Source organism: Mesoplodon mirus, assembly GCF_964341445.2.
Source record: "Mesoplodon mirus genome assembly, chromosome: 7".
Classification (NCBI taxonomy): Eukaryota; Metazoa; Chordata; class Mammalia; order Artiodactyla; family Ziphiidae; genus Mesoplodon; species Mesoplodon mirus.
Window position 1 is genome coordinate 119,099,883 of NC_138983.1, and position 72,089 is coordinate 119,171,971.

The following is a 72,089-nucleotide window of genomic DNA, read 5'->3' on the forward strand; positions in this document are numbered from 1 at the left end:
GAGAGGGTGTGGACGAAAGGGAACCCTCCTACACTGTTGGTGGGAATGTAAATTGGTGCAGCCACTATGGAAAACAGTATGGAGGTTCCTTAAAAAACTAAAAATAGAGCTACCATATGACCCAGCAATCCGCTCCTGAGTATAATCCAGAAAAAATGAAAACTCGAATTCAAAAATATACAGGTACCCCAATGTTCATTGCAGCACTATTTACAATAGCCAAGACACAGTAACAACCGAAGTGCCCATCAACAGACAACTGGTTTAAGAAGATGTGGTTATCATATATACAATAGAATATTACTCAACCATAAAAAAGAATGAAATATTGCCATCTGTGGCAACATGGATGGACCTAGAGATTATTATACTTAGTGAAATAAGTCAGACAAAGACAAGTATTACATGATATCACTTATATGTAGAATTTAAAAAGTAATACCAATGAATCTATATACAAAACAGAAACAGACTCACAGACATAGAAAACAAACTTATGGTTACCAAAGGGGAAAGGGAGGGTGGGAGGGATAAATTAGGAGTATGGGATTAAGAGATACAAACTACTATACATAAAATAGATAAGCAAAAAGGATTTACTGTGTAGCAAAAGGAACTATATTCAATATCTTGTAATAACATATAAGGGAAAATAATCTGAAAAAATATGTATAACTGAATCACTTTGCTGTATACCTGAAACAATCACTATTTTGTAAATCAAATACACTTTAATTTTAAAAAATTGTGAAAGTTCCTAACACAGTTCTTAACAAAGATACTATTAAATGGCTGCTTTGTACCAGGAACTATGCCAGCTGCTGGGGGTATGAAGATGAATAAGACAGCCTTCCTACTCTTGGGAGCTTCAGTCTAAAGAAGCTACACAAAGTATTTGTGATGGAGCACAAGGTACTGCAAAGCTCAGAGTAGGTCCTCTATAAACATTGAACCTAAATTTTATAACACATTACAGTTTACAAAGCACTTTCATGAACATTATCCTATTTGAAACAATGGGTACCATAAATTTTACAAGAATAAACTAAGGTCTTAGGTATTCAGCAGAGAGAAGGATGATCTTTTGTGATGAGTAAGCATGACTTCATGGGAAAGATGGAATTTTAGTTGAGTTTCAGAATACAGATGGATTTTGACAGGAGTGAAAGATGGAAGGGTGGGAGTTTCATAAGACAGAGAAATACGCAAGCAAAAGCTTGTCCTCGGTAATTCCGTATCACTTTTTTATCTGTGTTCACAAACCATATGTTTATAAATTCCCTCCGGAATACTGCCAAATCTTGATATCTGTAATTTTTGGAATCTACCCTTACTGGCCTTTGAAAATCTGGAAAACCTTTTTTTATTCATCTTTAATTTTCATGCACATGATTCATGAATTCTGATGATTACTAATGGAAATTACATGACAGTATTCATTTATTCACAAACACTTATTGAAACCTTGATAAGCTCAAGGCCTTGTCCCTGGCAGTGCGGGGCCTACTAAGATGAACTATGTATACAAGCAACTACCCCACAAAGCAGAGAGCTGTAAGTGCCCTAACGGAGCTGAAGCTGGATTTACACTAGGAGGGCTGAGAGGAGAGGGATCATCTGCAGCGGGTTTTTTGGTTTGTTTGTTTTTTTCCAGTTCTCCTCCTACAAATCATTCATCTGACTTTGGAGATTTGACCTTATATAAAAAAAGATTAACTGTTCTTTTACAACCTCCTCTTCCGGATTTTGCAGGGTTTGTTGTGACCGGTTCAACTCAAATGTCTTTCTCTTTACCAGAAGACCGAGGCAATTTAGAAGCCCAATGACTGCCGACTCTCTGCCCTCAGGTTCAGTACTCACCATACATTGTCTTGAGGGACTTTACTCAGGCCTGTACTTTCTTGTTCTGAATATTCGTTTATTGTGTTTAGCATATTTGCAATATCCACCAGACTTTAGCCTTTGAAGGGTAGCCTTAGGCAGGAAGGCCCAGGAAAAGTTATGGCTCTTTGTGACGCACTATCCCATCCTGCCTGTCAGTTTTTCTAACCCTCAGGATGGCCCTGAAGGATGGAACATCTTATCCACGTAAAACTGTTATGGAGATTCTGACCCTCTAAAAGAATAATTTATCCAAGGTCTCAGAGCTCAAAAGTGGTAGACCTTGGATTTGAACATCGTTATTTCTGACCTCAAAGCTCATGCTTTTCCCACCACAACCTATTAACCGTGATAAAGTGTATTTTAAAATTCATCTTCCTGGTTTTTAAAAATTCTTTAAAAAAATCTCAGTTCACCAGTTTCCTGTTCAGGCTCATGGATTTCAGGTGCTCAACGAGCATCTATTTGCCATTCAAAGCCTAGGATCATTACCTGCCTTCTTCGGTATCCTCGTTTATTTATTACCGTGATCATTTATAACTTTATAGTCATAGTTATTCTCCTGGGTGTCTGCCTATTGGCTTTCTGAAATTTCCCACTGTCCTTGTTGACAATGGCTATAATTCCCTTTTATCATAGTTTTTGAACTCCAAGATGACAACCTCCCATTTTTTTTTTCTTAATGGTCAGGAGGAGGAGGGAAACGCAGGACAAAAGAAAGTGGTTTAGTTAACTGGGGATTGTTTTACTGTATCTTTCCGTCAGACGTTCAGCTATCTTAAATTTTATTGCTCCTGCTTGGCAACTCCAGACGCTAACAAAGCAGCAAGATCAATACAAAACCTGGTCAGTAGGTAGAACAACAGGGCGCGTAGCCCCGCCTCTATAACCACGCCCGGGAGGCGGGGCCGTTCTCGCGGCCCTCGTGATTTATAAGTCATCCGGAAGGCACGGCGCCCCTTGGTGGTGCACTGAGTAGGCCCTCGCCGGGACCTCGGGCGTCAGGCAGGCGCAGCGTCAGCCCGCCCCCAGTGTTGGAGCCTCCCTCTCGTGGCCGCTGCCGTGCGGCCTGCGTCGCCTCCCGTAGTTATCCGACCGGCTATGGCCGCTCGTCTCCTGCGTGTTGCCTCCGCCGCCCTCGGCGACACTGCCGGCCGGTGGCTGCTCCTCGCCGGACCCCGCGCGGGAGCCGGCGGCCTCCGGGGGAGCCGGGGGCAGGGCGGGAGCGCCAGGCCGGGCCTGGGCGGCGGCGCACCTGCGGCGACGCGGACGCTGAGCGTGTCGGCGCGCGCGCGGAGCAGGTGAGGCGCGGGGGGCGCGTGGGCGTTCGGTCACTGGCAGAACGGCCGCACTTCTTCCGCCCGCTTTCCGGTTCCGTCGGCTTCGCCCGGCGACGGCGTGCGGGCCACACGACCGGCCCCGCCCGCCTCTTGCTCCGCCTTCTCCGTGTCCCCGGTTGGTCGCTCGGTGTGGTCGCGGCCTCCTTTCCTTACCGCTGCCAAGTTGCCTTTCAGATCCACTGACGCCTGGCGGGGAATGGGGGCCCGGGACCCCCGATCTCCTTGTCCCAGTGCCCTCAGGAAAACCAGGCACTTTGCTGCCGCTGGTTTTCCGTGCGGTTTGGCGAGGATCTAACCTTTGTTATGCTCGAAACCGCGGTGACCTTCGTAAGATGCGCCCCGTTCGTGTCCTGGCCTGCAGTTTCTTATCGTGCCTTCCTCCTGCTAGGTCAGGACGATCTGTCTCCAAGTCCGTGTCCATTTAGGATCCACCCACTCTGTCCCCGAGCTTCCTGTTTGCTCTCTTCTGGTTGCTGTCGGGGTAAAAGCCCCTGCGTTGGACTGGCAAGGCAGGGTTTTAAACTGGGCTTTGACACTTATTGTCCAGTTTGTCTAACGTCAGTGGAGGATAACAATCGTGTCGGCCTCACAGGATTATTTGATGGACAAATGAGAGCATACAGGTAATGTAGGGAGTCTTGTGTCTGGCCCGTAGCGAGGACTCAGTAGATCCCACCTGTTAGCATCAGCTGCCTCCTAGGCACACAGCGTTGTGTTTTGTATTAAGTACCGAAAGAGGTGAGAGAAAATTTGCCCCAAATATGTTGCAGTCTTATATTCTTGGGCAGATTCGTTTCTCAAAGACAGAATCCCCTTAGATATAATAGAAAATTTCCTCATAATTTCAGAGTCTAGCACTGTGTTGGCGCCTTATTTAATGCAGGTCTCGGAACAGCTCTTTGACTCCCTGCTGTTGTGTAGCAGCAAGAAGGAGCTGCAGGGAGAAGGGGTTGGATTTGTATTCCTCTCTAGTTTCTTCTTCATGAGGTTCCTGAGAATAGGGTGGAGGAGTTACTCATCTTTTCCCCTGTAATCCCATAATATAGTGGGTGCTCAATATATTGTTGTTGCATGAACTGCCAGGGAGATAATGGGGAAGGCACGCAGGGGGTATTTGTCCCTGTTTCCGTTACACTTTTCCTGTCTTTGACCTTCATCTGCCTGGATGCCTTGTTTTCTGCATTGTATGCTTTCTTGAAAATTTGTGTATAAATTGAGACATATGTTGAACATATTTGTGTAACTAGTATTTAAAGGAACGATTGCTTTTGTAAATGGGAATTATATCCCCCAAACTTACTGTTTGAATTGGTACATCAAGTTGTCTTAAAGGGAAGCACATCTGTCTGTTCCCTTATAAACCTGCTTTCCCCCTCATTGGCACGGTTTCCATTGGTGGCCTGTGCTTCCTATCACAGACTTTGGAGCTACAACTAGGTTACAATAAGGTTTTCTGACTCTTATTATCTAAGACTTATGCTATCCAATATGGTCACTACTAACCACATGTAGTCATTTAAGTTTAAGATAATTAAAGTTAAATAAAATTAAAGAATCATTTTCCCAGTTCCACTGGCCACATTTCAAGTACTGGATAAACACATGTGGCTAGTAGCTACTATCTGGGACATCACAGCTATAGAACATCTCTGTTATTGCACAAAGTTTGGACAGAACGGTCTAGAAGCTGTAGTTCTGACTTTGAAGTTTAACATTTAGATAAGCTTTCAGTAATTGAGAGTCGAAAAACTCTTTTTACTGCAAAATACCCTGATATAGTACTTTATATTTTGTAGTGATTTAGGTTGCAAAGGGCTTTCACGTGTATTATTTCCCTTGACTCTTAAGAAAATCCTCTGAGATAAATGAGGTAGATAAACGAGAATAAAAATTTATATTAAGTAGCATGCAAAACTAGGACTAGAACTCACATAGTTTTTGTTTGTTTTTTGAGCACCATTAGAGTTGATAATTCTTTAGCCCATAGGGTCATTTGGAAGAGTTAAGGTGGCTATGGAAGTGGGGAGCCCTAGACGGGGCCCTTTTCTTGGACCAACTACCCCAGGCTACCCCACATAGTGAAAGGGTGGGCATCAACAGCTATAACTCCTCTCCCTATTAGAAGTCTGTTAAGAGCTTTACCACGGCAGCGCCTGGAGAGCTTTGTCAAAATATCTGCTGTGGTTGAGCAGAATAAATGGCGGTGCATAAAGGGTAAACAAGTGAAGAAAATAGTTGTTTGTGGTGCTGGCTAACTCACTGATGATGATAGAGGATTTAGAAGGATCCTAATTATTTCCCAGTGCATGAAATCTTATCCTTTTTGGGAACAGCTGGAAGCTTTTTGCTAGTTCTTAGAATTGGGGAAGAAAACTGTACAAAACCCACAAATACCACTTGTTAATAGTGAATGGATAAAGTTACCTGTATAAAGTGCCTGTGTATAATGCTTTAAGGAACAAAATATTTCCACAAACTTTCTCTCCTTTAATTCTCTCAGCAGCTTGGTGAAGTCACTGTTATTGCCATTTTACCCATGGTCACCTAATGAGTATACGTATGTCAGAACCAGGGCTAGAATCTATGTCTTCTGACTCTTACATCTTATATTCCATACTTTCTCAGCTGCAAAATTACTTTTTCTCTCTCTTTTCTGCTTCCTCTCCTGTTCTTTGATAAACCTGTTATTACTCTTACTCTGCAGTTTTTTTCTGGGGCTGTACACCTTTTTCAATATGTAGCAGCAGTTCAGGCTCCTTAACAACAAAAGGAACGGGGCTTTAAGTAAAAGTTATCAACCAGTGTTTGTTGAGCTCTACAGTATGTTAGGAATTTTGCATATGTTGTCAAAACTATGAGATAAATGTTACCCTGATTTTACAGAAGAGGAGTCTGATGTCAGAGTTGCAATTCCTTGGCTGTAGCTCATCTCTAGTGTGCTGCATAAGAGCAGCAGTGCCCAAACCTGCGGCCTTCAGTAGTGTGTATAAATGATTGAATTCTTTCTGCTGCACTTCTTGTACCTTAGGCTACCAGGCATTTTTTGATGTCAAGTCTCTAGGCTTCTGCAGGGCTCAGACCCATATTTCCATCAGGCTTCTGGACATTTGCATCTGTTTATTATTACATCAAACAGGTCTAAAGTTGAACTCATTTCCAATCTTCCCCAAAGCTCCTTCTCCTCCTAAGTTAACCTTAAGTTAAACTGTACTCCCTCATTGTCCGAGCTAGAAATTTCAACATTATTTCTTCCCTCTCCAAAACCTTTTAATTCTGCCTCCTGAATATTTCTCAAATCAGTGTCTCCTACGTCCTTGCTTTGTTTATGCCCTTTCAATAACCTCCAGTGTGGTCTCCCTGCCTCCAGAGTATCTTCATTCCTAGTCATTTTTCTTCGAAAAAATAGCAGTTGCCTAGTTGAAAATCACGAATGTTTGGGAATACTTGCTTTAAAGAATTTTTTGCTACGAAAAGAAGTCGGAGAGCACATGCCCATTTAAGGGACATTCTCTCTCTCTTTCTCTCTCTCTCACTCACACACACACACACACACACACACACACACACTTCTGATCAAAATTTTTAATTACTAGGATCCTCATTTTTCAGCATTGAGTTATTAAGGACGAATTATCTGATAAGGCCTCAGCTGCCTTGTTTGGGAAATGAGATGATGGACTTGGTAATTTGCAAGATATTTATAGCTCTGAAATTATGTAATTCTAGGTTTTATTTACACTAAACGTTTTCTTTGATGGACTATTACCATCTATTGGCAGTAGTGAAAATTAAAACTAATTCGTTTAATCTGAAGTACATCTTTTCAAATTGTGAGGTAAAAATTTAAATGACCAGTAGCGGAGGATAAGTATCTAGTTGATAATGTGATTTCTTTTTTTTTGTTTTTTTGCTCTACGCGGGCCTCTCACTGTTGTGGCCTCTCCCGTTGCGGAGCACAGGCTCCGGACGCGCAGGCTCAGCGGCCATGGCTCACGGGCCCAGCTGCTCCGCGGCATGTGGGATCTTCCCGGACCGGGGCACGAACCTGTGTCCCCTGCATCGGCAGGCGGACTCGCAACCACTGCGCCACCAGGGAAGCCCAATAATAATATGATTTCTTTTCCCAAAGTTTGGACTGATGTTTGTGAGAAGGGTAAGAAATTTAAGTTAGTTAGCTAACTGATAACTAGCTGATAGATCCTATAGTAATGAAACATGTAAGGAGGTATTATATTTATTTTCCCACATATTCAAGCAAAGAAAACCTTTTTTCTAGTCCCTTTGTGTTTCGAGTACACTATATGGACCAAAATGAGATGTTCAAATACTCAGAAAACTATCAAACTGCTGGCTCTCAGTGACTGTACTTATCAGACACTTGCATAACAATTGCCTTATCAATAGCAGAATGATTTGTTTTTAAAGCTCTCCACAACTGTCAGCTAGTCTTTTAGGGACACATTCATAGAGACATTGTTTTTCAGAGAGCTATCTGAGAGCAAAGCAAACTTCACGAGTGATAATGATTGCTAAGCATTTCATGTAACTGTGACCGGACAGTGACCACTGGGGAGACACATACTACAGGTGGCTTTGATAGTGACGTACTTGCTATTTAAGGTGGCAGAGCTTCCCTCCTGGTAGGTGGGTAGATAGATAATGCCTGTGATTTGTGGTGTCTCCTTCCCAAATAAACTTGGGAAAGAAAAGAAAATACTGTAAAGGAGGATATTTGCACGCACACAGACACACACACAACCTATTTTTTTGGCGTTACAGGTTCTTAGAACAATTTTTTTTAAGTATTTTTTGAAATTACTAAAAATAATAAAGGACTGCTTCCTTTTCCAGCTCAGAAGATAAAATAACAGTCCACTTTATAAACCGTGACGGTGAAACATTAACAAGCAAAGGAAAAGTTGGTGACACTCTACTAGATGTTGTGGTTGAAAATAATCTTGATATTGATGGTTTTGGTGAGTATGGAACATTCTTTAAAATTTATAAGTGAAACTATTGAATAGGTTTCAGCTTTGTTTTTTCGAAGAATTTTAACTAGAGTATGCTAAGTGAAATATTAAAATTCAGGATGTATTAGTATTATATTCTCACCTATAAAGAATAAGTGACACCGTGTTTCTCTTCTTTGAACATTTAATTAGCTATATGCCCCAAAGTCTGTTGCTTCATTACCTTATTGATTATGTGTGCAATGCAAAGCTGGGAGTAGGAAGTGGAATTGAAAGATACCAGGTTGAGATAATAAATGTCATATCCCGTGGGTAGTTAAATCATTTTAAGTTAGTCTTTTTTTAAGCTTTTTATTTTGAAATAATCTTAGACTTATAGAAAAGTTGCAAAAATAGTACAGAGTTTCTGTATAATCTTCACTCAGCTTCCCCTACTGTTAACAATTTATATAACCATAATACCATAATCAAAACACAGAAATTAACATTGGTTCAATAACTAAAAAGCTACAGATTTATAGAATTTTGCTAGCTTTTCCACTGATGTCTCTGTTTTGGGATTCAATCCAGGATCCCACATTGCATTTAGTTATCGTATCTCCTTAGTCTCCTTCAGTCTGACATTTCCTCAGTCTTATTTTTCATGACCTTGATACTTTTGAAAAGTACTGGTAAGTATTTTGTAAAATGTTCCTCAATTTGGGTTTGATGGGTGTTTTCTTTTTCTTTTAATTTAAATTTTTTAAAATTATTTTATTTATTTATTTATGTATGTCTGTGCCATGTGGCTTATGGGATCTTAGTTCCCGACAGGGATTGAACCTGGGCCTTTGGCAGTGAAAGCATCGAGTCCTAACCACTGGACTGCCAGGGAATTCCCAGACTGGTGTTTTCTTAATTACATTGAACTTATGCATTCTTTTTATTTTAAGTGAGTTTTATTTTACTTACTACTTTCATATTTTATTTTATTTTTTTTTTGAGATATAATTGACATGTTAGTTCCAGGTATACAACATAATGGTTTGATATTTGTATACACTGAGAAGTGATCACCTGAACAGTAAGTCTAGTTAGCATTCATCACCATACGTAGTCTTGAACGTCAACTCACCTTCCTAGAAAGAGTAATTAGTCTACCTCTTACTAGAGAAGGAAGTGTTTTGTTTAGAAAGTTTTCATTTCTAGGCTTTTGACCATATTCCTTAACCACTCACACAAAGCCCATGTCCTGGAAGCTGCCATCTTAGAGCTCAGGGATACCCTGTATATCACTTGTCAGTTTTGCTCGAGCATCCTCGCTATCTAGAACGGTGGTTTTTTAAGAGGGTTCCATCAGTGTCACTTGGGAAATGCACATTCTCAGGCCCCACTCCAGATCTACTGATTCAGAAAGTCTGGGGTGTGGCCCAGAAATGTGTGTTTTAACAAGCCCTCCATGTGATTTAGTTGCATGTTAAAGTTTGAGAACCATTGGTCTGCAGTCGGGTCCAAGGAGCATATCTGATTATTCTTCTTTCAAGGCACTGTTCACATTGCACTTTTAAGAACACTGTTCAGATCAGAATTATTTCTCCTCCTCCATTTTCCCATGATATATTAAATATACTTCTCTATGTTAATGTTCATCTCAGTTTTCCTTTTTAGAGGGAATATCCCTTTCCTTTATTAGAGTTTGTGCTTTTGGAAGACTGTTATCACTCAGGTAACCAGAGTTGGCAGTCAATAATATTTGCTGAATTTCTGAATCTAATGTCAGTTTCAGGGATAACTGTAACAACTACCATTTGAGTGCATACTACATCCCAGCATATGTTATCTATTATTGTAACAACTCTAAGAGGTAGATTTTTTTTTAACTTCCACTTTATAGATGAAGAAACTAAAGTTCAGAGAAATTAATGTTCCCTGGGTCATACAGGTAGCAAGTGAGAAGGCTAAGGTTCAAACCTAAGTCTCTCTAACTCCTAAACCTCTGCTTTTTCCTTTATGCCTTTTTCTCTAAGAAGCATCTTTCCTTTGTGAATACTTGTTACAGAAATTAGGTGATGAAATAGTTGATGTAATTCTAGTTTTAAGGAATTTTTTACTCTAATTCAGTGGTTCTTGGCTAGGACTGAGTTTCAGAATTCTGCAGAACTTTAAAAAATGTTACATCCTTGATGGTAAGGGAGAAAGGGAAGTTGTGCAGGTATCCTTTTAAAAAGCTCCACATGGTTCAGATCCATACCATGGTTAAGAGCAACTAATTTATGGAAAAAAACCCATTGATAATTTATATATATATTCTATAAAATTTATATATAATTGATCTCCCTCATGAGTTCATGTTCATCAACACTTTTTTTTTTTTTTTAAAGAAGATGTTGGGGGTAGGAGTTTATTAATTTATTTATTTTTGCTGTGTTGGGTCTTCGTTTCTGTGCGAGGGCTTTCTCTAGCTGTGGCAAGCGGGGGCCACTCTTCATCGCAGTGCGCGGGCCTCTCACTATCGCGGCCTCTCGTTGCGGAGCACAGGCTCCATACACGCAGGCTCAGTAGTTGTGGCTCACGGGCCTAGCTGCTCCGCGGCATGTGGGATCCTCCCAGCCCAGGGCTCGAACCCGTGTCCCCTGCATTAGCAGGCAGATTCTCAACCACTGCGCCACCAGGGAAGCCCTTCATCAACACTTTTGACTAAGCTGAGTTTCTCTGAATTATTCTCTCACAAATGAAAAGTAGTACATTGCACAGTAATTGAGAATAGACTCTGGAATCAGACAAATTGTGGTTCATAAACCAACATTGTCACTTACTAGCCATGAGACCTGGAGCAAGCTACTTTATGTTGGTATGCCTCAGTTTCCTCTTCTGTAAGATAGGATTGTAATAGTTCTAACCTCATAGGGTCGTTAAAGATTAAATAGGGTATTGGAAGTGAAGTGCTTAGCATAGTGGCTACGTTGGTAAGAACAGTAGGATTTGTGGCATTTTAACTTGCCCTATTCGCCTTCTCCTTTCCCCAGTTCAACAGTAGCTTTAAAAACCAGCAGCCTTGTGGCCACTGGAGGGGCAAACTGGTTTGAGTTCCTCAGAAGATCCCATCTCCAGAACGTTGTCACTTGTCTTGCAGCTTCTCAGAAAAGCTCCGTTCCAGGGAGTTGTTATTTGACCTGCCTCAGAGATTGCTCTGTGGGGAGTCTCTGTCCCTAGGACTTCCGTCTAAAATAATTACCTGCAGTTGTTGAACACTGTGCTGCCTGAGGCTGTGATGCCACTTGGAGCAAAGAGCCTGGCCAAAAATCTAAAAGGAAGATCTGGGGAGCGAGATGTCTGTAGTGGGCTTTGAAATGCTTCAGGGATCTAGAAGGCCACGCACAAATGCAGGACTGTGTTTGTGCCCAGGAAAGACCCGACAGGGCCCCAGTCTCTCATCTCTGGCTGACTTTGAGGTCCCATGCAGGTGAAGGCCAAGACAGACATGTAGACTGCTTGAACACTAAAGGTGCGCCTAATCACGCACAGAGCTCCTCAGCAAAGGGTAGAAGCCATATTGGTTCAGAAAACTGAAGGAAACCTCCATCCAGTCATGTAGCTGACCACTAAGCTCACTGAGTGGAGACATTGGTGGCCACATGCTACAGGGAATACAGACCTCAGAGTTAGTCTGGGAAAGTCACTGGAGAAACAAATAGCAACAACAAAAACCAAAAAGCCAGCCACAACAACAAACCCAGGGGAGACAGTGGTGATCTGACTTCCAGAGTTACCATATTATATTACTTAGCATGTCCACTTGGCAATAAAAAAATTCAAGACACCCAAAGAAACAGGAAAGTATGGTCCATACTCAGACAAAAAAAAAAACAAAACAACAGGGCCTCCCTGGTGGCGCAGTGGTTGAGAGTCCGCCTGCCGATGTAGGGGATACGGGTTCGTGCCCCGGTCTGGGAGGATCCCATATGCCGCGGAGCGGCTGGGCCCGTGAGCCATGGCCGCTGAGCCTGTGCGTCTGGAGCCTGTGCTCCGCAACGGGAGAGGCCACAACAGTGAGAGGCCCGCGTACAGCAAAAAAAAAAAAAAAAAAAAAAAAAACAACAACAAAAAAACAGTCAATAGAGACTGTCCCCAAGGAGACCCAGGTATTAGACTTACTAGACAAAGATGTTAAATCAGCTGTTATAAAAGTTCAGAGAGCTTAAGGAAAGTATGGAGATATTCTTGGGCCTTTGCACATCTGTGTGTGTGGACCCTGTTTCCACTCTGTATAAGGGTATGTAAAAGAAATAGTGAACTTTGTTCCTGCCCTTGAGAAAGCTGATCTCTTGTGCTCTGGGAAGGCTAATGTGGAGGCTGTGAACCAGTAAATCTCTTTCTATAAATTTCTCCACAGATTCCATCTCAGCTTTAGGAAAGGACATGTATACTAGGCTGTTTACTGCAAAGATGTTTGTAACAGCGAAAGATTTGAAAGAAGCAAATGCCCATCAATAGAGGACTGATATATATAGTCCTACAAGGGGATACTATATGGCTGTGTTTAAAAAAGAAAAAAAATCTCTGAAAGGAGTCTTAAAAACAAATATCAGTGATTACCTGTTGATAGGAGGGAGGCAGAGGGGAGACTTTAAGTGCCATGGTGTATTTAATCCATCTCTTTCTTTGGACATTTAGGTGGCTTCCAGTTTTCAACTATTGTAAATAACCTTAAGGTGAACGTCCCCAGAAATACCTTTCTGTGTTTATGTTCTATGATTTTCTTGCATTGAATTCCTGGGGATGGAATTACTTAGTAAACTTTGTTTTATAAATTGTTTGCTCAAACTGTTTGCCATTTTTCAGATGAGGTATTGCTCATTTTCAGCCATTAGGAAAGGCTCTTTAAATGTGCCAAAAAAAAAAAAAGAAAATTAATTTTAAACATTTATTTGAAAGGCTTTTAACTTCTATTTTACATGAAGCTACGTTCAGTAGCTACATAAAGTATTTTACATTACTTTATTTATAGTAGATAATTTTCATAAGTTGCTTTCCATTGCTTTGAAATAAAAGTGTAAGTACTTTGACCTTAATACTTGAAAGTATCTTTAAAATTTTTTTTTTTTTTAGATGTTGGGGGTAGGAGTTTATTAATTACTTAATTTATTTTTGCTGTGTTGGGTCTTCGTTTCTGTGCGAGGGCTTCCTCTAGTTGTGGCAAGCGGGGGCCACTCTTCATCACGGTGCATGGGTGTCTCACTATTTTAGCCTCTCTTGCTGCGGAGCACAGGCTCCAGACGTGCAGGCTCAGTAGTTGTGGCTCACGGGCCTAGTTGTTCCACAGCATGTGGGATCCTCTCAGACCAGGGCTCGAACCCGTGTTCCCTGCATTAGCAGGCAGATTCTCAACGACTGCGCCACCAGAGAAGCCCTAAAATTTTTAAAAAGTATTTTTCTTTAATTTTTAAAAGGTATATATTGTAGTACACTGTTTTTCAAACTGCAGGTTGCAACCATTTGTGGGTCATATAATCAACTTAATAGCTTTCAACTAGAATTTAAAGTAATTAAAAAGAACATGTAAAAACACACTGTCTTTTGTATTATTCCATGAAATGCTTGTTTAGTTATTTTACAAAGTATATGTATACTAGGTTGTGATGTAAAATAGAACTCAAAATTAAAACATTCTTTTTGGAAGCCATTGGTTAGAATGATTGAGAATGGAGTCTTCCTGCCTGGATATGTTCCCCAGCTCTGTCACTTTGCCAGCTTTGTGATCTTGGGTTAGGTCTCTAACCCCTTCATACCTTGTCTCCTTAAGGGTAAAATGGGAATAATGTTAGTATCTACCTCGTAAGGTTGCTGTAAAGATCCAGTGAGTTTATCTAAGCAAGGCTAAATAGATGTTAGCTATTTTTGTTAACGTAGTTATTACTACAGGCTCATTGTTCATTATAACAAATTTAAGAAGTACATTAAAAAAATCAGAACTTCCTATAGTTTTTATTTTTCTTTTGGGGGGAGAGAGTTTTTTTCTTGAATTTTTGAATTTTATTTTATTTATCTTTTTATACAGCAGATTCTTATTAGTTATCCATTTTATACATAATAGTGTATATATGTCAATCCCAGTCTCCCAATTCATCACACCACCACACCCAACCCCCGCCACTTTCCCCCTTTGGTGTTCATACGTTTGTTCTCTACATCTGTGTCTCAATTTCTGCCCTGCAAACCGGTTCATCTGTACCATTTTTCTGGGTTACACATACATGCGTTAATATACGATATTTTTCTCTTTTTGACTTCACTCTGTATGACAGTCTCTAGATTCATCCACGTCTCTACAAATGACCCAATTTCCTTCCTTTTTATGGCTGAGTAATATTCCATTGTATATATGTAACACATCTTTTTTATCCATTCGTCTCTCGATAGGCATTTAGGTTGCTTCCATGACCTGGCTATTGTAAATAGTGCTGCAGTGAACATTGGGGTGCATGTGTCTTTTTGAATTATGGTTTTCTCTGTGTATATGCCCAGTAGTGGGATTGCTGGGTCATATGGTAATTCTATTTTTAGTTTTTTAAGGGACCTCCATACTATTCTCCATAGTGGCTGTATCAATTTACATTCCCACCAACAGTGCAAGAGGGTTACCTTTCTCCACACCCTCTCCAGCATTTGTTGTTTGTAGATTTTCTGATGATGCCCATTCTAACTGGTGTGAGGTGATACCTCATTGTAGTTTTGATTTGCATTTCTCTAATAATTAGTGATGTTGAGCAGCTTATTCATGTGCTTCTTGGCCATCTGTATGTCTTCTTTGGAGAAATGTCTGTTTAGGTCTTCTGCCCATTTTTTGATTGGGTTGTTTGTTTTTTTAATGTTGAGCTGCCTGAGCTGTTTATATATTTTGGAGATTAATCCTTTGTCCATTGAAACGTTTGCAAATATTTTCTCTCATTCTGAGGGTTATCTTTTCATCTTGTTTGTAGTTTCCTTTGCTTTGCAAAACTTTTAAGTTTCATTAGGTCCCATTTGTTTATTTTTGTTTTAATTTCCATTACTCTAGGAGGTGGATCAAAAAAGATCTTGCTGTGATTTATGTCAAAGAGAGTTCTTCCTATGTTTTCCTCTAAGAGTTTTATAGTGTCCCGTGTTACATTTAGGTCTCTAATCCATTTTGAGTTTATTTTTGTGTATGGTGTTAGGGAGTGTTGTAATTTCATTCTTTTACATGTAACTGGACAGTTTTCCCAGCACCACTTTTTTTTTTTTTTTTTTTTTTTGCGATACATGGGCCTCTCACTGTTGTGGCCTCTCCCATTGTGGAGCACAGGCTCTGGTCACACAGGCTCAGCGGCCATGGCTCACGGGCCCAGCCACTCCGCGGCATGTGGGATCTTCCCGGACCGGGGCACGAACCCGTGTCCCCTGCATCGGCAGGCGGACTCTCAACCACTGCGCCACCAGGGAAGCCCCCAGCACCACTTATTGAAGAGACTGTCTTTTCTCCATTGTATATCCTTGCCTCCTTTGTCATACATTAGTTGACCATAGGTGCGTGGGTTTATCTCTGGGCTTTCTATCCTGTTCCTTTGATCTATATTTCTGTTTTTGTGCCAGTACCATATTGTCTTGATTACTGAAGCTTTGTAGTATAGTCTGAAGTCAGGGAGTCTGATTCCTCCAGCTCCGTTTTTTTCCCTCAAGACTGCTTTGGCTGCTTGGGTCTTTTGTCTCTCCATACAGATTTTAAGGGTTTTTGTTCTACTTCTGTAAAAAATGCCATTGGTAATTTGATAGGGATTGCATTGAATCTGTAGATTGCTTTGGGTAGTAGAGTCATTTTCACAGTATTGATTCTTCCAAGCCAAGAACATGGTATATCTCTCCATCTGTTTGGTATCATCTTTAATTTCTTTCATCAGTGTCTTATAGTTTTCTGCATACAGGTCTTTTGTCTCCCTAGGTAGGTTTATTCCTAGGTATTTTATTCTTTTTGTTGCAATGGTAAATGGGAGTGTCTCCTTAATTTCTCTTTCAGATTTTTCATCATTAGTGTATAGAAATGCAAGAGATTTCTGTGCATTAATTTTGTATCCTTCAACTTTACCAAATTCATTGATTAGCTCTAGTAGTTTTCTGGTGGCATCTTTAGGATTCTCTATGTATAGTATCATGTCATCTGCAAACAGTGACAGTTTTACTTCTTCTTTTCCAATTTGTATTCCTTTTATTTCTTTTTCTTCTCTGATTGCCATGGCTAGGACTTCCAAAACTGTGTTGAATAATAGTGGTGAGAGTGGATATCCTTGTCTTGTTCCTGATCTTAGAGGAGATGCTTTCAGTTTTTCACCACTGAGAATGATGTTTGCTGTGGGTTTGTCATATATGGCCTTTATTATTTTGAGGTAGGTTCCCTCTATGCCCACATTCTGGAGAGTTTTTATCATAAATGGGTGTTGAATTTTCTCTAAAGCTTTTTCTGCATCTATTGAGATGATCATACGGTTTTTCTTCTTCAGTTTGTTAGTGTGTATCACATTGATTGATTTGCGTCTACTGAAGAATCCTTTCATTCCTGGGATAAATCCCACTTGATCATGGTGTATGATCCTTTTAATATGTTGTTGGATTCAGTTTGCTACTATTTTGAGGATTTTTGCATCTATATTCATCAGTGATATTGGTCTGTAATTTTCTTTTTTTGTAGTATCTTTGCCTGGTTTTGGTATCAGGGGGATGGTGGCCTCATAGGATGAGTTTGGGAGTGTTCCTTCCTCTGCAGTTTTTTGGAAGAGTTTAGAAGGATGGGTGTTAGCTCTTCTCTAAATGTTCGATAGAATTCACCTGTGAAGCCATCTGGCCCTGGGCTTTTGTTTGTTGGAAGATTTTTAATCACAGTTTCTATTTCATTCCTTGTGATTGGTCTGTTCATATTTTCTATTTCTTCCTGGTTCAGTCATGGAAGGATATACCTTTCTAATAAGAATTTGTCCGTTTTATTGGCATAGAGTTGCTTGTAGTAGTCTCTTAGGATGCTTTGTATTTCTGCGGTGTCTGTTGTAACTTCTCCTTTTTCATTTCTAATTTTATTGATTTGAATCCTCTCCCTCTTTTTTTGATGAGTCTGGCTAATGGTTTATCAAATTTTGTTTATCTTCTCAAAGAATCAGCATTTAGTTTTATTGATCTTTGCTATTGTTTTCTTTGTTTCTATTTCATTTATTTCTGCTCTGATCTTTATGATTTCTTCTGCTAACTTTGGGTTTTGTTTGTTCTTCTTTCTCTAGTTCCTTTAGGTGTAAGGTTAGATTGTTTATTTGAGATTTTTCTTGTTTCTTGAGGTAGGCTTCTATTGCTATAAACTTCCCTCTTAGAACTGCTTTTGCTGCATCCCATAAGTTTTGGATTGTCATGTTTTCATTGTCATTTGTCTCTAGGTGTTTTTTTCATTTCCTCTTTGATTTCTTCAGTGATCTCTCGGTTATGTAGTAACGTATTTTTTAGCTTCCATGTGTTTGTGTTTTTTACATTTTTTTCCCTTTAATTCATTTCTAATCTCATAGCGTTGTGGTCCTAAAAGGTGCTTGTTATGATTTCAATTTCCTTAAATTTACTGAGGCTTGATTTGTGACCCAAGATGTGATCTATCCTGGAGAATGTTTCGTGCGCACTTGAGAAGAAAGTGTAATCTGCTGTTTTTGGATGGAACGTACTATAAATATCAATTAAATCTCTCTGGTCTATTGTATCATTTAAAGCTTGTGTTTCCTTATTAATTTTCTGTTTGGATGATTTGTCCTTTGGTGTAAGTGAGGTGTTAAAGTCCCCCACTATTATTGCATTACTGTCAATTTCCTCTTTTATAGCTGTTAGCAGTTGCCTTATGTATTGAGGTGCTCCTATGTTGGGTGCATATATATTTATAATTGTTATAGCTTCTTCTTGGATTGATCCCTTGATCAAGGAAGTGTCCTTCCTTGTCTCTTGTAACGTTCTTTATTTTAAAGTCTATTTTATGTGATATGAGTATTGCTACTCCAGCTTTCTTTTGATTTCCATTTGCATGGAATATCTTTTTCCATCCCCTCACTTTCAGTCTGTATGTGTCCCTAAGTCTGAAGTGGGTCTCTTGTAGACAGCATATATATGGGTTTTGTTTTTGTATCCATTCAATGAGCCTGTGTCTTTTGGTTGGAGCATTTAATCAATTCACGTTTAAGGTAGTTAGTGATATGTATGTTCTTATTACCATTTTCGTAATTGTTTTGGGTTTGTTTTTGTAGGTCCTTTTCTTCTCTTGTGTTTCCCACTTAGAGAAGTTCCCTTAGCATATGTTGTAGAGCTGGTTTCGTGGTGCCGAATTCTCTTAGCTTTTGCTTGTCTGTAAAGCTTTTGATTTCTCCATCAAATCTGAATGAGATCCTTACCAGGTAGATTAATTTCAGTAGTAGGTTCTTCCCTTTCATCACTTTAGGTATATCATGCCACTCCCTTCTGGCTTGTAGAGTTTCTGCTGAGAAAGCAGCTGTTAACCTCATGGGAGTTCCCTTGTGTGTTATTTGTCATTTTCCCTTGCTGCTTTCAATAATTTTTCTTTGTCTTTAATTTTTGCCAGTTTGATTACTGTGTGTCTCAGCATGTTTCTCCTTGCATTTATCCTGTATGGGAGTCTCTGTGCTTTCTAGATCTGGATGCCTATTTCCTTTCCCATGTTAGGGAAGTTTTTGACTATAATCTCTTCAAATATTTTCTGGGGTCCTTTCTCTCTCTTCTCCTTCTGGACCCCTATAATGCAAATGTTGTTGCGTTTAATGTTGTCCCAGAGGTCTCTTAGGCTGTCTTCATTTCTTTTCATTCTTTTTTCTTTATTCTGTTCTGCAGCAGTGAATTCCACCATTCTGTCTTCCAGGTCACTTATCTGTTCTTCTGCCTCAGTTATTCTGCTATTGATTCCTTGTAGTGTAGTTATTATTATTATTATTTTTTTTGAGGTTTGCGGGCCTCTCACTGTTGTGGCCTCTCCCATTGCGGAGCACAGGCTCCGGATGCGCAGACTCCGTGGCCGTGGCTCACGGGCCCAGCCGCTCCGCGGCATGTGGGATCTTCCCAGACTGGGGCACGTACCCGTGTCCCCTGCATCGGCAGGCAGACTCTCAACCACTGCACCACCAGGGAACCCCCAAGTGTAGTTGTCATTTCAGTTATTGTATTGTTCATCTCTGTTTGTTTGTTCTTTAATTCTTCTAGGTCTTTGTTTAACATTTCTTGCATCTTCTCGATCTTTGCCTCCATTCTTTTTCCGAGTTCCTGGATCATCTTCACTATCATTATTCTGAATTCTTTTTCTGGAAGGTTGCCTATCTCCACTTCATTTAGTTGTTTTTCTGGGGTTTTATCTTGTTCCTTCATCTGGTACATAGCCCTCTGCCTTTTCATGTTGTCTGTCTTTCTGTGAATGTGGTTTTTGTTCCACAGGCTGCAGGACTGTAGTTCTCCTTGCTTCTCCCTATAGTCTTATCACACAGAGATAACCACTAACAGAATCTTTTTCCCCTGATGCCCCAGAAATACAGAAAATTTAATGCCAATACAGTCTTCAGTAGTTTGATATAAATTCTGCACTCATTTATACACTTAGAAGAGAAACTGTAAAGATCAAGGATCCTAATGTGTCCAGAAATTTTGGCATGTAAATACACATTTGAGATAAGCTAAACTAGGTTCACAAAAGATAGAGTTAAGACTCAGCCACTTTCTAGAACAAAGATGACAGAAATGCAATCAAGAAGTCTGAAATATTATGTTTATAAAGGAGAGGTTGCGATAACAACATTATAGGGGCAACTGTTTAATTCATTTCTAAAGTTGAATACAGGACACCCTTTACATATTGACTTTGTTATAGTCGTGCTCATAGGTGAACACCATATGCAGATGAGGGTGGCCAAGTACAGAGTGTCTGTACAGTTTCTCCCTGGATGATTTTATCCCTTCTGTGACCTTAAATCCCATCCAGATGCTCATAGACTCTTTTTTTTTTGTATAAAATTTACTTTATTTATTTAATATCTTTATTGGCATATAATTGCTTTATAATGGTGTGTTAGTTTCTGCTTTATAACAAAGTTAATCAGTTATACATATATCCCCATATCTCTTCCCTCTATCTCCCTCCCTCCCACCCTCCCTATCCCACCCCTCTAGGTGGTCACAAAGCACCGAGCTGATCTCCCTGTGCTATGTGGCTGCTTCCCACTAGCTATCTATTTTACGTTTGGTAGTGTATATATGTCCATGCCACTCTCTCACTTTGTCCCAGCTTACCCCTCCCCCTGCCCATATCCTCAAGTCCATTCGATAGTAGGTCTGCATCTTTATTCCCATCTTGCCCCTAGGTTCTTCATGACCATTTTTTTTTAAGATTCCATATATATGTGTTAGCATACGGTATTTGTTTTTCTCTTTCTGACTTCACTCTGTATGACAGTCTCTAGGTCCATCCACCTCACTACACATACTTCAGTTTCGTTCCTTTTTATGGCTGAGTAATATTCCATTGTATATATGTGCCACATCTTCTTTATTCATTCATCTGTTGATGGACACTTAGGTTGCTTCCATGTCCTGGCTATTGTAAATAGAGCTGCAATGAACATTTTGGTACATGCCTCTTTTTGAATTATGGTTTTCTCAGGGTATATGCCCAGCAGTGGGATTGCTTGGTTGTTTGGTAGTTCTATTTTTAATTTTTTGAGGAACGTCCATACTGTTCTCCATAGTGGCTGTTCCATAGTGGCTGTATCATTTTACATTCCTGCCAGCAGTGCAAGAAGGTTCCCTTTTCTCCACATCCAGTCAGAATGATGGCCATTCTGACTGGTGTGCACATGCTCATAGACTCTTAAGTTTACATTGTTAGCTCACACCATTCCTGTGAGCCCTGGACTTATAGATTCAACTTCCTACTTTATGTCTTTTCTTGGAAATTACACAGGCATTTGAACAAGTCAACATATTTAAACAGATTTTGATTCTTTTCCCCCACACTGAAACTTATCTTTCTGAGAATCTTTTCTGCCAGTAGCGAGCATCACTCAGGTGCTCCAGCCTGAAACTGGAGAGCGTCTTTTATTCTTCCTTCTTCCCTATCCTCTACCTTCAGTCCATCAGCAGCTCCTGTCAGATGTGCTCCATGTATGTCTCCAGGGTGTGCTGTGTTCACCATCCCTGCAGTCACTACTTGGGGCTTGCTAGTTACTATGTTCCAGGAGTTGCACTACTCTGCTTCTGCTCTTGAGCCCAGCAGCTAGGGTGATTCATCGTAATGCACATCAGAGAGGTTTCTTGATTTAAATCCATGAATAACTTTTCATTTAGGATAAAATCCACATTCCTTACCCTAGCCTAAATGGTTCTGCATTAACTGGCCCCATCTGCCTTTCTTCCTCTCCCCCATTTCTCATTGTTCTTTCTCTCACTTTGGCCACACTGGCCTTTTATCAAGAGCTGAACTCACCCAGAATTTCTAGCTTGGAGAATTTGTACACGCTTTGCATTTTTTTCTACCTGGGACACTTCCCTCTCACTCCACCCTGAATATCCTGTATGTGTTTGCTTTTTATCCATCTGGTCTCAGTTTATCTTATATTATAATACTTCCTTAGTGGGGCTTTGCCCAACTACCCAGTCCAAAATGTTCTTTCATTACCCTGAACCTGTTATTCTCCATCACAGCATCCTGTTCAGTTTTTTCATGGCATTTATCACAACCTGTTAATTATATGTTTGTTTACTTGTGCATTTTTCTCCTAAGAGACTATGATGAAGGATAAAATCATCCTTGTTTTCTTTATATATGAAGTGAAGTATTGAATGGACAAGTGAGTAAAAAGGGACAATTGTAAATTTTGGAAGCAATAAATTTATGAACATTCCTATCCAGCTTTTAAATTAATGTGGTTTTTTGGATCTTTAAGTTTTCAGAGTGTATTATAGTATTCTGTCACTAGGGGGCAGTTACACCTCTCTGATCAAATTTACCTAGTTTATTATCTCAGACTTTGTTTTTTTCTTAAATATTATGTATTTCCTTCATGTGTCTGGAGGGAAATTATTCAAATTGGGTGACCCTGATAATGATCATATAAATATCTATTTATTTTTATCATGTTTATTGACTCCTTATTAACATACTATATTTCTAGCTCTGGTGGATCAAGGTTTACTCTAGAAAATTAGGTTTTATAGTTTTATATAGTTTCATATTTTTAATATATAATATTTCCACATAGCTATCCCCTGGAGTTTTGTTTGGGAAAGGGGTTAGGCAGTCTATCTTGTCAGCATCATTACAGATCTCCAAATTATCTTAGTATGGTTACACACACACGAAACAATCCTTTCCTGGTGGAAAACTCTCAAATTACATGAAAGGAGAAATAGTCTACAGATAGCTCATTTTCTCTGGGAATTAGTTTTATGGCAGGAATTTCTAAGCTTTTGTGCAAAACCTTAGTATCAGTCTTTTTTTAAAAAAAAACCTCAGTTCAGAGTTTTATTCATCATCAACCTTGAAATTAGCCAGTAACCATGCCTTACTTATTCTTAATGTAATTTTAAAATTATGCAAATTTGAAATTGTACAGGTTAACAGTATTAAGGTTCTTACTCTAGTAAAATCAGAAATACTGTGAAAACCAAACCTTTTGTCAAGAATCCCATAATTTGAAGCTGGCAGGCTGTGCGAATTACAAATTTTATATTTGCTTCTATGCCTTTTACAATTGTAAACAAATACCTGTCAGCCTTTGTCAGTATCATGTGAACTGTGCTGTTTCCAGACATCTGATGTCTGTGTGATTTTTGTTGACTGTAGTGCTGATATTTTAAACTGTGGTTATAATTTAATATCATTTTAAAGCCTACGACAGTTTCAGCCAAGCATTCATTAAGTGTTAATGCCGAAAAATGCATCCGAAAGCGAGTTATTTTGGGACAGAAGTTAAATGTGACAGAATGCAATGAAGAAAGCCAAAAACCTATCATGATTTGTATTACTGTTAATTTAGGAGACAGAACTGAATCATTAGCCAGAATGCCAACAATATTAAAGCAGCACTAAACTGTACATACCTTTAAGTTCATGACAGTCGATGTGTAACCAAGCAAGGATGATGGATAAAATGCTGGCATTAGGGGCTAATACGGCTGTAATGTGTCCCTAAGTCAGTTCAGATTATCGTCTGTTGTAAGCCATGGAGTATCTTTGATTATTTGAAAAGTGGACATAGTAATGTAAAAAGTTTCACTTCAAATGTTTGTTCTAATTATATTTTGCAACAAAAATATGATATGAGGATTATAGATTTACAAACTATAAGAACCCACTCCCTACTTTACATTTTGTTTCATTGAGAATATAATTAGAATTATGGGACTTCAACAATTTCAAATCTTTGAGAATGTATTCCTCATAAAATGTGATCACTTTATGTTTAATATATGTGTATGTATCTATGTATTTACATATGTATATACACACACATATGTACACATTTCCCCTATTAATTTACTCTTATATAACCAACCACTTATAAAGACACTAAAAGCTGACAGCTGTCAGTACTGCTTTGGGGCTGTATATAAGCATAAGTCACATAACTTTCGCACTTTCAATCCCCAACTCTCCACATGTATTATTATATCAGTGTACCCATATTTTGATCAGCTATCAGTTTTAGATTGAAGGTTCTATAGTTGTTGCTTTTGTATCCTTTTTCCTTTGATAGGTTGCCTCCCACTGTGTGCTTTGTAGAGTTGTTCCCTGTGTATGTGATAAGCATAAAAAACAACAAACACTTCCCATTTTAAGGATAGGTTTTGTTTACCAAATCCATTTTCAGGTCAACTAGTTGGCATTTGGAATTTGTTTTCCTATGGAAATACTGTTATACACGGTGGCTAAATTTTTCGGGCCAACCCACAGAACCTGTTTCTTCACAACTAACTTCATCACCATTTATAGCCTGGTTTCTTTGAGAAAATGCATTGCAACTTCTAACTTTTATTACCAGATCAAGAACTCCTTAACTCCTTGGGCCCACCTACTGCACACACAAAATGCACACACCCCACATACACTATGGGGACACTCCACTTTGCAGTCTGGCATTGGGAATATATATACTACTGATTTTCAATGCAGATAATTTCATGTTAGATAGGAGCCTGGGAATTCTGTGATGCTGAAAAGGAGTTAGAAGATGAGGCCCAACAGGAACATCGTCCACTTTGTTCTTGCCTGTAGCCTTTGGGTTGTGGCTCTAGTGGAGTTGGGAGCAGCAGGGACGTTCAATAAGGATGTGAACTCTGTTCAAATGGGATATAGAATTGGTGGCAGCTCCCGTGTTTTAACTGAAAACAAGTGGGCAGTGCCAGATCAGCTGTGGTGCAAAATCAGATGCTGATAAAGGACATCTATGAAAAGCCTACAGCTAACGTTATGCTTAAAGCTGAAGAATGAAATGCCTTTCTCCTAAGATTAGGAACAAGGCAGGGATGTCTGTTCTCACCACCCTACTAACATCATGCTGGAAGTCTTTGTGTAATGAAGCAAAAAAAGAAAAAAGAGGACTTCCCTGGTGGCACAGTGGTTAAGTATCCGCCTGCCAATGCAGGGGACACGGGTTCGATCCCAGGTCCAGGAAGATCCCACATGCTGTGGAGCAACTAAGCCCGTGCGCCACAACTACTGAGCCTGCACTCTAGAGCCCGTGAGCCACAACTAGTGAGCCCGTGCGCCACAACTTCTGAAGCCCACGTGCCCTAGAGCCTGCGTGCCACAACTACTGAGCCCACTGCAACTGCTGAAGTCCGTGCTCTCTAGGGCCCGTGTACCACAGCTACTGAGCCCGTGTGCTACAACTACTGAAGCCCACACACCTAGAGCCCATGCTCCACAAGAGAAGCCATTGCAATGAGAAGCCTGCGTGCCTCAATGAAGAATAGCCCCTGCTCGCCTCAACTAGAGAAAGCCCATGCGCAGCAACGAAAACCCAGTGCAGCCAAAAATAAATAAAATTTTTAAAAATAAGTAAAATAAAATAAAATAATGAAAAAAATTTAAAAGGCATACAGGTTGAAAAGAAAGAAAACTGTCTTGTTTTTAGATGATGATTTACATAGAAAATTACAAGGACTCTATTAAAAAAATCTTAGAACTAAGTGAGTTTAGCAAGGTCCTAGGATACAAGGTCAACACACAAAAATCAATTGTATTTCTGTGTACCAGGAATGAACAGTTGGAAAACAAAAAAATTTTTTGAAAGAACATTTACAAAAAAAACATTTACAATAGCTCCTCAAATTGAAATTTTGAGGTTTAAATCTAATAAAATACGTATATAGCATCAGTATCCTGAAAGTTATAGAACTCTGATGAAAGAGAGCAAAGACCTAAGTAGTAGAGAGACATACTGTATTCATGGATTGGAAGACAACATAGTAAAGATGTCAGTTTTTATTGATATATAGATTTAATACATTTCCCATTAAAATCTCAGCAGGATTTTTTCTAGATACAGACAAGCTGATTCTAAACTTTTTACAGAAAAACAAATGAACTAGAATAGCCAAACAATTTTAGAAGAGAAAGATAAAGCTGGAAGACATATGTATAGTACAGATCTTAAAACTTGATGCTACAGTAATCAAGACAGTGTAATATTAGCAAAAACAGACATGTAGATGAGTGAAATGGAATTAAGAGTTCAGTGGTAGACCCATTAAAAATATATCTAGTTGAGTTTTTTTTTGGAAGAGCTTTACTGAGATATAATTCACATACCATACAGTTTACTCATTGAAAGTATACATTTTTTTAGTATATTCAGAGAGTTGTGCAACCATCACCATGGTTTTGTTCTATTTTCTAGCTTTATTGAGATATAATTGACAGCTAACATTGTGTAAGTTTAAGGTGTACAACGTGATGGTTTGATACACATCTCAGTTGCAAAATGATTACCACAATAGGGTTAACCTCACATCATTCCTTTTGTGTGTGTGTGTGGTTAAAACATTTAAGATTACTCTCAGCAAATTTCAAATGTATAATACAGTATTATATCTGTAGTCACCATGTTTTACAGTAGATCCTCAGACCCTATTCATCTTATAGCTGAAAGTTTACACCCTTTGACCATCCTCCCCATTTCCTTTAGCCCCCACCACTACTCTCTGTTTCTACGAGTTTGACTTTTTTAGATTCCACATATATCATATAAGTGATGTCATACACTGTTTGTCTATCTCTGTCTTATTTATTTCACTTAGCATAATCTCCTCAAGGTCTATTTATGTTTCACAAATGGCAGGATTTTCTTCTATTTTATTGCTGAATAGCATTCCATTGTGTGTGTATCTGTACACACACACACACACACACACACACCACGTCTTATTCATCCATGGACATACACTTGGGTTGTCTCCATATCTTGGCTATTGTGAATAATGCTGCAGTGAACATGGGAGTGCAGATATTTCTTTGACGTAGTTATTTCATTTCCTTTAAATGCATGCCTAGAAATCAGATTACTAGGTCATATGGTAGTTCTATTTTTAATTTGTTGAGGAACCTCCATACTGTATTACATTGTGGCTATACTCTTCAGATCTTCTGCCCATTTTTAAATTGGGATGTTTGGTTTTTTTGATGTTGATTTGTATAAGCTGTTTATATATTTTGGAGATTAATCCCTTATTGGTCGTATCATTTGAAGATATTTTCTCCCATTCAGTAGATTGTCTTTTCATTTTGTCAGTGGTTTTCTTTGCTATATGCAAAAGCTTTTAAGTTTAATTAGGTCCCATTTGTTTATTTTTGCTTTTATTTCCTTTGCTTTATGAGACAGATTTTAAAAGTATTGCTGTGGTGTCAAAGAGTGTTCTGTTTTCTTCTGGGAGTTTTATGGTTTCAGGTCTTACAGTTAGGTCTCTAATCCATTTTGAGTTTATTTTTGTATATGGTGTTAGAGAATGTTCTAATTTCATTCTTTTACATGTAGTATCCAGTTTTCCCAGCACCATTTACTGAAGAGACTGTCTTTTCTCCATTGTATATTCTTGTCTTCTTTGTCATAGATTAATTGACCATAGGTGTGTGGGTTTGTTTCTGGGCTCTCTATTCTGTTCCATTAATCTATGTGTCTGTTTTTAGGCCAGTACCATACTGTTTTGGTTACTGTAGCTTTGTAATATAGTCTGAGTCAGGGAGATTGATACTTCCAGTTCTATTCTTCTTTCTCAAGTTATTTTGGCTCTTTGGGATCTTTTGTGTTTCCATACAAATTAAAACAATTTTTGTTCTAGTTTTGTGAAAAATGCCACTGGTAATTTGATAGGGTTTGCATTGAGTCTGTAGATTGCCTTGGGTAGTATGGTCATTTTAACAATATTAATTCTTCGAACCCATGAACACAGTGTATGTTTCCATGTCTTTGTGTTGTCTTTAATTTCTTTGATCAGTGTCTTATAGTTTTCTGAGTACAGGTCTTTTACCTCCTTAGGTACATTTACCCCTAGGTATTTTATTCTTTTTGATGCGATTGTAAATGGAATTGTTTTTCTTAATTTGTCTTTTTGGTTTGTTGTTACTGTATAGAAATGTAGGCTGTGACTCCAAAGGCACAGCAACATGGGAGTTTCTTTTGGATGATGAACCTATTTTGTATCCTGGTTATGGTAGTGGGTACACAAACTTATACATGTGTTAAGATTCATAGACCTGTATACCAAAAAGGCAAAAGTCAGATGCTTATTGATTGGGGAGCTCCCTCTAATTAGCAGACCAGGAAACAAATAAATTGGCAGAAATACCCATCATGAAATCATGAGATGAAAAAAAACCAAACAAAAACAGAGTAACTTTTTCTTAAAGTTTTCTTCTCACAGTTTTAGGCTCACTTTTAAAATCTTTTTTCCTCCTAATACCTTCTCCGAGACATGTCTTCACTGTTCTCTAAATTTTTTTTCTTTTTTATAGAACATATAGTTTAAATCTAAAAAAAAAAAAAACCTCCAAAGAACTGCTCAGATTGTCTTATTATTTTGGAGTTTTGCAGGATTGACTATTTCTTCTTATAAGTACTGTCCACAGGGTTTGTAAATCTTTGCTCCAGATTTTTTTCTCTAGTGATACTTGTACCACTGTATGACCATATGTGTCTCTGGTTCAGTGGTAGCCATCTTATGCATGCTGAGTTGATTTCATTCTGAGTTTTAAAGTTTCTATTATATTTGAGTTTCTTCCTAGTACAAAGAATAAGAAAAGCATACCTGTTGACAACTTGTGATAGAAAAAGTTTGAAAGGAACTGTAAAATAAGGAGGAATCCTGAGCATGGTGCGTTTATCTAAAGACTAAATATGGGACTAGAATGTATAAGGGGAACTTGAGTGTAGGAACCAAAAGTTAATCTTCTGTATATATTCAACATTTGTCAAATTCTTACTAGAATACTCTCTTCAGCTCTGAACTTGGCAACTTAAGCAAGATGTGGAAATAATTGGCAAGGTTCCTGAGAGGAGCAATGAAAACTATTAGAGAATGAAAATAAAGCCTTTAAGAGAAGGTTAAAAGAATTGAGGTTTCCTAGGGAAGAAAGTGAAGAGCTGGAACACGGATGGTAACTCTTCATTTTGACTGACCAGGTGGCAAAAAAAAGGAATGTCCTAAATTTTCTGGAGGGATTTATTAGCATGTGAACTTTACTCTGCATTCCGAGATGATTGAGACCATATTGTATGCACTCGCTTCTTCCCTGGGCTTTTCTCATGTCACACTTTCTGGTTCTCTCTCTAGCATTTGACACATTTGTATTTTGACTCCTTTTCTTGGAGGGGGCGGGTTTCTCCTTGACTCTCAGTTTCTTATCTTTCTTTTCCTCTTTTTCCCCCTCCTCCTTGGTGAAATCTCATGACTTTTGCTTCTGTCTTGTTCATGTCAAATCCATCCTTTACACACAGGCACCAGCAAGATCTATCCAAAATAAACATACCATGTCACTTTCCTACTCAGAATCCTTTAGAAGCTTCCCGTAGCTTCAACAGCAACCACTGTCCTCCAGGGTCTGGATCCAGGAGAGGGGCAGTGAAGTGACAGGTGCTCATAACTCCTGGCCAGAAACATCTCTGTGTCAACCCACCCACTATGAGCATGCTAGTTTACCCACCGTGTCAGGAAACAGGGAGTGCGCTTATAGGACAGCTCAAGCTCCTTAGGAGAGCATGAGAGACCTCCATGCTTGGTCCCCTGTCTGCCTCTATAGCCCCTAGCACCGCATCCCACCCTGGACTGTGAGTTTTGTTTTTCTTGCATCTTCTGTTACACATGGCTTGCAGTTCTCAGGATTTGTCTTTTTTTAATAATAAAAATATGAAGGGAAGTTACAAGCTTTTTAAATTAGGAGAGTTGCTTGGTATATTTTATAAGGAGGTTTTACGTACTTTTTAAGACAAAAAATGCTGGATTTCCTGAATTTTGTCCCATAGTATCTTCAGAGCGATTTGCCATTTTAGTTTTGAGTTTGTCTGGATTGGGTATTGATGAGATAAAAACAGAAAACAAAGTTAGTATATATTTATTGAATACTAGGGAACAAATCCATTAAGAACTGTAATTCTTCTTTGTGGATTCGTAAAATGTTAGAGAGAACAGGCCCTTAGATATCATCTGCTTCAGTCTCTCATGGTACAGATGAGAAGAAAACCGAGGCCCTTGAGAGGCTTGCCCAGGACACAGCAGACAGTATGGCAGATTCATCTAGAGCCCACATGGCCTCAGGGTTGTACTACACCAGTTCTCCTTTTACTGCAGGGGTTTCCTCCCTCCTTCCTTCCCTCCCTCCCTCGTTCCCTCTCTTTCTTCCTACCTACCTACCTATCTGTATTTTTTTAAGCAGAGGAAACTTACTTCTTTTTAAGTAAAATATATCCATTTACCTTTTTCTGTGAAATGCCTCAAATTTATACAAAAATAGAAAAGGAAAGTGCCTGTTCAGATAACCAATTGGTGTGGGTATATATTTGTGTATTACATAAATGTACTGAATATATGTATATATATGTTTTTATATTTAATATTCACATAAGGTGAATTAGATTATTGAGTGGCAGGAATTCATAGTTGATTCATTTAACTTCTTGGGTTTAATGCTTACTCTTACGTTTAAAAAAGTTGAATGGCTCTTAAGTTTTCTTATAACTTCCAAATCATAATAATTACCAACACTTGAATAGTTCTTATTCTCTACCAGTCAGTTGTGGTTGCAAGTACATATGTTAAGTACACACTCATATGTAATTGTTGCAACTATTATGTGAGGTTGGTACAGTTACTGTTGAGGAAATTAAGGCAGGAGGGTGTAGTGGCCCAAGGTGATACCATTAGTAAAATATGGAGCTGGGATTGAAGCCAGGGAATCTGGCTCCACAGTCCATGCTTATGACCCCTGTACATCACTATATGGTGTCTCTGTGCTTTATCTTGTTACTGCTTTGAATGAGATTTAATAAAAATGTTTAAGGAAGCCTCTCTCTTCTTTCTTGATGTTTTAAAAAATAAAATATGAGTAACAAATGTTTAACTTATAAAAGAACAACTCTTGTTAAAATGATAAATTCGTTCCAAGGAAAATTAAGAAGTTCACTAATTATTGATAGTAGTTCTATTAATATTGTATATAGTGTTTATGGACCAAAAGAATCTAAATCAAACTGAAGTTACTCCTAGGACTCTATAATCTTTACAGTTGTATTGTGGCTTTAAAAAATATTATTCAGAAACAAACCAGAATAACTTTTTTAGGTAGAATTTAATGAGAACATGATTCTGGATGATTCTGTTTTGTCAGGTCCTCTTCTGGATGCTGTATTTTAAGAAAAGCCCAACCAGACTGAGGGAAGGGATTTAGAACTATGTCATTACGTAAGAAAAATTTGGAGGGCCTGGGTATGCTCAGCCTGGAGAAGAAAGAACATTCTCAAATATATGAACAGCTATTGTTTAGAAGGATTCACTAACTAAACTCATAGAAACAGAGAATAGAAAAGTGGTTGCCAGGGGCTTAGGGGAGGTTGGGAAATAGGGAGGTGAATAGGTAAAAGGGTATAAAATTTCAGCTCTGAGATGATTAAGGACTGAGGATCTAATGTAAATCATGGTGACTGCAGTGATAATGCTGTATTGCTGAGAGAGTAGAACTTACATGTTCTCACTAAAAATAGTAAATATATGAGGTTACAGATGTGTTAACTAAATGCGAGGAGTCCTTTCACAGTGTATACGTATATCAAATCATCACGATGTATGCTTTAAATATCTTACAATTTTATTTGTCAGTTATACCTCGGTAGAGCCAGAGAGAAAAAAAGGATTTGACTTCATGGGATAGAATTGGAGCAGTAGGTGGAAAGTTACAGAGTGACAGACTTTTAGCTCAGTAGAAGCCGAGTGTGAAATTGGCTGGCTTCAGCAGTGAGGATTTCTGTGTCAGGAAGTTTTCAAGCAAAAGCTGGGTAACCCGTGGGAAAAGGATGTTGCAGAGCAGATTCATAGTTTAGTTGGACTAGATGACTTTTTAGTTCCCTTTTCACAGTCCCTGGCATATTAATATGCACTCAATAAATAACTGTTAAATTAGTGCCTTTTAAAAACATGGAACGGGAGAAATATTCTTCACTCTTTATTTTAAACCAGTGTGACTCTCTTTTTTTTTTAATGTACGAAGAACTCTTTTTAAATTAATTAATTAATTATTTTTTGGCTGTGTTGCATCTTAGTTGCTGCACGTGGGCTTTCTCTAGTTGCATCGAGCTGGGGCTACTCTTCATTGCAGTGTGTGGGCTTCTCATTGTGGTGGCTTCTTGTTGCAGAGCACTGGCTCTAGGTGCACGGGCTTCAGTAGTTGTGGCACATGGGCTCAGTAGTTGTGGCTCGCGGGCTCTAGAGCTCAGGCTTAGTAGTTGTGGCACACAGACTTAGTTGCTCCACAGCATGTGGGATCTTCCCGGACCAGGGGTCGAACCCGTGTCCCCTGCATTGGCAGGTGGATTCTTAACCACTGTGCCACCAGGGAAGTCCCAAACCAATGTGACTCTTAAAGTGACTTATTTGATTCTGTCCTGATTATAAGGAGAGATTGAGAGGGAAAAATATTTAACTTTAGATGTCAGTTTGGTTACTTTCTGGTTCCTCTTATATACTGTGAGGCTTTATAAATTGTGTTGCGCTCTCCAGGAAAAGGTAAGGAACTTGCATGGCTGTTATATAAATCATACTATATAAGTTTAAAATGCATACATTTTTGTATGTGTGCATATCTGAGTTTATTAACTTGTAAGCTCTTTGGTATTAGGATTTGTATTTTTATGTTTCCTCTCACAGCATCTAGTTCATACCTCTTAAAAATAATATTTGAAAGTGATTTCAAACTCTGTATATGTGTGTGTGTGTGTGTGTGTGTGTGTGTGTGTGTGTTGGGTATGGGGGGTTGTCCCTAATTCTCATTATTATTCAGAAATACAGTCCTATCACTGATGTATGCTAATGCTGATTTTTAAATTTAGAAATTAGTTAATTTAATTAATTCAAGTCAATTTTGAGTTGTGTTGAATGTAGAGGGGAGCATATTCAATGTTTGTTGCTTTTGTAGGTGCATGTGAGGGAACCTTGGCTTGCTCCACCTGTCACCTCATCTTTGAACAGCACATATTTGAGAAATTAGAAGCAATCAGTGATGAGGAGAATGACATGCTTGATCTGGCATATGGACTAACAGATAGGTAAGATTTTTGGACCACTTCCATTGTAATAATAACCTAGGAGGATAAAAGTTTTATTAGTTCATGTCTGTCTCTGACCAGAGACATATAATATGCATGCATGTAATAGGGTTCTCCCATGTAGATAGATAACAGTCACAGACTTTGAATATTAAATATGTGACATTTCTCTTATGTATTCTACAGTTTAACCCTCATGAAACTTTTAACAAAAGTAAAAAAAAAAAATTAATTGGAAGTATTAGAAGCATAAGTTCTAGATCCTAATAAATCTTCTTTCATCTATTTTTATTCCAGGAATTAATATTTATCACAATTTAATGAGTTGGGATTAAATTTAATGCTTTTTATGGTATTCTTGATGGACAGATTTGATAATTGAAAGAAATTATAATGAAAAATTTTACCTACTTGAGAGAATACAATTTTTAAAAAAACTTAATATATAATAGTAATTATGTTAAAATGAATACTTCTGTTTCTAACTGTACATTAAAGTAAATTAATCATAGTTTATTCTTGTTTTTAATAAGTAGAATTACTCTTAAAAGTGGTAAGATTTATAGTAGCAAGAGATATCAAGTGATACTTTATTTATTTTTTTTTAATTATCTAGTCTTTTGGTTTGAGTTAGGGAAGATAGGTAGTTAATTTACTGTTTCAAGAGACAAGATAACAAGAGTTTATTTAATTAAGATTGGCTTTGGTGTTTAACTGTAATTTGGTGGCCCTAATGAAAAATAGTTTAAAAAAAATAAGGAATAATAGTAATAATCATAGCTTTATTTCATGTAACCACAATTTTATTAGATCCTTAAGATAAACCCTCTTATCTAATAATTCTCAAAAAGTTTTTAGGTCATTGGTATTTATTGTGGCTGCCATATGCCTGTCTCCCCTCACATCTTCAGGTGCCACATTCTCTATCAACACGTCCTTTTTTTTTCTAAAGGATAACACACAGAATACACTCAATGTTGTGTTAATCTGGTTCTGAAAATTGTTTCTTTCAATGTGAGGGGTAAATCATAGCTAACTGCTTGCCCTTTTATTCAGGTGAAATTTGTAGGTGCATGTAACAGATAATATTCTGAATGAAAAGAAAATAAAATGAGAGGAAATGGAGAGCTACATTTAGGAGAGATACATGAGTGTGAGAAGATACAAGAGACCTATTGTAAATGTAAACTAGCCAAGAACTTTGATGATAAAATTCAGAAGTTTTAGAACAAGATAATGGAAAGCAAGAAATAGCTTTTATGGCATTTTATAGCTGATATTCTTAAGTACACAGAATTTTAGTAGAAATGCTTTGTGGGGAAAGAGTATAATGCTTTTCACAGGTAGGATTTAGAAAACACTGACATATTTGGAATTAAAATAATTTTGTTCAAAGATAGAAACTGCATGTAAACTTCTATTTCTAGGGTACCATATACTTCCAAACAAAGAAACAAGGAAACTCAGTCTTTAGTTCTTAGGTTTGTTTATTTATTTATTTACTTACTTACTTACTTACTTACTTATTTGGCTGCACCAGGTCTTAGTTGAGGCACGTGGGATCTTCATTGCCATGTGCGGGATCTTCATTGCAGCATGTGGGATCTTTAGTTGCAGCATGTGGGATCTTTAGTTGTGGCTTGCAAATTCTTAGTTGTGGCATCCGTGTGGGATCTAGTTCCCTGACCAGGGATCAAACCCTGGCCCTCTGCATTGGGAGCATGGAGTCTTAACCACTTGACCACCAGGGCAGTCCCATAGGTTTATTTTTAAAATTAAGTGCTATGTAAATGTCTATAATTTTTAAGATAAAACAGCATCATTTTAATGTTTATTTTAGGGTGTACTTAACCTTGATTAGTGATGGATTGTTGATACATGGGCTCATATGGCACTTATTGTACTGGTTACATGTCTCCTTTTCCCCATTAGAGCAGGGGCCATGTCTTATTTCATCATTGTGTCTCCATTGCCTGATTCACAAAAGGCGTCACCAGCTGTTTTTGGAATTAGTGGTTGGTAGAGAGATTCAGGAATTATCTGTGAATCTATTTTTGATGGTTGTCATTGCTCCCTGCTACCAATTTCCATGGATAATCTACACAGAGGCCTCAGTTTCCATATTTGTAAAATGAGGATAATAATAGTACCTACCTCATAGGGTTTTTGTGTCATGTCAACTAATAAATGTATGTGAAGCTCATTGAACAGTGTCTGGTGAAGAAAGCATTCATTAAATGGTTGTTGTTGGCATTCTGACTATAATAATATTAATTCAAATGCCAGAAACTTACTATAATGCCTACAAACTTAACAAAGATTACTTCTAACCTTCAGAGTTAGGCAGTATTATCACCATTATATAGAACAAAGCTTAGTTCTTGTGGATTTGCTCAAGGCCACACAGCTAAAGAATGACAGAGCCCTGGTTTGAATCAGTTACGTTAGACCCCAAAACCCTTGGTTTTTTACTATTTGAAGCTTCTTCTCTGCATTGAAAACCAAACTTTAGAAGTAAAGTTAACATAACACCTAGTATATTTCCACTGTCAGGTGTATATGGAGAAAATGTCTTCAAGGTTTGCACAAGTGTGAGATTTTGTAGGATTAATAGTGAAATCAAGGAAGACTTGCTGTCCATCTCCTTCTGTAGAGGTGTAAGACACTTTCTACACTGGTAGACCCTAGAGCCAGAGACCTTCCAGGAGGAAGTAGGGGAGTGAGAACAGCCACAGTGCCACTGCCTTATCTTCTAAGGTTATAGAACCAGCGAGGGCCTTCGGTGCCACCCCTCCCTGTGCCCCCCCCCACACACACACAGTTCTTGTTCTTCTGTTACTACACTTACTTTATTCTGCCCTGTATCACTGGTAGCTCTTTCTCTCCTGTTCCCCTTACTAAAAGTTCCTTGAAGGCTAGCATTACCCTACTCATCTTTGTATGGACACCAAGAGTAACCAACAGTCTCTCTAGGGCTCACCACAGACCTAATGAATTTGTCTAAATTGGCTTGCCTTATTTTTTCTCTTGCAGACAGAGCTTAATGCATAATTGAGTATTGTCAAGGCTGCTTCTATTCAACAAATAGGAATTATTGGTAAAAGGGGATTTTTTTTCTATCAGCAATCAATATTTCCCATGGCAGTAGTACTTACTCCTTACTCAGAAACCTCCCAGTGGTCCCTCATTGCTCACCAGTAAAAACCTGAACCCCTTCACTGGTGTTCAGAGCTGTCCATGGCTTGGCCACCTTTCTAGCCCATTACTCCCTTGTCCTCGTCTGGCCTGCACAGCAGCCAGGCCAAAAACCCATATTGCCTCAAACATGCCTTGAATCCCTATTAGCTTTGCCTCAAATGCCATTCTCCTCTTAAGTTCTAGCCAGCCTTCAAAGCCCATTAGAAACACCATCTCGCCTGTAAGAAGTCAGTGCTTTCTCCTCAGCCCTTTCAGCTTTCTCTCTCTGTGGCATTTGTCGTCTCACATGTTAATTATCTGCAAATGTGTCTCAGCTCTTCTATTTGATTGAAAGTTCACGCCTTAATACTGATATTAGCAACTAATCCTCATGGCAGTCCTGTGAGGAACCCACTTATTATCCATCTTTAGGATGAGGTTGGGAAACTAATATCTGGCATGGTTAAGAAAGTTGCTGGTGAACACGTCATGTTCAGTGCTGGATTCTGGACCACTGCTCTGTTTGGCTCTAACCCCTGCATCCCTGGCACCCAGCATGTAAGAGGTGTTCAGTAAGGATCGAAGTGAGTTGCTGTTCTTTTGCAAACCCACTGACATTTAGTTCTGTGCCTTTTGATGCTCAGCAGGTGCTTGACGAATGTGTTGACAAAACCAAGACCTACATACCACATTCCATCAAATTAAAGGCAGTTTGATTATAAGACTAATATAGTATTTATTTTTATGTGCCATTAAGAAGGAAAAAGCTCTGCTGATTAAAATGTGGTGTAAAAATGATCTTATCACTTAACGTTTTATGCATATTGAAAGAGCTATTTATACTTAGATTTAGAGCTATTTAGACAGATTTGTCCATCACTGTTTTAAAAGGAAAATATAAATAAAATTGGTCATAATACTGAAAAAAATACAAGAAAATGGAATTACAGTTATTCTTCCAATGACAAATATTTACTTTCCTAATATCAATTTATGCTGGGTCTCTGTATTGTTAATTTTTGTTTTGTAATCTTTTTGGACTTATTTTGAATGGTAATGAAATTCAACACATAGTATTAACATACTTCCCATAACTCAATTGAAGGGACACCTCTGTGACTGCCACCTCACAGTGTAGCTGTGATTATAAGATGGCATTGATTTTAAGATGCATTTGGTTTCAGAGATGTTAAAATTGTGGGAAAAATATGCATCTGATAATTGATGATTTACGTCTATGTGTTTATTGCAAATTTCTTGTTTTAAAGGCTTTAAAAAGTGTAGCTTTCTTTCATAGACTGTATGTTTTTAATTATCTGGGAATTGATTAGTCATTCTCTTGGCATTGCTAAAACCTCAGTTCTCTTCTCCACTGCTGCGCCTTCTCATCATTTCATTGCTTGTCAGTCTTGTCACCAAAAAGCAGTAGTTCCAGTGAAACAATTAGTAGAAAGATTAAAATGAAGCTTTGGCATATCACACTTTTTGTTTTTCATGTTTACATTCTGTTATCCTGTAGTTGAAAGGGTTGGATGTATCTTTTTCTACTTAATGGAAATTTAAAAGGTAAATAAATCCCTATGCTTTGGGTAAGAAAAGGTCGTGGTAACTGCATTGCTTTGTGAATAATATATACTTAATACTAAATCATACCTCCCCCCTTTTTTTATACAGATCGCGGTTGGGCTGCCAAATCTGTTTGACAAAGGCTATGGACAATATGACTGTTCGAGTACCTGATGCTGTGTCTGATGCCAGAGAGTCCATTGATATGGGCATGAACTCCTCGAAGCTAGAATAAATAGGAATATTTTCACAACATTTTACCTATTTTTATAATTATTATTTCTTAATGTAATTAAATGAGAACATGGATGAATGCATTTATTATGACTAGATTTATTTCTTTAATTCACCTTGTAACTGCTGAATTTTGTAGTTCTGAAAGAATGCCATCTTTATTTTGATTAAATTATAAAAACAAATCAAATATTAGAAAGTAGTTAATATAATAAAACCTTATATATTTTACCTGTGTTTGATTAGCAACATTAGCAAAATGTTTTCACATAAATCTTATGCCTACTTACCTATAAAATAGGTTAAAAAAAGGTATCATTATCTCTGTTAGACGTGGTGGAGGCAGAGATGTAAAATGGCTTGTCTGGGTCCATACAACAAATTAGAAGGTCAGTACTAGAACTGTATCTTGTTATTACAAGTTATGTGTTGAGATCGAAAGTGGAGAAATTAGGAGTATCATATTTATAGCTGTAGTTAAATGTGAATGTGTATGGATGTATATTTAATTGCTCAGTAAGATGATTAATTCCAAAGATAGTTATGACCTTATAAATCATTATTTCAGAATTTTGCTTCAGTGAAAAGTGTACGTCTGAGCACAGGTAATGGAGCGCTGTCAAAGATGTTTGGTGTCAGTTCTGACTGAACTGGAGAAATAAACTAAAAATTACATGTCTTTATTTTTTTATCCTAATCAGAATGGCCTGTCTTTGTAATCTTTTAAAAATAATGCCTGTGACAGAATGGACATCTTATGGATTAGGTTTTCTCTGTCCTGAGCTGCAGAAGGAAGCGAGTGGGCTGCCATCCCCTTGGTGAGGACAGAGCCTCACAGTGTGCACTGAGCACGATGGGCACGGTCCTGGGGGTGGGGGGGTGGGCTCGAGCACCTCAGATCACTGTCTGTGCATGGCAGACCTTTGTACTTTATCTTTACTGTGAATACACTGGTAAATGATAATAAAGGGGTACAAAGTATGCTCTTGGAAGTATAATAAAACATTAGTTTGGACTAATGGTGGGGAAGGGCAGAAAAAACTAGTTAAAAGTGAATTATAAAGTTGAGTTAGCTTCAGGTACATCTGTGCACTTTGAGCATTTGTACAAATATTTGTCAAGTATGGTGTTGGACCTACAACGTTGTGTTATGTCCATTGGGGTACAGAGATGAACACGATCAGGAATGCCCTCAGGGAGCTCACCTTTTATTAGGAAAAGGTAAAATATATGTATGCACAAATCATTTGCTTCAACTAAACTGACCAATTTGCCAAATAGAATACTTTTAAACTAATTAACATGTATAAAGTGATTAAGGAAGAACTCAGGGCTTCTAATGTTCATTTGACACTTGATAACCATCGAGTGCCTTCTTTGTGGAGAGTGTTCCACTTTTAGAGTACTTCAAAACAATCTGAACTCTTAGCTTCCATATTCTCCTCGTATTCTTGCATAGATTCCCTAAATTCTCCTTTCCAGAGCACTTTAATGATGACATCCAGCTTAAGACTCTAAACTTTAGTCTAATTGTCTCAGATTTCAAATTAAGAGAGCTTCTTATTAATGAAGTTTAATTGTATTACTTAAATAAAACCTACTAAACTTATTAAGTGGAGCATATATCCTATAATTGTCTTGTATAGAAGTTATTTTTTCAGTTTGAAAAAAAATCCATGTTTGATATGTGTGCGTTCTAGGTAACGGTATTCAGTTATCTATTGCTGCAATTTTATTGTCTCAGTTTCTGTGGGTCAGGAATTCAGAGAGTGCAGAGCAGGGGTGGCTCATCTCTGCTTCACGATGTCTGTGGCCTAAGCTAGAGGACTTCAAGGGCAGGTGCTGGAATCATCTGAAGGCTTATGATTCCCTCATGTGACCAGCAAGTTGATGCTGATATCAGCTGGGGGTCTAGCAGGGGCTGTTGACTGAAACACCCGTGTATGGCCCCTGCACATGGCCTGGGCTTCCTCACAACATGGTGGCTGGCTTCTGAGAGCCAGTGCCCTAAGAGAGCATGTAAGCATTGCTAGGCAGAAGCTGACTGTCACACAGTATCACTTCTGCCCGTTGTTTTCATTAGAAGTGAGGCATCAAGTCTGACCCATCATTTGAATTGAGGGGTGTCAAAGAATTTGCAGACATGTTTTAAAGCCGTCACAGTAACTGTTATTTTCAGGTTAATTTACTGGCACATCATTGCCTGTGAAAATGGGCCTTTTACTAACAGTGTTCTAAACTTTTGAAGAGGGGTTAGATTTTACTCTTGTATTGTGTTTCAGAAGATTTTTGTGTCTTCTTTGTTATGACCGTTCATTTGTTTTATTCTCTGACTCCTTGCAGTTTTCTTCTTGACAGTTGATTTAATCAGAGGGAAGAGTGGTGGGTTTCCTTTCCATGCTGTATAATTTTAGTTTACATTTCTCTGTCATTTTATCATCAAGAAAGGCATCTTTCTTTGGTATAGTACTCCATATAATTGTTGGTTATGTGCTAATACTTAACGTTATATTTGGTTTTCACAGATAAAACCAGCCTGTAATTATATAAGTAATTCAGAATTGCTGAATTTGTTTTTCTTTTTAAGTGAACCATTCTAAAAATTTCCAAAACCTTTTGCTTAACTTTCAGTGTGAAAATACTGTCTAATTTTTGTCTTAAATGACTGCTTTCCTATTTTTTAAATAACTATTTAAGTATCATATGGTGATCCATGTGATTTTTATAATGGTCATTCAGCAATAGAATAATTACGTTTCACTTGGAAAAATGTTTTCTAAGGGAAATTTAGATTCAGTTTGTTTTCCCATCTTTTCTTTTTCTTCCTTTTTACAACTCTTTTAACTGCTTTTCCTTTTTTTAAACTACTTGAAATTTTGTGGTAAACCACATTTTGGGATCAGAATTTCTTAAATGGCTTTCTTATGTATAGGATAGTATCACTCTAAATGAAAAGACAAATAATTGTACTACATTTCTAAAAATAGCCTGTGAAACTTTATTCTAGGTGTAAACCATTCAGAGATGTTCAAACATTACACATAAACTTTGTTTCCTGTTGGAGAAACATTTAAGAATAGAAGTATGATCTTGGTTAAGCAACAACAGGATTCCTTTAATATGTCAACACATCACATGATATCAAGTTATTTTTATCAGATTTTCTTCTGTTTAAAAGTTTCTAGAAGCTGAAAAATTAGAAAACCAGCTGGCGGGAGGAAGGCATGATCACTTGCAGACAGAAATAAATGTGGCTATAACAACAGAAATAGGAAGTTAGAAGATAATTTAAGTCTACCAGAAGCAACTTAAGAGAGAAGTTGGTGGGAAAGATCTTTACAGTGAGAGGCATTACCTCTCCAAAAACTGTTAGTAATAACCTAATCAATGTCTTATTCCTCTTTCCTTTTGACTCCCATTTGCTTATCTTATTATCTGGATGTATTATTTGTCATTTAATTTTTAGACTTGATTTGGTAATAATTTATAAAATTAAGCAGAGCCATTGTGCCTTTCTGGCTTCCTTTGTCTGCTAGTCATTTCTGAAGCCATTAACACTCAGTTTGATTTACTCCAGTGGGTTTCACTGCTCCCTCATCTTTCCCAGTCCTCTGTCTCAGACTGTCCTTTTTAGTATTTGTTACATGTGGCACTTCCTACATTTTTGTCCTGATAGGTTAAGCTTTTTAAGAGTAAGGACTGGGTTGTGTTCAACTTTGTAACTGCATTTTCTTTTGTGGTATTTAGCCCACAGTAGGTATATAATACATAGTTGAATTAATCAAAACCTGGTCTTATGCTTCTAGCATTTTGCTGTTTGGCAGTCACCTGCTATTGATGAGATTACATGAGCTCAATATAGGACTTACACTGTGCCTGAATCTTAACTCTTAACAGGAGTCTGGATACATACGAGTGTTTTCTTGAGAGGTCAGGTAGTCTCCACTATATTTAAAAGGATGGTGTTCAACTTGCCATCTTTTTAATTTTTTTTTATTGAAGTATAGTTCATGTACAATATAATGTAAGTTACAGGTGTACAATGTAGTGATTCACAATTTTAAAGCTTATAGTACATTTATAGTTATAATAAAATACTGGCTATATTCCCTATGTTGTACAATATATCCTTGTAGCCTATACATAATAGTTTGTACCGCTTAATCCACTACGCTTATCTTGCCTCTCCCCACTTCTCTCTCTCCACTGGTAACCACTAGTTTGTTCTCTGTATCTGTGAGTTTGTTTCTTTTTTGTTATATTCACTAGTTTGTTCTATTTTTTGGATTTCACATGTAAGTGATACTGTACAGTATTTGTCTGTCTGACTTACTTCACTTAGCATGGTATCCTCCAAGTCCGTCCATGTTGTTGTTGTAAATGGCAAAATTTGACGTAAATCATTGCAAAATTTTTTGGATCCGTCTCCTAAAGCAAAAAAAATAAAAGCAAAAACAAACAAATGGGACCTAATTAAACTTAAAAGCTTTTGCATAGCAAAGGAAACCATCGACAAAATGAAAAGACACCCTACTGAATGGGAGAAAATATTTGCAAATGATATGACTGCTAAGGGGTTAATATCCAAAACATATGAACATCCTCTACACATCAGCATCAAAAAAAAACCAATTAAAAAATGGGCAGAAGACACGAATAGCCATATTTCCAAAGAGGACTTGCATATGGCCAACAGACACACGAAAAGATGCTCAACATTGCTAATCAGGGAAATTCAAATCAAAACCACAATGAGATATCAACTTACACCTGTCAGAATGGCTATCAGCAAAAAGAACACAACAAATGTCAGCAAGGATGTGGAGAAAAGGGAACCCTTATACAGTGGTGGTGGTGCAGCCACTGTGGAAAACAGTATGGAGGTTTCTCAAAAAAGTAAAAATAGAACTACCATATGATCCAGCAATCCCACTCCTGGGCATATAACCAGAAAAGACGAAAACTCTTAATTCAAAAAGATACATGTACCCCAGTGTTCATAGCAGCATTATTTATAATAGCCAAGGTATGGAAGCAACCTAGATGCCCATCAACAGATGAATGGGTAAGGAAGATGTAGTGTATATATACAATGGGATACTACTCAGCCATAAAAAGAATGAAATTTTGTCTTTTTTTTTTTAAACATCTTGGCTGAAACAGTTTTTGATGAGCAGAACGCAGGTCCATCTGCCGGGTCTTACATCTTGTAGGCCACTGGTTCCTGACGTCTGAGTGCTGAGGTCCTATAGGTGGTACACGGACTCCATCCCTTTGAATCATGTGGCACTGTTAGGACCACGCCTGCAAACCACTGCTTCTTCATCTTGGAAGTGTCTGGCATCCTGTACTTCTGATAGCGCTCAGCAAGTTCTCATCGGCATTATGTTCCTGTTGGTCCCGACGGGCATTCTTCACGGCTGGGGAAAAGGGGTAGGGAGTCACAGAATCTTACCAAACCAAGCAAGTCGAAGACATGTTGAAAAACACTCAGTAATTTTTTTTTTTTTTTTGCGGTACGCGGGCCTCTCACTGCTGTGGCCTCTCCCGTTGCGGAGCACAGGCTCTGGACGCACAGGCTCAGCGACCATGGCTCACGGGCCTAGCCGCCTTGCGGCATGTGGGATCTTCCCGGACCGGGGCACAAACCCTCGTCCCCTGCATCGGCAGGCGGACTCTCAACCACTGCGCCACCAGGGAAGCCCAGTAATTTTGTTTTAATGTTCTTTAGTAGAACCTTACTTTGTTTTGTAACAGAAGTCCAAAGCCTGAATGAGCCTTAGAGAGCAAAGTAAGCTCTTTTATGTAGTGCGGGAAAAGCACTACAAAAGTTATCGTTTGAAAACCTGGGTATGTTTTAAAATATCTAAAATTTGGAAATAAAGCAAAAAAATTACTTCAGGTCTCTTCAAAGTTGTACTCAGAGGATTGCCTAACTGGGCCACCTAAGGATCATCTGATGTTCTGGGGCAGGGGAGTTGACAAACTATCCTGTGGGTCAAATCAAGCCCATCACCTGTTTTATGTAAATAATGGCTTATGGCAACATAGCCATTCTCATGCATTATTTATTGCCTATTGCTGCTTTGATGCTACAACAACAGAGTTGAGTAGTTGTGACAGGGACTAAATGGCCTATAACGCCTTAAGTATTTGTTTTCTGGCCATATACAGAAAAAGTTTGCTGACTTCTGCTCCAGAGGAGGTAACTTTAATTTGGTACTTACTATTGACTAGGACCCAGTCCCTCTGAAGTTAGATATTAAGTAACTTAGAGAAGCTTGATAAGTTGCAAAGGATTTGTTTGCTAAAAAAGGTAACTCCAAGAGTTATGGTTTTCTTGCCTTGTAAGGCATTATCCAGTTTTGTATCTATCTCTGCAGTCTTACTACAGCATTCTTTTTCTCTTTGCATGTGTGTGTGTGTGTGTGTGTGTGTATTTGTGTATCAGTTCCTCATGTCTTTGAAACAGCCTTGTCATTCTGCTGATCCCCTTGCTAATGAGTTAAATCTTTGACATGTGATCACTCTATAGTTGTATGAGAGTTCTTTATAATCCATAGAAAATTGTACAGTGACTGCTTGAGGCCTGGCTATGCCTCCTCATGAATGTTCCATCCTGAGATAGTCACTTAACCCTACTGAGTCTCTGGTTACATATCTGTTAAGTAGAGATGATGATACCCGTACTTCAGTCAAACTACTCTCTCTTCCGTATAGTAATATCCACTGGACAAAGTTTAATAATTATTTAAATTCAAAAATGATGCGTGCAAACACCTTTGTCAACTGGAAAGCACTGTGTGGTTTTTGGTTGTTGCTTCTTGACAAAATTTAACCCTTAGGTATTAAAACATAGAATTCCTATTATGTATGAATTGCAAACTGAGACTTGATTATTTGACTTTTATATTCAGAATAGTTATTTTTAAAAAACAGATGTATAAAGGGATTAATTTTAAACTTAACTACCCATCTGATAAATGCACTAAATATGGAAGTGCTTTATTATATTTTATGTTAGAGACATATTCCATTGATAACCACATATATTGAATTCTCAAGAAGTAGTTATGAGTTGAAAATTTCTAGGCTGTAATAACTACAAAAGGAAGCAAATAAGAATACAGCTGTGTATGTGGTCTGGAAATAACTCTGCCTTTTTATTGATAGAAAAAGCAAGGAGCAACTTCCAATAAAAGTGAAGGAAGGGAAGGACGTGTTGTTGAAAGTGGAAGTATAAATTGTTCGGTTTTTTAAATGGTTCTGAAGAACCTAGGGGCAGGACAGGAATAAAGACCCAGCTGTAGAGAATGGACTTGAGGACATGGGAAGGGGGAAGGGTAAACTGGGACCAAGTGAGAGAGTGGCATGGACATATATACACTACCAAATGTAACATAGATATCTAGTGGGAAGCAGCCGCATAGCACAGGGAGATCAGCTCGGTGCTTTGTGACCACCTAGAGGGGTGGGATAGGGAGGGTGGGAGAGAGATGCAAGAGGGAGGGGATATGGTGATATATGTATACATATAGCTGATTCACTTTGTTATACAGCAGCAACTAACAACATTGTAAAGCAATTATACTCCAATAAAGTTGTTAAAAAATTGTTTGGTTTTTAGAGCAACATCAATTCTTTCAAAACACATAGTTCCTCAGAATACTGAAATACAAATTGCTGTATGGAAACCTGTTTTAAAAGGGGTAACAGCACTACCGTGATCAGCTTACTCCCCATCCACTAAATTGGGATATATGTAAGAGTTTTAATATAGTTTTTTAATCAAGCTCAATTTTTTTTTTACATATTTCTTGACAGCCCAATCTAATTTTTTAAAGTATGATCATTGGATAGATCTTGCATGATAGGCAAACCATTCTTCAAACAAAAGCTAAAACACTTTGGGGACATTTTTGTAATTCTGTTGGTTATAGGGAGTAGCAGGCTCTGGCTGCTCAGTTTTGAGCTGGATTCTGGCAACCAAGTGAACTTGCCAGTCAGATTCTCATGTATACAATAATTTCAGGTGACGAGATCTACTTAAGATCAGATTTCAAGACCATGGCTCCATAGTTCCTGTGGTGTTTTTTTTTTTTTTTAATTCAGTCTCTTTTATTCATTGTTACATTCCAAATGGCTTGAGGGGAGTATCTGATGCATAATAGGTAGTCAATCAATATTGGTTGAATTTATTGAATGAAGCTCCTCTGAAAGGACCTACTTCCTTTGTCCACCCCTGTGCCCTGAAAGGTTTCTGGGGTAAAAATAGGAGGGGCTTGAGAGGAGAAAATATCGGGTTAGAGTTTTGGATTAAATAAACGTGATTATGTTAAATGAGTTTGCTAAACCAAACAGAAAAGGAAAAGGGTTATATACCACCAATAGCTTTTGAGGTTGAAGTCTTGGGTTATAGCTCTTATCAGGATGATGAGGAGACAAACTCTCAAGTGTTTTTTTAGTCTTTATTACTTTTGCCAGACAGTTGAACTCTTCAGGAGGACAAAATGATTATTTGTTTTCAGGATGCTGCCAGAATTAAAAAACTGAAAATAAAGTGTTCATATACCCAGCAGGGGAGTGGACATACTTGGACCTGGCAACCAGCTCTACCAGCTTCTACTGTGTGTCCTGGGGTGCCCTGCCTGGTGATCACACCTTTAGGGTGTGGAGGCTTATTTTATAGTAGAGTACGAAGAGAGGGCAGTAGGAAGCTGACTTCCCTGGCTTTTCCTTTCTCCACCAGGGACTAAAACGTTTGTCTAACAGTTGCAGCAGCTCTCAGCCAGCCGGCTGGTTACCTTTGTGTAGTCATCATGCGCAGTCTTGGAGCTCTTCCATAGCCCCAGTGAAACCCCATCCCCTGCAGGTGAGAGCCTCATCTTGATGTGGTTAATGTGCACACCTCAAAACATCCATCCTCAAGCTCAGAATTCATGCCGAGCAGCAGAATAACAGAATTTATTACAACGCATTAGATTGTGAAACCACCTGTTGGCACTCATGTGTCTCCATTATTACACAACTTTTTTTTTTTTTTTTTTTTTTTGGCTGCACCTTGTGGCATGTGGGATCTTAGTTCCCCAACTAGGGATCGAACCTGTGCCCCCTGCTTTGGGAGCACAGAGTCTTAATCACTGGACCGCCAGGGAAGTCCCACACAGGTTTTTTTATATATATATATAAATGTATTTATTTTATTTTTGGCTGCGTTGGGTCTTTGTTTCTGTGCGTGGGCTTTCTCTAGTTGCGGCGAGTGGGGGCTACTCTTCTTTGTGGTGCGCGGGCTTCTCATTGGGGTGGCTTCTCTTGTTGTGGAGCACGGGCTCTAGTCACATGGGCTTCGGTAGTTGTGGGGTGCGGGCTCAGTAGTTGTGGCACACGGGCTTAGTTGCTCCGGAGCATGTGGGATCTTCCAGGACCAGGACTCGAACCCGTGTCCCCCGCACTGGCAGGTGGATTCTTAGCCACTGTGCCACCAGGGAAGTCCCCACACAAGTTTTATATGCCACAAGTCCAATTTTGTGGACAGACTACAGCCTTCCAAACTAAAAGTTGTTTAGGGAGAGAGCAAAGGAAAAACTGAACAGGAAATAAGAAAGTCAGCAGTCATCAACTAATGCAACTGCACAGAAAAGTTGAAAAATATTTTACGTGTTTTCAAAATGTAGATATTAAAGAGCCAAACCATCTGGGTGAAACATTCCATTGCTCTCATTTTTTGTAGGGGCATTAATTTTGAACTGGAAAAATCTCACCCATGCCAAGTTAACATACTTTGTACTTATCACCTCATCCCAAACTCCCAAGCATGTTAAATTCTAATTTATAATAAAACTTAGAAGTACATGGCTATTAATGCTTTTCTTTTAAACATTTGACTATGAGGTTTGAGAAGGAGAGGAATCCCTCCCCGTCCCACTCCCACCTCCGGCCAATATATTAATTCCACACTAGCTCCTTCTCTGCAGACCATCCTGCCCCTCCCCACTTCATGTCTTTTTTTTTTTTTTTTTTTTTTTTTGCAGTACGCGGGCCTCTCACTGCTGTGGTCTCTCCCGTTGCGGAACACAGGCTCCGGACGCGCAGGCTCAGCAGCCATGGCTCACGGGCCCAGCCGCTCTGTGGCATATGGGATCTTCCCGGACCAGGGCACGAACCCATGTCCCCTGCATCGGCAGGCGGACTCTCAACCACTGCGCCACCAGGGAAGCCCCCACTTTTTAAAAAAAAAATCAGCTCCTTAAAGCCCTCTGATCTGATTCTCTGGGGTGCTCTGCCTTCCCCGACTCCTACCTGACCCTACCTTGTCTCTTTCCTCTTCTTTGTTAGTGCCCATTATGTTCTCCTTTACTAAGGTAACTTCCATGTCTAACCCAATACTAGCACTGAGTACTTGGCTGGAGAGAGCTTATTGGTAGGACTCATTAGTGTTGAAAGAATTTTTCAATTTGATCACCTGATAAACCCAGACTGGAGATGAGGGGCTATGATTTTGACTAAGGTGGAGACATTTAAGAATGTTTAGGGTCAGTTTCTGAAGTCTCAGAAGTCACCTGTAGGCTCCCCTACACATGAGGGCACATGAGGTCATGGCCTGTCTAGGGAGGAGGAGGACAGGAGGGTGGTGGCAGCTGCTATTTCACTCCAGCCAGTTGTTGCCCAGTCGGAAGGCAGGCCAGTATTTTCAGATTTTTTTCCTCCAAGAGAAGCTGGGACCCATATTTTCATGTGAAATCTCCTGACTGTGACATGTTTGCAAGGATTTTAAGTTGTTTTAGCCTTTGTTTTTAATATTATATGGGATAAATAAAACAGCCATGAGCAGATAAAGTGGGGTGCCACCTTGCAACCTCTGGTCTAAGAATCTCTGGGAAGTGAGTCAGTTGGGTCCTAACTATTAGTACTTACATTATACTCAAAAAGCTCTGAAATGTCAACATGGGTCTCTTTCAGTGAATCTGATTTTTGAGGAGCCTCAATGTTGATTCGCTTGCTAAGGGATCTCCAGTGTTAGGAGGCTTGCCAGACCTGGGGTGAGCCTTCAGACTGACCATGGGCTGGAGTGGATCACCCAGCCTCTCTAGGTATTCTGCCTGATTCTAAGAAGGCCTCCAGGCTACAGGGGCTTCTGAAGGGTCTGCATCCTCTCCTGTCATCATATGGAAAGGGCTAGGTGTGTCATCCAAGATCTCACCAAGTCTTGCTTTCATAGACCTAAGAAACCTTCCACAAGCCTGGATTCAAACTATCCTCCAGGACTTCCCTGGTGGCGCAGTGGTTGAGAATACGCCTGCCGAGGCAGGGGACACAGGTTCGTGCCCTGGTCCGGGAAAATCCCACATGCCACGAAGCGGCTGGGCCTATGAGCCATGCCCGCTGAGCCTGCGCGTCTGGAGCCTGTGCTCCGCAATGGGAGAGGCCACAACAGTGAGAGGCCCGCGTACCACAAAAACCCCCCACAAAACCGCCCCCAAAAAACTGTCCTGCATTAGGATGATCAGTCTGCAAGAAAATCGGATAGTTTCACCTTCCACAGGTGAAGTCTGTGCCCCTGCATATAGCATATAAGAGACTCTGAGCCTCATAGCTTATGCTCTAGTAGCACAAACTCCCTGGTAGTTCCCTGAATACATCATGCAGTTTCATTACTGCATTTAGACTGATCCCTGGAGCACCCTCCTGCCCCTTCCTGTCCTGGCTACCTCTTGATCCTCTTCTAGATGTCTCTGGGAAGTCTTCTCTGGATTCCCAGCTGGGGTTAAATTCCCCCTTTCTGGGCCCCCTCAGGGTATTTGCCATATTAGAATGTGCTGAGGTCGGCTGTTGGTGTTTGTCTGCCACTAAGCCCCATCCTGTGTATCACAGTGCCCAGAACATGGTGCCTGACACACACTCATCAGTCAATAGATGCTTTTTCTGAAGTGTTGGAAGGCAGGGAGTGGGTGCCTTCATGCTAGGGGGATAAGCCATGTGAACACTAAAGACAAAACCAAAAGCCCGTAAAGTCCTAAACATCCCAAACTCAGCAAGGAGTTTTAGTATGAATAAAGAAGCCCTGGTAACATGGCTTGTCCCTGGTTTGGACATGTTCTTTGTCTTGGAGCCCTTTAAACGTGTTTCATAGTTACTTATGGTTAAGTTCTGTTCTTGTCTTTTTCATGTTTTGGAAGGGCAGAGACTTTTGATCTAACAAGGTGTGTGACCTTGAAAGAGAAAGGAAGGGAAGGAGAAAGGAAGATAATATCCATTTATTCATTTAGCAAATATTTATTGAGCATCTACTAGGTGCTGGGGATTCAGCAAGGAAAAAAACCAAGCAAACGAAAAAAAAACCAAATTCCTGTCCTCACAGCTTACTTTCCAGGGCAGGGGTAGGATAGAAAATAAGTGAAAATATAGGATATTTTAGATGGCAGTAAGTGCTTTGGGGAACAGCAAAGCAGAGGAGAGATAAAAGCATTGAGGTGGGGAGAGTGAAGAGCTGAATTTTAAGTGAGGTGGTCCCTGAGGTGGAGAGCATGCCAGCGAGGTGGACGGACCCGAGAGCGGCAGGGGCCAGAGAGGACCAGGACGGGTTAAAAGCTCTGTGAGTGGGCTTCCCTGGTGGCGCAGTGGTTGAGAGTCTGCCTGCTGATTCAGGGGACACGGGTTCGTGCCCCGGTCTGGGAAGATCCCACATGCCGCGGAGCGGCTGGTCCCGTGGGCCATGGCCGTTGAGCCTGTGCGTCTGGAGCCTGTGCTCCGCAACGGGAAAGGCCACGGCGGTGAGAGGCCCGCATACCGCAAAAAACAAACAAACAAACAAACAAAGAAAAGGTCTGTGAGTGCAGGTGCCTTTCCAGAGGGAGCAGGCCCTGGAGGCTGGCATGGACTTGGCTTTATTGCTGTGGGATGGAAGCCGCAGAAGGGTTTTGAGAAAAACAGTGTGATGTTCTGACTCATCATGTGCCCAGCTTTCTGTGCTAGGTGTTCACATAAACGACCCCATTTAATCTTGTAAAGCACCCTGCAAGGTACGTGGTAGTGTCATCATTTTGTAGGCGAAAGCTTGTAGGACTTTTTCAAAGTCAAACATGCAGTAAGTGGGCAAGTCAGGGAGACTTGACCTCTGTGTAAGCCCTGGATTCATCCTCTGCAAAATAGGAATGATTTCTATAAACCCTATGCAATTATTGAGAAAATCAAACGCTAATGTATATAAAGGGCCTAGCAAAGTGCTTGAGGAACACAATGAATGCTAATTTCCTTCTTTGTCCCAAGGTCGCTCTCAAAATTAAGAACAAAGTCGATGCTAGATAAAAGGGCTCCGCATTCAGAGAGCCTGAAGCGGGCACATGCATGCACTTCATAGATCGTAGTTTCCTTCTCTCTCCTTTTCCCCTCCTGTCTATGGGTTCAGTTTCCATATCTATCTATGGCGCCTGTTGGACTGCTCTCTAAGGCATTTCCAGTTAGAAAGTTCTTTATTGGTTCTACATTGTCTGAGAGGATTATTACACCCCCTCAGCAACCAGTGGAGGCGTGTGCACACTGTGGGGGCTCCATCCGTCTCCATGGGTGATTGGAGATGGGCGATGATGGGATGGGCAGGCTAAATGCCAATGTCGCCCTCAAGTTTGATTGGGTCAGTGGTCTTCCCAGAGGGGCATGTCTGAGTGCCCCAAGGAAGATCTTAGAGTTTCTGAAAATGAATGCAAAATACAAAATGTCACTGCTTCTCAAACGATGCTGGGGTGATTCTGCCTCTCGTATGTGATCCTTATTACTTTATAATTACCTTCTGACCTTTACTGACTCTGACAGTTGTGAGTCTTTAAAAAAGATTCAAGAATATTACCGTTATGCAGTTGCTTAGAAACAGGGCCTAAAATACATCTGGCTTTAATAGAAGAGCTAAAATGAGTTTTCATTTTTTGGCATTGTCTCTCTTTTCTCTGTTCTCTCCTCCCCCCACCCTTATTTGGTATCAACCATGAATTGCAGTAGAATTTCTCACTAATCCTTTCTGAACTTTCTGAAGCCAAGATATTTAACATCGAGAGCATTTTTCCATCATGGGAAGCTTTAGCAACACTAACTTGGTATTAGGAAACCTAATCCCTAGCCCACTTATGCACAGCATGTATAAAATCTGTATTGTCAAAGCTCTCACCACTCTCTCTCTGAGGAAGCTTTTGCCAGCACTCCTTGAGAATGCTAGAAGGAGGAGATATTTGTCTCTTCATCAAGGCATGTTCTATTACAGTTTGCCAGATGGCTACAAACATAGTTTTCTGACCCATAGAAATTTCTATTCACTGCTCCAACCCCTCTTCCAGGATTCATCCTCTCTCCCTTTTACTCCTTTTATGATTGCAGTATTCAGTCAGGCTATAGCTAGTGCACACTGCAAACACGAGCCCTAATAAAAAGAAAAGAAAAAAACAACAGTGAAAACAAGGAACAATATATTCTATTGCTTCTCTGTCTACTGTTTGATTTCTGCCTGTGGGAATATACTGCTCTGCAGTGATGCTGCTGGTGACAGCCTCATCAGGTCATGAGGTCTAGAAGTCTGCAGGCAGGGTCAGTGTACCAACCCCTGCTTGCCCTGCAGACACTTAGGAAGATTCAAGGGTGTGCACTTCTGCAAGGGGCAGGGGCGGGGGTGGGGGGATGAGGATTCATTTCGTGAAGAACTGGTCTAGAATTAGCTCCCATTGACTGATATCACCTCCAGGCTGTTTCCAAATTTGTTTGGTCATAAGAACCACCTGAGGGCTTGTTAAAAGGCCTCAGTCAGAGCCTCTGCTCTAAGACTCTGATGCAGCAGGCCTTGTATAGAACTTGAAAAGCAGCTTTTCACAAGCACCTGGGTGATTCTTATCGGGCACATTTAGGAAACACAGGGGCCAACAAGGTAGAGTCCAGGCACCCTAGACCTGCAGACAAGGCTTTCTGTGGCCTGGCTGCAGATTCCACCGTTTCTCGCACACCCCTTTGACTCCAGCCATATCACCCACGTGTGCCACCCTGTGGCACAACTCCACACCTTTTCTTGTGGCTCTGAATGCTGCCCTGGGGACCGCACACCTTCTTCACCAAGCCTCCTGGCATTAGGACTCCTTGCAGGTATCACTTCCTTGTGTTTCTGGAGCATCCAGCTCTCTCTTCTAACACAGGAACAGCACCTACCAACAGTTATTACAGTTGGTGGTTTTCCTGCTTGCTTTAGCTCACCTCTACCTCAGGATCCTCATTTTGAACACAAGGGACTCAGCATGTTTTATGTTCCCGTGTGCTCCATCCCACATGTCTGCAAGAGGGCCTGGCACATGGTAGACGCTCGGTAACTCTGTCCATTAACTTCCGTCTGCAGCTCTAGACTGTGAGCTCCCTGAGCGCTGGGCCTTTATCTCTGTTACACCAGCACCTTGTGCAGTGCCAGTCCCTCAAATGTGAGTTAAATGAATCATTGAGAAATTTGACTTTATAACCAGGCTTGGTCCACTCAGGACTCTGAGTGGAGCGGGGTTTAAGCAACTGTAACTTTGAAAGGGAAGAAGGGAGCCAAACGATGGGAAACCACAGAAACCTGGAGAAGGGTAGAGGAAAGAGACACAGAGGAGAGCGCCTAAGAGCCCAGGCTTTCAGATGCAACAGGTGTGGTTTAGAGACCTCGCTCCACTGCCTCCCAGATTTGTGACCTCAGGCAAATTACTTAATTTCTCTGAGCCTCACATCTTCATGTATAAAGTGGGGATAATAGCTACTATTTATTGAGCATTTACTATATGCTGAGCACTTTGCATCCATTAACTTGTATGAGCCAAACAACCATACTATAAGAATACTACCCCCATATACCCATCACCCAGTTTCAACAAGTATCAGCTCTCAGTGATGACTGTTCCATCTATAACCTCAACCTCTCAAACCCCCACCCTCCACGGCCCTGTCAACTGAAATAAAAATGCGTAATGTGAGAGCCGTGAGTTTCAGTTTTATTTGGGGACTTACTGAGGACTATAGTCCAGGAGACGCCGCTCAGATAGCTCTGAGGAACTGCTCCAGAGAGGCTGGGGGTGGGGAGGTCAGTAGATAGATGTGGGGTTTTGGAGAAGGGTTATGTGCAATCAAGCACACATCTTTTTTTTTTTTTTTTTTTTTTTTTTTTTGCGGTACGCGGGCCTCTCACTGTCGTGGCCTCTCCCGTTGCGGAGCACAGGCTCCTGACGCGCAGGGTCAGCGGCCATGGCTCACGGGCCTAGCTGCTCCGCGGCATGTGGGATCTTCCCGGACCGGGGCACGAACCCGTTCCCCTGCATCGTCAGGTGGACTCTCAACCACTGTGCCACCAGGGAAGCCCCCAAGCGCACATCTTGGTAGAAGGTTACTGTTAGTCATGAGGACTGGGTCTCTCAGTTAATGATTTTAGTGCTTTTCTAAGTATGGGAAGATGCAAGAATCTGGGTTCATGGAATTTTCTCCTGAAAATATCTGTCTGAGGGCCTGTTCTGCCAGTTTTCCCAGAGCACAGAGGGCGTCATCGATGATCTTCACCCTGAATTCTTTCCAGGGTGTGTTGTAGGTCAGTGGGTGCAGTGGCTAATGACTCGATTCTTGTAGAACTGGGTGGTGAGTGACATTCCTTAGTTGACACCCCTACCCCCAGTCCCACCCCCTAGTTAGTTTCAAGCAGACCCCAGATATAGAATATTGATATGTTTTATAATGTTTTGATAGCTTCACCACATCTGAAGTTATTTTAATCTAAGTAAACAAACTGGGCTCTGGATAAGAAACACAGTTGAACACCTTCCCTGTTGTTGTTGCCATTCTTGTCTTTCAACTTCTGAACCATCCTTCTCAGCCTGGTGATGAGCTGATACCGGTCAGGCTGCAGGTGGCCGTGGAGTTAGAGAAAGAATGAGGCTTAGCACCTCTGCTGACCAAGTGAGAAGGCCGGCTGATGGAGAGCGTAATGGAAAACCATCTCTTTTGCCTTGGCCTTGTGCAGATTAATTGGATAAGGATGGCTGGGATGACTGGTCCAGGCCACAGCTAAGCCAGACTCTCCCTCTATAAACCTGCCTCCAGACCTAAAACTCTGTCCACATGGCACACTGCCACGATTGCCTAGAAGAAGCCAGGGTGCTCTCCTGGGGATGGTTCGGAGGCCACTGAGACCTCATGAGAACTGGTCTCCTTTAGGTAGCAGCAATGAGCTGTAGCAGCTCTATAGGCAGACTGCAAAAAGAAAATCTCATTTTGACTAAATTGTCACTTGGCCCTGTCACATCAGCCTATCATTTTGGCTAATTTTTCAAAGCTCTTTGTCCCCAAATCTGAAAGAATTCTAAAGTACCTGAGCTCTATGGTGAGCAGAAAACTGTCCTGAGTATTTTTTCTTCTTTTAGACGTGGATGTCTTTGCCATTTTGAGACTAAGGTGCTGTTTAAAAATTCCGTTTCTTCTTTTCTCCCAGAGCTCACTTTGCTACTTAAGCAATTAGTTCTAAATAGACTGGTTCACCACCGGTACAAAAAAAAAAAAAAAAAAAAAAGCAATCATTATATAAAGGACACTACGATCAAGCTGCCACTTCCTAATTCTCTCTGTAGATTAATACCAGTTCCCCTTGAATGAGACTCTAACCCCGATGGAATCTCCTAATGTATTCTTTGTGATCACTATAAGGCAACTCTAAGGTAAGCTTGGAGCCAGAGAGAGAACTTTATTTACTTATTTTTGGTAGTGCTGCCAATATTCCTATTACAATTTAATTTCTGAAGGAGACAGCATTACGTAACCACTGCATCAGATAACCGCCCCCCCCCCCAGTCCTTTCAGTGAAGGAGGACTTCTCTTTCCTCCTAATAATGAGCTGGAGATTGTCAGTGGTGAGGAGGCAAGTACCACACTACTTTCTTTCTTTCTTTTTTTTTTAACATATTTATTGGAGTATAATTGCTTTACAATGGTGTGTTAGTTTCTGCTTTATAACAAAGTGAATCAGTTATACATATACATATGTTCCCATATCTCCTGCGTCTCCCTCCCTCCCACCCTCCCTATCCCACCCCTCTAGGTGGTCACAAAGCACCAAGCTGATCTCCCTGTGCTATGCGGCTGCTTCCCACTGGCTATCGATTTTACGTTTGATAGTGTATATATGTCCATGCCACTCTCTCACTTTGTCTCAGCTTCCCCTTCCCCTTCCCCGTATCCTCAAGTCCATTCTCTAGTAGATCTGTGTCTTTATTCCCATCTTACCCCTAGGTTCTTCATGACCTTTTTTTTTTTTTTTTTTACTTAGATTCCATATATATGGGTTAGCATACAGTATTTGTTTTTCTCTTTCAGACTTACTTCACTCTGTATGACAGACTCTAGGTCCATCCACCTCACTACAAATAACTCAGTTTCTTTTCTTTTTGTTGCAAGAAAGTTTTGATGTCAGCCCTCAGCATGAATGAGAAACCAGAGGGTCTCTAGAAGGAAGGCCTGCTTATCTGGGTTCTGCCTAAGGGCTAGCAGAGGTTTCTGCACCTCCATGCCTGCAATTCAAAGCACAGTAAACAGCAGGTGATGAAGTTCTCATCTAGACGTTACTGAAATTCCTGTTTCAAGACATCATTAAATATATCCACCGAAAGGCTGCTTCCACCACCTTTGGTCATAGTTCTCTGAACGGTGTCTCTGAGTTAACTTACCCTGCTAGTTCAGAAACCTCTATCTAAGGCAAAAAGGTGGCTCTAGTGACTCCCTCCATTTTACCTAATAGCACCTGATACCTGAAAGCTCTACTCATCCTGATTCAGTATTAGGCCAAGAGACTGTTTCTCAACCACATTAAGAAGTTTGGCTATATTCACTGACATAATAACAGTAGCTGCCCTAACAGACAAAATGGCAAACCTCAGTGACTTATACAGAAAGGTTTATTTCTCATTTACACGAGGTCCAGTGTGGGTCTGGCTGCCCCTCTCTATCTTGAGGCAGGGCCATCTAGAGCACAGGTATCCCAGGGTCTCTGCTGCAGGGGAAGGAAAAGATGGAGGAGGTGCCTGACCCATAGCCCATTGGCCAGAATTAGTCACATGACCCCATCCTACCTTCAAGGGAGGCTGGGAAACATGAAATATCTGGTGAGCACTGATTTTCTGTATTACGTTCACTATCATAATTCCATGATTTTCTGTGTTTTCTAGCAAGTCACTGACAAAAATGTCAAATAAATTAAAGTCAGGACAAGAGCCCTGAACGCACCATGAATCACTCTCTCTCATGTGTTTTGGTTCAGAGAGAGCCACTCTTCACACTCTAAATATCCAACTCCATTGTAGGGTTCAGGATAGGTTCTGGGTCCTGGCAGGAGGACTTTCAGGGAACACCAGGGCCCTAGTCCTGAAGGAATGTTATTCTGCACAAGGCTCAAGGCAAGAAGAATGCTGTTCTTTTGTAAGAAACAAACATCATTCCTAGAAGGAAGGAACTATGAAAATAACAGTTCTCTGTTTGGTGGCTGAAGTTTATATGCTCATTTAGCTACTCTGTTGAGGTAGGATTCCAACTCGTACCAGCTGGAGGATGCATTTTATCATCCTGTTGCTCAGTTCCTAATGAACACAAAGAAGGTAGTAGCTACAGAAAGTGTTTCAGTTAGCAAAGACACTACTGAAAAATAAAATAGAATTCTTGTCCTATCAGCAGTTCCAAACTGTACCCTGGCAGATCCAGAGACTGTGAGATATTGACACCGGCCACATAAAAAAGTACAGACAGGGAAACATTGAGCACCGGTTAGAAGTCAAAAGTCTTCTACAGCTGGGGAAGCAAGTAGAGATAGGTGAACTTTCCACCTGGTGCATCAACTTCTTGTGAATGATAAATGAGAAGTTAAGTGAGAGGAATGCACCCTCCAAGGGCGTATTAGAATCTTGGAGGGAGAATGGTTAGGGACATGTAAGACTTTTTATTTATTAATTTATCAAAAGAGAACTTAAATTTAAGAAGAAGGAAAGAAAAATGAGGGGAGAAAGAAGGAAGAGAGAGAAAGAAAGAGAGACTTCTTTAACTTCTAGTTAGCAACTTTCCAAACCTGAGTAGGATTATAAGGTGGCTGAGTGCACATATATAATTACAATGCTACAGAGCCTCATGTCATATGGAGTAGAGGTGAATGGATTTTCTGAAGTGCTCTGGTTGGACTTTTTCTTTTGTCACCCTGGAAAGAGGGTTTGGAACTGAGGTGGCATGGTGAGGGGCGTTTCTTTCTCTTGCAAGGGGTTTTCAGTCTATGACCCAGATATTACCAGAAGCACTCTGGCCCCTAAGATCTAGGTAATATCTTTCCATAACATGTTAACATAACATAATAACATCAGTTTTACTGCCAGTGGAGGTCCACTGCCAAATTTCTATCAATTCTTAGGGACTAACCCTCCTATAGTGCTATGCTCTTGGCTCCACACATGCTGCTTTGGCCCCTACTGTGTTAACAAAACATGAAACTTAGCTCTTTCAACAGTTTTCAAACACACACGTGCACCCCACAAAACATTTATGAGCATATATTTATAACTTTATGACTTTACTGAAGTCAACAGATAACATTTAAAAAATATATTTTATGGAGAGATATTCCACTTTTGTGAATTGGAAGACTCAATGCAGTGAAAATGCCAATACTCCCTAAATTGATCTATAGATTCAACACACTCCCAGTCAAAATTCCAAGAGGTTTTTATATAGAAATTGACAAGCTGATTCTAACATGCATATGGAAATACAGAGGACCTAGAATAGCCAAAATAGTTTGAAGAAGAATAAAGTTTGAGGACTTACATTACCCTAGTTTAAGATGTATTATAAACCTACAGTAATCAAGATAATGTGATATTAGTGTAAAGATAGATATATATGGATCAATGGAACAGAACAGAGAGTTCAGAGATAGATTCACACATAAATGGTCAATTGATTTTGACAAAGGTACAAAGGTAATTCAGTGGAAGAAGTATAGTTCTTCAATAAATAGTGCTGGAATAATTAATGTCCATATGCAAAATATGATCTGTGATCCATAATTGCTCCATGTCAAAAAATGAACTCAAGGGTTTCCCTGGTGGTGCAGTGGTTGAGAGTCCGCCTGCTGATGCATGGGACACGGGTTCATGTCTGGGTCCGGGAGGATCCCACATGCCATGGAGCAGCTGGGGGCCCGTGAGCCATGGCTGCTGAGCCTGAGCGTCTGGAGCCTGTGCTCCACAACAGGAGAAGCCACGGCAGTGAGAGGCCCGCGTACTGCAAAAAAAAAAAAAAAAAAGAACTCAAAATGGATCATGGATCTAAATGTAAAACCTAGAAGCATAAAACTTGTAGAAGAAAAAATAAGAGAATATCTTTGTGACCTTGAGTTAGGCAAAGATTTTTTAGCTATCACACCAAAAGCATGATCCAGGAAAGAAAAAAAAATGAATTAATTGGACTTCATTAAAATTGGGAACTTCTGCTTCAAAAGACACTGTTAATAGAATGAAAAGTCAAGACACAGACTGGAAGAAAATATTTGCAAACTACATATCTGATAAAGAACTTGTATCCAAAAGTATAAATAACTCTCAAAACTCAATAAAACAACTCAGTAAGAAAAATGGGGAAATATTCTCATGGACATTTAATAAAGGAAGATACATGGATGGTAAGTAAACACATGAAATGATGCTCAACATCATCTGTCATTAGAGAAATGCAAATTAAAATCACAATGAGATACTACTAGATGAGATACACATCTTTAGAATGTTTAAAATGAAAAAGACTAATGATACCAAGTATCCTCAAGAATGTGGAGGAATTGGAATTCTCATACACTGCTGGTATAACTACTTTGGAAAACAATTTCTTAAAAAATTAAACATAAACCTAAAATATGACCCAGGTATTTCACTCCTAGTAGGATGAAAGCATATGTCCATTAAAAACAAATAAACTATTGATACACATTAAAACAACAATGAATCTCAAAATAATTACACTGAGTTAAAGACAGCAGACAGAAAAAGAGTACACACTGTATGATTTCATTTATACAAAATTCTACAAAATACAAACTAACCTATAATGACTGAGAGAAGATAATTGGTTACCTGGGAGGGCAGGGTGTTGGGAATTACAAGGGGATATGAGGGAACTTTGGGGGTGATAGATGTGTTCACTATCTAGATTGTGGTGATGGTTTCAAGTTATCAAATAGTATACTTTAAATATGTACAGGGCATGTCAATTATACCTCAATAAAGCTGTTGTGAAAAAAAAATTGTAAACATTCCTGTTCTCCAAAGACCTGTTTTAGGCTTCCCCACCATGAGGAGTTCTTCTCTTGGCCCTTTCCCACATCACCCTTTGGCTCTTCTCTCCTCATCTCCATTCTTTCTCCCCACCACCTTCTCTTGCTTCAACAACAAATGTCTTTCCTCGTCTCATGCTGAGCAGTTCTTCCCTTGTCCCTTAACTCTGAACTTCTGACTCCAGTTCAAACCTGGACCTTTACCATCTGTCTCATGGTGGTTCAGTCCCCAAGGTCCAGAGCCAAAGTGCGTGGGTTTGGAAGCTCTGCTCTCCACTTTCTAGCTGGGAGCTTCAGCAAGTTACTCACCATCTCTCTGCCCAAGTTTCCTTATCTACCAAATGGCAGTGAAATCAATAGTATTCTTACATGATTTGCTGTGAGGGTCAAATGAGTTAATGAATACAGAATACCAGGCATGTCACTATTCAATACATGTTAGCTGTTACTATTTCTTCTAGGACTTAAAAGCATTTTTTGTAAGATCAGACAGTTCTTCCTTAAGGAATTCAGTTAAAAAATGGGGAGAGGGCCTCCCTGGTGACGCAGTGGTTGAGAGTCCGCCTGCCGATGCAGGGGACATGGGTTCGTGCCCCGGTCCGGGAGGATCCCACATGCCGCGGAGAGGCTGGGCCCGTGAGCCATGGCCGCTGAGCCTGCGCGTCAGGAGCCTGTGCTCCACAACGGGAGAGGCCACAGCAGTGAGAGGCCCGTGTACCGCAAAAAAAAAAAAAAAAAAAAAAAAAAGAAAAAAAAATGGGAAGAGGATATGAATAGATATTCTTCCAAAACAGCCATACAGATGGCCAATAGGTAGCTGAAAAGATGCTCAATATCACTGATCAAATCAGGAAATGCACAATGAGCTTTCAACTCACACCTCTTAGAGTGGCTATTATCAAAAAGACAAGAAATAAAAGTGTTGGCAAGGATGTGGAGAAGAGAGATGCCTCATACCCTGTTGGTGGGAATGTAAAATGCAGCATCTATTCTGTAAAGTAGTAGTTTTATTTTAATTCAAAAAATTAAAAGTAAAAGTACCAGATGATCCAGCAATTCCACTTTTGGGTTTTTATCTGAGGAACATGAAAATAGTAACTCAAAAAGATATATACCCCCACCCCAAACCTAAATGTCCATTGATGGGTGAATGGTTAGAGATTGTGGTATATATACACAATGGAATACTATTCAGCCATAAAAAGAAGAAATCTTGCTGTTTGTAGCAACATGGCTGGACCTGCTAGGTGAAACAATTCAGACAGAGAAAGACAAATAACATATGATCTCACTTACATGTGGAATGTAACAGTAAACAAAGAAACCAAGCTTATAGATAGAGGACAGATTGGTAGTTGCCAGAGGCAGTGGGTGGGGAGTGGGAGAAGTGTGTGAAGGGTGTCATAGGTACAAACTTCTAGTTATAAAATAAATAATTCATGGGAATGTAATGTACAGCATGGTTACTATAGTTAATATACTATAATGAATACTTGAAATTTGCTAAAAGAGTGAAACTTAAACTTTCTCTGAAAATTCTTTTTGATAACTATGTACAGTGATGGATGTTAAATAGACTTATTGTGGTAATCATTCCACAATATATACAAATATCAAAAAATTATGTTGAACACATGAAACTAATAGGTTATATGTCAATTTACCTCAATAATTTTTTTAATGTAAAAATGGAATTATGACAATAGAAAAGGAATTAAGTGGTTTCTGGCCTATCCACTCAGTGGAATATTTATAAGCACCTGAAAAAAATGATTCTTCCTATGAGTCTATAATAAATGGGGGAAAATACTTGTTAAATGAAAATAAAGTAGGCTTCATAATCATCTCAGCTATACTCAAAAGTCCAAATGAAAATTATGCACAGGGTGAAGAAGGAAGGGAATTATAACAAAATGTTGAGTGTTATCTTTCATAATGGAAAAAAAAAGGTTTTTTTCACAAAAAGTCGTCTAATTACTGGTGAATCTCTGCAGGAGCTCTGTGGCCACTATACACTTTTACTAGTTAACCTGTCGTCTAGACAAGCCCTTAGCAGGAAACAGCATGGTGCAACCCAAGGTGGAGGAATATGTTAGAACGGGAGGGGGGAGGATAAAAGAAGAGCTGTGTGAAAGAGGAAGAGGATACTGTGAGGAAGGTGGGAAATGCTTTCCTGTTGCACCTGGAGCCAGAAGCATTCACTCTCCTGCCTACCCTCACGTGGTCATGTCCAGCCAGCTTATTCCTGAAAATCACTCTGGTGCCATCTTATGCCAAAACCCATAAGGTAGAGTTAGGGGTGCTGTCTTTAAAAAAATGAACAATGTGAGAGTTGTGAGTTGTGTTTTATTTGGGGCAAAATGAGAACTGTAGCCCAGGAGACAGCATTTCAGATAGCTCTGAGAAACTGCTCCAAAGTGGCAGGGGGGAAGGTCAGGATGTATGTGATTTTGGTGAAAGGGGAGTACATGCAATCAAGCACATATTCTTTTGCTGAAGGTTTTTTCTAGTCTCATGAGGGTTACTGCTAGTCACAAGGAGCAGACATCACCATGAAGGATTTTAGTGCTTTTCTAGGTATGAGGAGATACAAGAATTGGGCTCATAAAATTGACTCCTGAAAATATCTAACTATCAATATCTGAAGACCTGTTCTGCTAGGTTTTTCCAGAGCACAGAGGGCCTCATTTCTGCTCTCCACCCTGAACTCCTTTCAGGGGGTGTTGAAAGTCGGCTGCTGCAGCAGCACCTGATTTAATCTTTGTAGAGGTAGATGGCAAGTGCCCATGGAAAATGCCAATTTGTAGTTGACATGGGTTATGCCGTGGTGTCCACTCACACATTTCTCTTTGGCTTGAGGCCTTGCCTGTGGGAAAGGGCATTGCTCATTCATGCTGATAATTGCAGAGACCATGATTAAATTATTAATATGACACACAAATCATTTCCTGACTTTCCATCCCCAGCAGAAATTCAGTTTTGGTCACACTGACAGAATTTTGATCCTAGTTTTATGCTTTAGTTATATGTATTTAGTTTCAGAGAGAGGACAACCTTCCTCTTTTCTCCTTTCCTGATCTTCTCTTACCTTGTGATTTCTGCAGTGAGTAATTTGTTTTCCTGGTCACATGAGCTCATGAGGTGAAGCAATGCAAGGCATTTTCTCAGTTCTTGGGTGCTGGGTTTCTGGTCAGCCAACTCTTTGTTGCCTGCAGGGGTTGGTAATTTCAGTTGGACACAAGCCACAAGCACATGAGTTCTGCCCAGGACTCTGGGTATGGAACTTTATCTGCTAACTGCACCTCCAGTGTTAGGAGACTGGAGTCAGCCCTAATGCCTTTGCACTTTTTCTCAAGAAATTAAGAAAATGGAACTACTACAATATCGCCTGCAGAGTCAGAAATGTGGCTTTACTCTTCAAGAAAGCCAGCTAATGAAAAAATATTTGGAGAATTTCCATGGGGCAGCTTGGCTGTAAACCATCCAAGGAACCTGGCAGCCAGCCTGGGATGTTCCTACCTGCCCATGGACAGCTCAAGCCCAGCTCAAAGGAGAAGGTCCAGGCTAGGGAGAAGGTGTTCTTGGTCACCCCTCTGCCACCACACCAAAGAGAGTTCATCACGGAGGGCAATCTAAAGCTATATTATTTTAATTTTGCTTAATTATTAAAACATGGAAGCTCATTGTTGAATTAGAAAATAAAGAAATAACTAATATTTGAATAAATAATAACTAATATTTCATTGTCCTTTTTTACATAGTTAAGCACATACAATGTATATGAATTTTGTTTCCTGCTTTTATTACTTTGTATGACATGAGTATTTTCCTGTAGTGTTGAAGACACTTTGCATTCATCAGTTTTAATGGCTGCTTAATATTCTTTCCTACTGTAGTTTCTTTAACCATTCTTCAATGGGTAGACATTTAGGTTATTTCCTATTTCCTATTTTTTCAGTCTTATAACTAGTACATCAATAAACATCTTTGATGATAAAACTTTTTCACATATCAGGTTATTTCTTTTAGTATAGAGTACCAAAAGAGGAATCTATAGTAAAGGTAATAAAAATGTCTACCATTTATTAAGTACTTACTATATGTTAAGCACTCTGTATTCATTACATAATTTAATTCTCATAATCCTGCAGGATTTGTATTATTATTTATATTTTACAGATAAAGGAAGGCTCAGAGAGTCACACAGCTATTAAGTGGCAAAACTAGGATTCAAATGCTGGTTGGTCTAATTCTAAAATACATCTGTGATGACTAATTTAATGAGTTAACTTGGCTGGGCCACAGTGCCCAGATATTTGGTCAAACATTATTCTGTATGTTTCTGTGAGGGTGTTTTTGCATGAGATTTACATTTAAATTGGTAGACTTTGAGTAAAGCAGATTGTCCTTCATAATGTGAGTAGGGCTTATCCAATCAGTTGAAGACCTGGGTGGGGGGTGGGGGGAAAGACTGATCCTCCCCCAAGCAAGAGGTAATTTTGCAACAGATGTCTTCAGACTTGAACTGCAACCCCTGGCTTTTTCCTGAGTCTCCAGCTTAATGACCTTTGAACTTGAACTGCAGCATTGGCTCTTTTCTGTGTCTCCAGCCTGCCAGCTCACCCTATAGATTTTGGACTTTTCAGCCTCCATAATTGCATGAGCCAAGTCCTTAAAATATATCTCTTTCTATGTATATATAGATTTGCACATTCTATCAATTGTGTTTCTCTGGAAAACCCTAACTCTCACTAGAATATTTTCAAAGTTTTTGATAGCTATTTTCAAATTGCTTCTCAGAAGACTTAACAATGAATATTCCTCCCAGCAATGTGTGAGAGGACACAAGCTGACATTCAGAAAAGAGGAGAAATACAGTGTGTGTCTGCCTCACCCACACCATTCAGCATTCATCTTTTAAAAATCCTATTTATATACTATATGGAAAAGGACATTTCAGTGTTGCTTGAATTTACATTTCTATTTCTAACTAAAGAAGTTGGCATTTCTTTATAATTTTTCTAGCAGATAAATATGCACATATATTTTTTCTACTTTTCTTTTTTAAGGATTGAGTTTTTTACATTTAAGTTTCTGGAATTAATTTTGTTGTGTAGTGAATGATGAGGATTTCATCTGATTTCTTCCAAAATGGCTCCTATACTGGCCTAATGCCTTTTATTGTCTAATCCACTGGGCCTGTGATTTTCTCATTTACAAAATGAGCGTGTTGGATTAGAAGTGGTTCTCAACCCTTACTGCACATTAGAATCACCTGGGGCACTTTTAAAAAACATAGTTGTTTGGGCTTCATTCCAGAGTGTTTGTTTCAGTCGGTCTGGAGTGGGAACTGGGAATTTTTTCCCCTCTTTTCTGTTCTTTTATATTTTATTGCACCGCCAGGTTTGAGAATGACTCAGCTGTCTGACCTGAGGGCATTCTACCTCTAAGCTCCAGATCTGAAGAGAAACTACCTATGACATCTGTGAGCCTGTGGCTCTCCAGGTTAAAATTCCCATCCAGGAATTCCCTGGTGGCACAGTGGTTAAGAATCCATCTGCCAATGCAGGGGACATGGGTTTGAGCCCTGGTCCAGGAAGATCCCACATGCCATGGAACAACTAAGCCCGTGTGCCACAACTACTGAGCCCACGTGCTGCAACTATTGAAATCCTCGTGCCTAGAGCCCGTGCTCCGCAACAAGAGAAGCCACCGAAATGAGAAGCCTGCATGCCACAACAAAGAGTAGCCCCCACTCACCACAACTAGAAAAAGCCTGCATGCAGCAACAAAGACCCAACACAGCCAAAAAAACAAAACAAAACAAAACAAAACAAAAAAACCCATCCAGCTGGTGGAGTTTGAGGACTGTGGGGGAGGGATGGAGAGATTCCCTTTCCCTCTTCCCTGCTCCTATGGACACCTTCTGGAGCTTCCTGGATCGTGGGAACACTGGTCCAGCTCTGCTCCCTTTGAGGACTTCAAGGTGTAGAACTCAATCATCCCTCATCAGACCTGGATCTCTACAAAAATGATGCCGAAAGTTCAGCTTCTCTGTACACTGGTGCTGAATCACATCATGGAGACAGAGATTTGGATGAAGTAGAAAAGAATATCTTTATTGCTTTTCCAGGCAAAGGGGGTCACAGTGGGCTAATGCACTCAAAACTGTGTGTCAGCGGGCTCCTGCCTCGAAAAACTGTGTCCCCCCCTTGGAGAGGGTAGTGAGAAGTTTTATAGTAATGTTTCAAAGAGGGTGTGATCAGCTCGTGGGAGATGGTGGTTGGATTCAAGCTGCATTTAGAGAGAGAAATATTCTTGGGAATGAAAATCCTAGTCAAGTTATTTATTTTTTTTTAATTTTTTTTTGGACGACCAAAGGAAAAGGAAAACGAAATAGATGGCCCTGTCTTGATAAAGCATATTCAAGCACCAGAAGTATTTTAATGTAAGCTCAAGCAGGAAGCATCCTGCTGCGTGAACTTCATCATAGCTCCAGAGAAAATGGTGGGATGGAGGTGGGAGACACTGGCTTAGCTCACACAGCAAGCAGGGTGCCAAAGGGCTTGGAAAACTTGGAGAGAATCCGGCTAGTATTGGCACTCAGGGAGGCACAGTAGATGGAGAGGCTGGAGGAGAGGCAGTGACACAGGCAGTGTTCAGGCACTTGAGGATCAGGTTACCACACCCACAAAGTCAGTCAGGGAAGAGTATTATGTGGTGGCGCCGTGTGTGGGAGGAGTGGGGTTGAGCAGAGGGGTGGGTGTAAGATCATTCATTCCTGGGGAACTTTTTCTCCTCCCGTCCCTCTTCTGGAATGCAAGCTCCATGAGAGCAGACACACATAATTTTGTCAACCGCTCTATCTCAGCACATAGCACAAAATCTGTTGCATAAAAGCAGGTTCTCTGAGACTTCTCTGGTGGTGCAGTGGATACGACTCCACACTTCCAATGCAGGGGACCCGGGTTCGATCCCTGGTCAGGGAACTAGATCCCACATGCATACCACAACTGAGTTCACGTGCCCCAATTAAGGAGCCGGTGAGCCGCAACTAAGACCCCACACAACCAAATAAATAAATAAATATTAAAAAAAAAATAGGTTCTATGGTGCTGGTCTGTTTTAGCATATCCTAAGTCTACAAGCCACGAGGCTCCTGTCCCCTGTTGATGGTAAGGGCCATCTTATCTGCTTTGGGATACAGTGGGTAGGGCCACGCTGACAGGTAGGGCCTGTTGATCCATATATACGTACATGGGAGGGCGTAGGGTCTGGAAGTGGGGGATGTCAGGACTATTTCGGCCAGGTTCCTACTGCCCCTAATCCTTGGGGTGGCCAGAGTGCTTCCTGCGCTTCTCACTCCCCTCAGCCCCCCAGTGTCTGCCCGTTAGGGAGGCCCCAGAAGAGAGTTTAAAAAAAAAAATCAGCAAATCTTCAAAGGGGCAGGTTTTTCCTTCAAACACACATTAAAAGCTTTCCCAGGGCCTTGGTAACAGTCTGCAGTTTAGCCAAACACTTCAAGGATTGCTTTTCCAACTTGGAAGAGGATTTCCTCAACTTTGAGAAAAATGGAATGAGCCAAGGCAACTGATAGAACCCCTAATATTTGGCCTCACCCATGTCTACTGTGCCCACGTCCACTGGAGGGGTCGCAGGGAGCAGGGAATAAGCCCTTAAGTAGCTAATCTCTGCTTCCATCCAGCCACTTCCCTTATGCTCTTCAGGTAAATGCAATGTATTCCATCTGACAGCAGGCTCTGCAGCTGTGGTGCACACAGGTCATTTCTTCTTTCATCTCATGTTCTGAGATGGCTCCCTTATTAAATACACATACTGATTCAGAGAAATGGAGTTTTAAAACAGGCTTTCAGGGAAGTTCAGAGAAATCAGTCTTTCCCATCAGCTCTTCCTGGATTAAGGCAGTAGCCTCTTAACCTGCTTCCACTTTTACTCTCCTACAAGCCAGGCTCTTCACAGCTCAGCCAGACTGATCTTTTAGACAATAATCATGTCATGTCACTCCCCTGCTTAATTTCCGTTAGTGGGCTTAAAAATCTTGATCAGAATAAAATCTAGCCTCCTTCTAAAGGAGACCCAGGGCCCCTGTTGACATCAGGCCTTGCTGGCCCCCAGCCCCAGCTCGCAGCATCCCCTCACCAGCCCACCCCTGCTTTCTTCTCTGTTCCTTTGTGTTCTGGGTTTGACAATTTCACCCAGTCCCTCCCAGCTCCATCATTCTGAGTTCTGGTGATGCTTCCACAAGCTCATACTTTTCTCTAAAGAGATAAATTCTTGAGCAAATTCTCAGTTACTTCATGAAAAAACCCCAACATTAATAGATACGCTCAAGTCTGTAAGATGGGGTTAAAATCTGGCCTTACTGTTAGATCATTGGGGTCTGGGAAAGGTGGGAAAAGAGAATGGGGAGAGAAAATGGGAGGCTTGGTGGAAAGAAAACTGCAGAAACTGGTTACACAAAAGATGAGAGGGGAGTTCCTGAAGCAACAGTGTTGTAAGCTTCGTTCATTATATGTGAGAAGGTATAATATTAATTATGTGATAAGAAGCCATAGGGCAACCACTTAAATATACATACACAACCAAGAAATATAGGTAAAAAACCAATGGAGGAAATAAAATGGAATACTGAATATTACTAAATTACTATTTTAATTAAAAATAAAAAAGACAGGGCTTCCCTGGTGGCGCAGTGGTTGGGAGTCCACCTGCCGATGCAGGGGACGCGGGTTCGTGCCCCGGTCTGGGAGGATCCCACGTGCTGTGGAGCGGCTGGGCTCGTGAGCCATGGCCGCTGGGCCTGCGCGTCCGGAGCCTGTGCTCCGCAGAGGGAGAGGCCACAACAGTGAGGGGCCGCGTACCGCAAAACAAACAAACAAACAAACAAACAAACAAACAAATAAATAAATAAAAGACAAGAAAGAAGGAAAAAGAAAGAGAAGATGGGCAATATAAAAACCAAAAGGAAGATGGTACAAAATCAACCATGTCAATAACTGCCATAAATGTTGTATTAGTTTCCTAGGACTGCCGTTAACAAATTACCACAAATTATGTGGTTTAAAACAACAGAAAGTTATTCTCTCACAGTTCAGGTGACCAGAAATACAAAATCAAAGTGCCAGGCACCACTGGTTTCTTCTAGGGGGCCTGAGGAAAAATCTGTTCCATACCTCTCTCCTAGCTTCTAGTGATTGCTAGCAATTCTTTCTTCCTTGGCTTGTAACTGCATCAGATTTAGGCTCTGTCCTAGTTCAGAATAACCTCTTCAAATTACCATCTGTAAAGACCCAATTTCCAGATAACGTCACATTCTGAGGTTTTTGGGTAGACATGAATTTTGTGGGTATACTATAATATTAAAATATTAAATAATAAAATATTAATAGATGAAACTGATTAAAAGGCAGAGATTATCAGAATTTTAAAAAAAGCAAGAATCTGTTATATGCTGTTTATGAGAAAGACACTTTTTGTCCCAGTTTTATTTAAATATAATTACACATAGCACTGTATGATTTTACAATGTACAGCATAATGACTTAATCACATATATTGTGAAATGATTACAACAATAAGTTTAGTTAACATTCATCATCTCATATAGATACAAAAAAAAAGAGAGAAAAGCTTTTTTTCCTTGTGATGAGAACTCTTAGGATTTTCTTAACTTTCAAATATACCATACAGCAGTGTTAACTGTAGTCATTATGTTGTACATTACATTCCCACTACTTATTTCTCTTATAACTGGAAGTTTGTGCCTTTTGACCACCTTCATCCAATTCCCCACCCTCACACCTGTGGTAACAACAAATCTGATCTCTTTTCTATGCATTTCGTTCCCTTCCTTCCTTCCTTCCTTCCTTCCTTCCTTCCTTCCTTCCTTCCCTCCTTCTTCCCTCTCTCTCTCTCTCTCTCTTTCTTTTTGATTCTACATACAAAAGAAATCATACAATATTTGCCTTTCTCTTTCTGACTTATTCCACTTAGCATAAAGCCCTCAAAGGCCTGCCATAAGGCCCTCAAGGATCTGACAACCATGTTGTCACAAATGGCAGGATTTTCTTCTTTTTATGGCTGAATAATATTCCATTGTATATAAAACCACAACTTCTTTTTTTTTTTTTTGCTTTATAACAAATTAAATCAGTTATACATATACATATGTTCCCATATCCCCTCCCTTTTGCGTCTCCCTCCCACCCTCCCTATCCCACCCCTCCAGGCGGTCACAAAGCACTGAGCTGATCTCCCTGTGCTATGCGGCTGCTTCCCACTAGCTATCTACCTTACGTTTGGTAGTGTATATATGTCCATGCCGCTCTTTCACTTTGTCACAGCTTACCCTTTCCCCTCCCCATATCCTCAAGTCCATTCTCTAGTAGGTCTGTGTCTTTATTCCTGTCTTACCCCTATGTTCTTCATGACATTTTTTTTTCTTAAATTCCATATATATGTGTCAGCATACAGTATTTGTCTTTCTCTTTCTGACTTACTTCACTCTGTATGACAGACTCTAGGTCCATCCACCTCATTACAAATAGCTCAATTTCATTTCTTTTTATGGCTGAGTAATATTCCATTGTATATATGTGCCACATCTTCTTTACCCATTCATCCGATGATGGACACTTAGGTTGTTTCCATCTCCGGGCTATTGTAAATAGGGCTGCTATGAACATTTTGGTACATGTCTCTTTTTGAATTATGGTTTTCTCAGGGTATATGCCCAGTAGTGGGATTGCTGGGTCATATGGTAGTTCTATTTGTAGTTTTTTAAGGAACCTCCATACTGTTCTCCATAGTGGCTGTACCAATTCACATTCCCACCAGCAGTGCAAGAGTGTTCCCTTTTTTCCACACCCTCTCCAGCATTTATTGTTTCTAGATTTTTTGATGATGGCCATTCTGACTGGTGTGAGATGATATCTCATTGTAGTTTTTTTTTTTTTTTTTTTTTTTACTTGTCATCACCATTTTTATTCATAAAGGAAGTGTAGTAAGACAAGAAAATGAAATATTAGTAAAAATTTGGAAAAGACAACTAACAATTATCTCTTTTTGCTGATTGTATATCTATATACTTAGAAAACCAAGGGGCACTAGTGCAAAGATATGAAAGTTTTAAGATAATTATTATGATGTGGTTGGACAGATGATAAATATGCCAAAATTAACCATTCTTTTCTTCACTAGCAAAATAATTAGAAATGGGAAAGGGAAAATAGTCCACTCATAATAAAGATAAGACTATAAAAGATAAGACTATATTAGCCCCAGATAACCAAGAAAAATAAGAAAAAGAATAATGAAGGGGGATGTGCCTTTCCAGATATCAGAACATCAAACCAGAAAGCTGCTATGATCAAATCAATATGATAACGACTGAGGAATAGACAGATCAATGACTGTAGTTGTGACAATAAAATAGAAGAGGGGATCCAGAGATAAATCCCTGTGTATCTGAAAATTCGATGTATGACAAGAGTGGCTACTGCATGGGGTGGGTACATGATAGTCATTTGATAAATGATGTTAGGGTACCTAGCTATCCACCTGGAATAAAATAACATCAGAACCCTATTTCACACCACATAAAAAGTCAAATTCAAGTAGCTGTAAATGTCTAAGTTATTCTTATTAAATAATGAGTGGATATAAAAGAACAGTTACACACTTTGTGGATAGCATAAGCGTTGCAGCACGATGAACAACACTGTACTCACCTACCCATTTAAGGAAA

The 72,089-nt window shown here is 39.8% G+C and overlaps 1 protein-coding gene across 2 annotated transcripts; it reads left to right on the forward strand.

Moving 5' to 3' along the window:
* The first annotated feature begins 2,798 nt into the window (after positions 1 to 2,798).
* FDX1 (ferredoxin 1) lies at positions 2,799 to 38,680 on the forward strand. 2 transcript variants are annotated; one of them, XM_082628970.1, is made up of 4 exons: positions 2,799 to 3,182; positions 8,073 to 8,197; positions 32,877 to 33,006; positions 37,858 to 38,680. In XM_082628970.1, exons 1-4 carry the CDS (start codon positions 2,983 to 2,985, stop codon positions 37,982 to 37,984), a joined length of 582 nt encoding a protein of 193 aa, XP_082485096.1. In that variant the 5' UTR covers positions 2,799 to 2,982; the 3' UTR covers positions 37,985 to 38,680. The 2 variants fall into 2 exon arrangements, with proteins under 2 accessions (XP_082485096.1, XP_082485095.1); XM_082628969.1 differs by lacking the exon at positions 2,799 to 3,182 and adding an exon at positions 3,275 to 3,844.
* Positions 38,681 to 72,089: the final 33,409 nt, after the last annotated feature.

What these genes read in the sequence shown, in the direction of transcription:
- FDX1 (XM_082628969.1), top strand. Translation starts at nt 3,525, where the DNA reads ATGCTCGAAACCGCGGTGACCTTCGTAAGATGCGCCCCGTTCGTGTCC. An exon ending in GGACAAATGAGAGCATACAG is followed by an intron (nt 3,845 to 8,072) that starts GTAATGTAGGGA and finishes TTCCTTTTCCAG; the next exon opens with CTCAGAAGATAAAATAACAG. An exon ending in GCATATGGACTAACAGATAG is followed by an intron (nt 33,007 to 37,857) that starts GTAAGATTTTTG and finishes TTTTTTATACAG; the next exon opens with ATCGCGGTTGGGCTGCCAAA.